The sequence below is a fragment of the Rutidosis leptorrhynchoides genome, chromosome 1 (assembly GCF_046630445.1).
Source record: "Rutidosis leptorrhynchoides isolate AG116_Rl617_1_P2 chromosome 1, CSIRO_AGI_Rlap_v1, whole genome shotgun sequence".
In the NCBI taxonomy this organism is placed as follows: Eukaryota; Viridiplantae; Streptophyta; class Magnoliopsida; order Asterales; family Asteraceae; genus Rutidosis; species Rutidosis leptorrhynchoides.
The window spans coordinates 422,117,165-422,189,253 of record NC_092333.1 but is presented as its reverse complement, the minus strand read 5'-3'; positions in this window follow the sequence as shown (position 1 = coordinate 422,189,253).

The following is a 72,089-nucleotide window of genomic DNA, read 5'->3' as shown; positions in this document are numbered from 1 at the left end:
GGTTTCGTAATGTCCAACAGCCCCGTAATAATCTAAAAACCTTGTTTCTCACCCCAACTACTGAATCCGTCACTTGTGGGAAGGTTTTATGTAAAAGTTGTAATCCGATGTTCTTTTTCTCATTTTGGTAAGAAGCGAACATCACTAACCCGTAAGCATAACATGCTTCTTTATGTTGCATGTTAGAAGCTCTTTCTAACTCACGAAATCCTATGTTGGGATATGTTGAGTCAAAATAGGTTCTTAACCCTTAGCGTAAAATTGCATTTGGGTTCCCCGCATTTAATGCTTTAAAGAAAACACGGCGTAACTTACGGTCTCCTCAATGTGATATACCCCACCTATCAAAGGAAAGCCTTTTATAAACTAAGGCATTTTTGGAAAGTCTTTCAAATGTTTGACAAGTTAATTTCTCCATAACTAATTGTGCTGATGAATTTTGACCGACTCTAGACAAGATTTCATCAATCATATCCTCTGGTAGGTCTTCTAAAATATTCGGTTGTCTACCCTTAACCTCCATTTTGTGTTTTTATACTATAAAATAGACAAGGATTAGATTCGTAAAAGATAATTAACAAACAATACAAGTAATTTTTTCATAGAACATAAAAGTACAAGCATACTACAATACATATAATACACAACATGATTACAACCCTCTAATCTGAATCACTGGTTTCTTCTTCTTCGGACTTGGTTCATTTTCCTAATTTTCTAGGGATATATGGTGTTCCTCAAATACGAGCCGTCGTTTTCCACAATGGTTTAGAAAAACCTGGTGGTTTAGAGGTTCCCGGGTTATTGTTACATTTTAGGAAATACGGATGTTGCCGATACATATAAAGTTCATCGGGGTTGGAATCTGGTTTCTCTATTTTTATACCTTTTCCCTTATTATTTTCTTTTTCTTTATTAAATTTGGTCGAGGTAATTTCTATAACATCATCGGAATCCTCATCGGGATCCGATTCATCGGAAAATTAGAAATCTTCCCAATATTTTGCTTCCTCGGCGGAAACACCAGTGACCATTATTGACTTTGGTCCGTTGGTTGAGGATTTTCTTTTATTTAATCGATTTACTGTAGGTATCAATATTTCTTCCTCCAGAATCTCTTCCTCTTCCGGTTCCTCCTCTTCTGGTTCCTCCTCTTCCGGTTCCTCCTCTTCCAGTTCCTCTTCGGGAATTTGTGAATCTTCCTAAAATATATTCGACTCTTCATTATTATTAGGTGAGTCAATGGGATTTGTACTAGTGGTAGACATCTATCACACAATATTAAACACATTAAGAGGTTAATATATCACATAATATTTACATGTTAATAATATATAGTTTCCAACAAAAGTGTTAAGCAATCGTTTTTAAAGAAAACAAGGTCGAAGTCCAGACTCACTAATGTATCCTAACAAACTCGATAAGACACACTAATGCAAATTTCTGGTTCTCTAAGACCAACGCTCAGATACCAACTTTAATTCAGTTGGGGATACCACACGTCCCACCCAGGGCCTTCCCAGCTAACCACCTGGTGACCACTGAGTGTACCTCAGACACAGATTTTACGGCCCTGCCTCTCGGCAAAACCAACCATATTTAGACCGCGAGGAGTAAGAGCCAATGCTTCGTCACAGGTAACACTTGGAGAACCCCCTCTACGATTAAGCTGACGATACAGCTTAAACCAGCTCTGATACCAACTGAAATGACCCGTTCAAATTGATTATAAACGTTCCATATTAATTGATTTTGTTGCGAGGTTTTGACCTCTATATGAGACGTTTTTCAAAGACTGCATTCGTTTTTAAAACAAACCATAATCTTTATTTTATCGACAAGGTTAAAAGAACACCACCTAGATTATCCATAAATGATAATCTAAAAATATCACACTTACACACTACCAATACATATTGGTTTACAATATTAATGTGTTACAACAAAGTAAATCTCGAATGCAGTTTTAAACAATATTATACAAGCATGCTGACACCAAATCTTGTCCATATTTTAGCATGCAACAACGGAAGCTCTTAATAATCACCTGAGAGTAAACATGCTTTAAACGTCAACAAAAATGCTGGTGAGTTATAGGTTTAACCTATATATTTATAAAATCGTAATAATAGACCACAAGATTTCATATTTCAATATACATCCCATACATAGAGAAAAAAATCATTCATATGGTGAACACCTGGTAACCGACATTAACTAGATGCAAATAAGAATATCCCCTATCATTCTGGGAAATCCTTCGGACATGATAAAAACGAATTCAAAGTACTAAAGCATCCGGTACTTTGGATGGGGTTCGTTAGGCCCAATAGATCTATCTTTAGGATTCGCGTCAATTAGTAGATCGGTTTACTAATTCTTAGGCTACCATAACTTCTTCGTTTTAAATCAGTTTTGAGTGATTCAAGTTGCTATGGTTTCATATTGAACTTAAGTTTATGAATATAAACAGAAAAAGTATAAGTTTATAGTCAGAAATACAGGTTACAAGTCAATATTATAAGAGGAGTCATTTCAGTCGAAAGAACGACGTCTTGATGACCATTTTGAAAAACATACTTTCACTTTGAGTTTAACCATGATTTTTGGATATAGTTTCATGTTCATAAGAAAAATAATTTTCTCAGAAGAACAACTTTTAAATCAAAGTTTATCATAGTTTTTAATTAACTAACCCAAAGCAGCCCGCGCTGTACTACGACTGCGTATATCCGGTTTTACGGTGTTTTTCTTGTTTTCAGGTTTTAAATCATTAAGTTAGCAAAACATATAGATATAGAACATGTGTTTAGTTGATTTTACAAGTCAATTTAGAAGGATTAACTTTTGTTTGCGAACAAGTTTAGAATTAACTAAACTATGTTCTAGTGATTACAAGTTTAAACCTTCGAATAAGGTAGTTTTATATATATGAATCGAATGATGTTATGAACATCATTACTACCTCAGGTTTTGTGGATAAACCTACTGGAAATGAGAAAAATAGATCTAGCTTCAAAGGATCTTTGGATGTCTTGAAAGTTCTTGAAGCAAAATCATGACACGAAAACAAGTTCAAGTAAGATTTCCACTCGAAATAAGATTGTTATAGTTATAGAAATTGAATCAAAGTTTGAATATGAGTATTACCTTGTATTAGAAAGATATCTTACTGTAAATAAGAAAGATTTCTTGAGGCTGAATGATCACTTGAAATGGATTTGCAAGATTGAAAGTAAGCTAGCAAACTTGGAAGTGTTGTTGGCGTGTTCTTGAGTAGTTGTTTTGTAACTTGGTTTATGTATGGATTTATGAACTAGATTGAGCTAGATTTTGATGAAGATGATGAAGAACACTTAGAAAAATGGAAGAACACTTGAGAGAGAGTAGTTTGATGCATGTAATTTGCAAAATGAAAGTGTGTATGTGTGTGTTCATTCTCGTGAATATGGTGTCACCATATAGGCTCCATTAGTTTGTAATTTTGTGTAATCATTCATGCTAGTTGCCAAATGATGGTTCCCACATGCTTAGGTGACTCACATGAGCTGCTAAGAGCTGATCATTGGAGTTTATATACCAATAGTACATGCATCTAGAAGCTGTGTATTGTACGAGTACGAATACAGGTGTGTACGAGTAAAATTGTTGATGAAAACGAACGAGGATGTAATTGTAAGCATTTTTGCTGAGTAGAAGTACTTTGATATGTGTCTTGAAGTCTTTTAAAAGTGTTTAAATACATTTAAATATACTACATGTATATACATTTTAACGGAGTCGTTAAGTCATCGTTAGTCGTTACATGTAAGTGTTGTTTGAAACCTTTAAGCTAACGATCTTGTTAGATGTAATTAATCCATTGTTATTATACCTAAATGAGATGTTAAATTGTTAGGTTAACATAACAACATGGTGTAAAAATATATCTTAACATCATTTATATATGTTAAAATACTATTACAACGATAATCGTTACATATATGTCTCGTTTCGAAATTCTTAAGTTAGTAGTCTTGTTTTACATGTAGTTCATTGTTATCATACTTAATGATATATAAAATTATCATTTTATCCTGTTAATGTAGTGCAACCATATCTTAATATGATACATATGTATTTAGTAAGATGTTGTTATAACGATAATCGTTATATATATCGTTTCGAGTTTCTTAACTTAGTAATCTCATTTTTATGTATATAACTCGTTGTTAATATACCTAGTGAGATATTTACATATATCAACATGTCATTTTTATAAGTTTTATCGTTCGTGAATCACCGGTCAACTTGGGTGGTCAATTGTCTATATGAAACCAATTTCATTTAATCAAGTCTTAACAAGTTTGATTGCTTAACATGTTGAAAACATTTAATCATGCAAATACAGTTTTCATTTAATATATGTAAACATGGAAAAATTCGGGTCACTACACAATATGCACACAAACCAGCTGAACTAGGCTGCCTTTCTGATTATAATTATAACCCGTTTATATTTAACCCGTTGTTGTTTCATCTTCATCTTCTTCACCTTAATAATCGACCAGCGTAAACTAAAATCATATCCGTGGTTTTAGAGTTTGAATTAAGATGTGATTTGTTACAGAAATGATTCATTATAGTTGAATGAATTAACAGAAAAGAAAACTAAGATATATTCGAGCAACAACAGTCGTTTTTAAAAACAACACGAAGATCAAAATTGATTTTGATTTCCAAACACTTTTAGACAATGAGTTCAACATGAAATATATGTTAAATCATTCACTGAAACTTTATAGATCACCAATTTCATCAGAAACAACATCTATGATTTCAATTTGATTGTAGAACAACTTTTGACTTTTTTTGAATTTGAACTTTGACTTAAAAATTCGAGCTCGTTAAAAGGAATTAGAATTTGAAATTTTGCAGAAAGTTTGAGTAAAAGAAGTTTAACAAAACTGCATTTTTAATTTTTGAAATTTCATTCAAAATCAATCTGTTGATAAAAAGTTTCTACGAACAGGGTGTCGACCAGGTTCTTCCACTTCTGTGTAAATTTTTTTTTATAACAGAAAATAAATAATTGATAATTGAATATGAGGTTGGTAGAATTGAATGATACTTCTCCAATAATTTGAGAAAATTCGTTGTTTTATAGTAGAAAATAATCACTGAATGAATTAATCAGATACAAGGAATAAAAAAAATATAATATTGAGTATAGTCGAATTTGTCTGATAATGGAACTGATTGACAAGCATTCGTACCATTTAACAGATATGTTTGATAATAATTGATTTGAATTGATTCTTTGAAGTGGATGTGTAACGATATTCGACAAGAACAAAAATATATTGATAAATAAATAAGTACGATCGTGATGTTTATCAAAGTTTAATCATATATATATATGCTATATTTGTTATTATATATTTTATATATAATATTAATAAAAATAAATATAAATACCTTAATAATAATAATTCAGTTATTAATATTAGAATTAATAAAAATACTAATACTAATAATAATAAGAATAAAAATAATCTTAATAATAACTAAAATAATAACTTTACCACTAATTATAATAATAGTGATATTACTATAATAACAATATTATTAATAATTAAATGTATCCAATTTCATATATCAATATTATTATATATATATATATATATATATATATATATATATATATATATATATATATATATATATATATATATATATATATATATATATATATATTGATATTAATATTAATAATGACAGTAATAACATTAATATTAATATAACAATTATATCTTTAATTTGTAATTTCATATTCTAATATTTCATTTTACTAATTATTTAATATCTAATAATTATATTATATATATATATATATATATATATATATATATATATATATATATATATATAATACTTATAATATTTATATCTTAATATATACACCAATATACATATCATAATACTTCTTTATAGAAGTTATATATATATATATATATATATATATATATATATATATATATATATATATATATATATATATATATATATATATATATATATTAATAGTTACCTAATTATTCTATTTATTATTTTACATCTTTAATTTTAATTGATTAAAGTATAACTTATTTATTCAAAATATTATATATACACTTAAATTTATATTTATATCCATATATATTTACACACAAATGTTCGTAAATCATCGGGAATAGTCAAAGGTTAAATGATTTTATGAACATAATTCAAAGTTTTTGAGATTTCAACTTTACAAACTTTGCTTATCTTGTCGGAAACATTCAAAGAATATATATATATATATATATATATATAATAATAATAATAATAATAATAATAATAATAATAATATTGATATTAATATTAATAATGACAGTAATAACATTAATATTAATATAACAATTATATCTTTAATTTGTAATTTCATATTCTAATATTTCATTTTACTAATTATTTAATATCTAATAATTATATTATATTATATTTTATATTTATATATATATATATATATATATATATATATATATATATATATATATATATATATATAATACATATAATACATATAATATTTATATCTTAATATATACACCAATATACATATCATAATACTTCTTTATAGAAGTCATATATATATATATATATATATATATATATATATATATATATATATATATATATATATATGTTTTTATATATATTAATAGTTACCTAATTATTCTATTTATTATTTTACATCTTTAATTTTAATTGATTAAAGTATAACTTATTTATTCAAAATATTATATATACACTTAAATTTATATTTATATCCATATATATTTACACACAAATGTTCGTGAATCGTCGGGAATAGTCAAAGGTTAAATGATTATATGAACATAATTCAAAGTTTTTGAGATTTCAACTTTACAAACTTTGCTTATCTTGTCGGAAACATTCAAAGATTTAGTTTAAATTTGGTCAGAAATTTCCGGGTCGTCACAGTACCTACCCGTTAAAGAAATTTCGTCCCGAAATTTGATTGAGATGGTCATAGCTGACAATAAATATGTTTTCATGACGCATACGAGCTAGAAATTAGATTTTTTATCATCAGTGAGTAATAAGGATAAAACAATTCGATTATACGAAGCGCATGAATGAAGTTATCAGAAAATAGTGACATGAGGAAAATAGGATTCGTCTTGACTTCTGACGTAGTCATGGTTGATTTCCGGAATTCAAGGGTTTTAGAGAAAATCGTTGAGATATGAAAGATTTGATTCTTTGGTGAATAAAATCTCTTTAATTAAATGCGATTATCTGTCTTGATTTCTTTATCAGGTATTTCACTATAAATTAACTTCTTCCGTTCCATTATTTTTATCACTCCTATACTCAATTCCCACATTCAAAAGATTGTGAAAATGCTTAATCTAGTTCTGATCCTTATCCTTATCCTTACTATCACAACAATCATTCTCTTTTTCCAACTTTCACCAGAGGAATCTGTTTTCTTCTACTTCGCCCTTGGAGTTATAGTGTTTTTAATTCTCCCGTGTCTTTATGTTGCGATAAACATAGATATACACGGTTTGTAATTTATGTGTTATTATCGGGCTTTATATTCTCCCTTATATTTCGGAGCTCTTTGCCTTTTTATTCTCTTCTCAACCTTAAGTCAAGCGAATAATGGTCCAGAATTTGTAGATATGAAATTCGGAATGAACATAGTTAATGTTCTAAGAAAGAAATTGTAATAGCATGTTCTTGATTGGTTAAATTACCAGAAGTTACGGGAAAATATAGAACTATCAAGATAATATGTTCTTGATATGTTTATAGATTAGATAGAATGTAAGAGTCGTGTAACATGGCACATTATGACGTTATAATATGTGAATCATCACGTCCCATTAGAAACTCAGCATGACTTACTGTAATATAATCACGTTGATCAAGTGTCATTATATTATACTAACTCATGCATCAATTTCCAACACTACTTCAAAACATTCATAATTTAAACTCTACATTTTTAGAGATTTAGAATCTAAAACAGTTTTCTTTTATGATATAAGACCAATAGCGCGGAGAGATTATTAATATCGGACAAGAATATTTATGAAGATATCTTCAGAAATATTGAGGATATTTATAAGGAAAGATACGATAACATCGTAGAATTTTAGATTCAAAGTGTGATGAAGAAATTCATTCACAATGATTTAGAGCGATTAAGGAGTAAGGTATTCGCTAAAGATTTCATCAGAAATAGAATCATCAGGATTCTTTATGTACAAGTTTAGTCCTTGTAATTTGTTCAGAGTTTCAGGATGAGAGATCATAATTCTAAGGGATAAATGTTATATGTATATATAACTTTTGATGTAGAAATGCTGCGAGATTCAAAATACTGATTGCTGATTTCCCGATACTTGGTATGGTAATTCTCGTTACAAGATGCCGAAGAGTTCATGATAAGACTTCAATAGATAAATATAGTAATTTATTAAAGAGATTTAAGCCAAGGAGCAACGAGGTTGCTGGTACGTCTGCTGGTAATTTGATGGAATATAAAAGGTTCACCGATAACAATAAAAAAGTACACATATATATATCAAGGTTATAATAAGGTTGTTTTGAACGAAAAGTTGAAGTTGATTTGCTGGAGCTGTGACAAAATTGGCTAATTTGAAAAAGATTTACAATGTTATTTTCGGTAATAACATTGCCTAAAGAGCTAGCATAGATATGTGTTAAACGTTCACTCAGATTCTGAGTGTTTTCAGGTGCATAACTATTGCTTAAATCTTTCTTCTCGTAGATAAAGTGCGGTTGGTTCATCCTCTCGAGTGAGGTGTTTTCAAGAATCATGAAAGGTTTGAACGCAGATTGTGATCGTCAAGATACAAATGAGGTTTAAGATGAAATCAAGTGGCAAACTTGAAGAATTGTTTAGTTTCATATGTTATAATTAATATTTTAATTCATTTTAATTGTCCAATCTTGGTAGTGCACAGTTAGCAGTCCACAGTTACTAACTCAATAATTCATATATAGTTTATAATATTCGAATTAATTAATACGTATCGTGACCCATTATATACATGTCTCAGACTCGATCACAACTTAAAGTATATATATTATTGTAGAATCAACCTCAACCCTGTACAGCTAACTCAAGCATTACTGCATATAGAGTGTCTATGGTTATTCCAAATAATATATATAGATGCGTCGATATGATATGTCAAAACCTTGTATACGTGTCCCGATATTTAAAGTGCGTAAAATAAATAACAGAAATTAAATGACGATAAATAAAATTGCGAGAATATAAATTGCGATAATTAAATTGCGATAAATAAAATGTAATCAGTTAGCTAGAAACAGTTAGCGTGTATTCTTAACAAAATTTCTCATAGTTAATTTGTTTGTTTCTAACAAATTTTATTTTTTGTCCAATGTTTTCTTCATTATACCACTTGTTGGATTCTGATAGGTCAAAATCTAAATATGAAATTGAATGAAAATGGTTATTCTACGGTGAACGGATTCGTATCTCTGTAGATGTAAGTAGGATAGTAAATGAATGTTGAATCAGATTTGCAGAATGTACAGTATAACTTATTAATGTGAAATCTAAATATTTCTCGGGTATTACCTACCCGTTAAAATATTCTCATCATTAACAGTTTATACAATAGAGTTTTTAATTACAATCTTTATGAAAATATACTTTCATATATATTTTCTTCAGATGTAATCATGGATTTAATGAGTTAATATAATATTAATCTCATTTGATTTACCGTTAGAACTAGAATACATAATCTCTAAAACATTAGAGATTACATAATCGCCATGAAGAACGAAGATAATTGATGTAGAACGATACGTAGAACGATGATTATACTCGAGGTACAGAATGAGATGTTGAGGCATGGATTGTTGATGGTACTGGTGCTGTTTATTAATGGTACTGTTGATGTCGATGATGTTGCTGAAGCTGATAAATTTTGCACCATGTTCTCCAAATTGATTATTCGAGCGCGAAGTTCGTTGATTTCTTATATTATTCTGGGATGATTGTAGGTCGGAACGAGCGAATGAATAAGGTTTAGAATTTTAGATAGAATATAATCGTGGCGAGATACTCTGGAAATGAGTGTGGAAATGGCGTTTCGAATGGGTTCGCCGGTAAATGCTTTAGGTTCTTCGCCAAGAGGGGAATGTGGTAGATGGAAAGGATCGCCTTCTTCTCGTCTCCATCGGTTAAGTCATCTACGAACCCATCAGATGAATTGGGGATGGCTGATTGGATTGATTCATTCTGGTTATACTGCTTTCGGAGCTCGAATGAAAACCCATATCGGAATAGCTGTCGGAATCCGAGGAATTTGAACTTGTTGAGAGTTCCGTCTTGTACGATTAGATAAAGGGTTTTTGATATGAAATGATTTCGGATATCGGATGATATTCTAACTACATAGAATACCTGAATATAGTATAGAAGATCCCGTAGATTACAGAGGAATTTTTGAAAGCTGTCAGGCAAAGTTTACAGTAACAGATACGCTAAGATACGAATTTATCTATACACCATCTATGCAATAGAGGAAGTAAGACGTGTCTAGACTAAGAATGATAAGCAGATAATTTTTGACACGAAATGATAAGTGATTATATACATGGCATTGTATATGTATATTTTATTGGCTAAAGGCCAAAGGCTGAATTGCGCGAATTATAAGGCAAAGCTATGCAATATTCGCTGAAAATAAGCACAGCGGTTGTGTTTTCGCATTGATACAAAGACTGCGGTTAAATCCGCTGAGTTTCCGCGGTTTAATCCGCTGAGTTTCCGCGGATAGTTAATTTACTCGCAGACCGCGAATATCTCGAAACCTATAAATAGAGAGCTTGGCCTCTCATTTATGGGTTGTTGATTCTCTGCCATTTTGCCTAAGCCTTTGTAATTTCCACTTGTGATCTTGCCCAAGGGATTTTTACATTTCGAAAAGGTGAAATAAGCTAATTAACAATCAAGACCGGGTCGGGGTGGTTGATCACTTGATAGCTAAAGTGAAAGACGATCATCGGGGCCCAAAATAATCATCAAACATCCCATCCTCCATCATAATCTTATTGCACTCAATCCGTGATTAATTAACATCATTAATTAGGGATTGATCAATTGGCGCCATCCGTGGGACACGTTTTACAAATTAAACTGAAAGTTTTTTGTTTTACGCCGTTAAACAATTAATTCGACGGTTTAATTTCAATCGTGTTTTTGTTGTGATGATTTGCAGGTGTTTTTGGAATAAGCAATTAGTTAATTTGTTAGTCAATCACGATGACAAATGCAAAGCAAACTGACATTTCTGCGAATGCTGATGCACTGCCTGGTGATTCGCAGAACGTTATAATATTTCCGTTGCAAACAAATGCTAATATAACTGCGGGAAAATCGGTTCAAGAGCCGATCGTTAAAACATCTGCTGAAAACAATGCTAGTGACTCACAGCCAGAAGTTGCTGTTGAAAAAATGATTGCGAGAAGAAATTTGCTGCAGAATCGCAGTGAAATAACCGCTGATGGGAAGCGACCAAAAGCTTTGGCTGGAAAATCTAGTTTGCGAACTGACAAGACTGTCAGCACTGCAATCGAGCAAGCTAAGCTAGATGCTAAGCGTAATTGCGATTCTCGCATACCGCGCACTTACTTATGCCATTGAACGATTCAGGATCACAAGTTGATCGTCTAGTTATTGAGCATAATGATAGCGATAGCGATAACGCAGAAGATCGCATTCATTTGAACTCTGTGTATAAATCAAAAATGGCAAAAACGCCAAGAGAAGAGTGCGAATTTTCTGATGATTCGAACGGCGTAGAAGAGTTTGTTAAAAATCCACAAATTAAGCGAAAGCGACCACCAACACCCTTCCCTCGCTATGGGGAAGAGGGTGATGCATATGACGCTGCTCGCAGAGAAAATGCACAGAATTTTTTGGTGGATGCTTTCAGAAGCATTGCGCCAAAGTCAATGCAACATAAGTTTGATCAGCCAAACTTTTTGCAAGATATGCTTACCAAGTTTTGTGCGGAGAACGCAGATACTCGCACAAAGAAGGCAACAGAAATAACTACTGCTGCAGATAAGTTTGCTCAGCACATTTTTAACTATCCAATCGTTTCTCCGCCGATTGTGCCGGCAACTCTGGGAGTCTATTCGGGTCTAACTGATCCTTTGGATTTTCTGCAACGCTTTGAAGGTGTAGTAAGCACTTATAACTGTGATGAACCAGTCGCCTGTAGAGTATTCCCCATGGCCTTGCAAGGGTCAGCAAGGGAATGGTTTCATAGTTTGCAATCTCGCAGTATCGTTGGTTTTGTAGACTTGCGCGAAATTTTTTTGCTACAGTTTCAAAATCTGTTACCGCAGAAAAAGACGCACATAGAATGTCACCTTATTAAGCAAGGCAACAAAGAGACTTTGAACGCATTACTTACGCGGTACATCTATGAATGCCAAAAGATTCCAAACCTACATGAAGATCAAAAAATCTCTGGATTTTTGCACGCTATTAACCCGCAAAGACATCCAACTCTGGTGCGAAGGCTGCGAAGAGATGTTCCGCACACTTTTGCTAAAGTTCAACAAGAAACATATGATTATCTCCGTGGTGGAGAGGATAGCACTATAACCCCCGCGTGTGGGTGGGGTAGAGATAAAAGTTGGCGAGATGACAATGACACTTTTCGCGATGGTAACAATGATAATTACCGCGGATCCAGTTTTCCGCGAAGAAATGGCGGCGGTGGATACCCGCGAAATGACAAGTTTCAAGGCCAAAATGATAACCATGGATATGGCCGCCGTGATCGCTATTCTACGCGAAAGTGGAACAATGAATCATTCAACATCATTCAGATGCTAACAAAAACGCTCAAGGAAATTTTGTTGCAAGAAAGAGTTGCTAAGTCTTTTCCTGATCCGCAGCCTTTGGGAGAAAATAGCAGGCGTGATAGATCAAAATTTTGTGTTTTCCATGATGATTACGGTCATGACACCAATCGTTGCAGAGATTTGGCAGAATTTATTGCAGAAGCGTACGAGCAAGGCAAGCTGGACCATTTAATCGCACAACACACCACGAATGCGGTTATAATGCCTACAGAAGCCAACACCTCGAATGTGTCAGGTGCGGTTGAGCGAAAGGCTCCCGCAGTAAAGAATCTGGGAGTAAAAATAGTGAGCAAAAAAGACAATCAGCGCGGAATTCAGGTGATCAACGTGGTAGAAGTGCAGGGCGAAGCGTCGGTAATGCAAATTTCAGAGCAGATTGTTAGTTGGAAATGTCCTTCTATTGCATTTCCTCCTGCAAGTTTGACTGCGGATGATGATAAACCTGTAGTGGTTTCATGTCGCGTTGCAAATACTGGAATAATGATAATGAAGGTACATGTGGACACTGGTAGTAGTGTCGACGTCATGTATGAACAATGCTTTAGCAACTTGCCCGCGAACATTCAAGCTTTGATGAAACCTACTGCGGTTTCACTTGCCGGGTTCTCAGGAGAGTCATCCTGGCCCGTTGGTCAATTGGAGTTACAGATGGAGTTAGTTGATGACAGCGATGAGTCGCTAAGGCGCCAAGCTTTATTGAATCTGTACATAATGCGAAATCAATCGCGGTTCAATATGATACTTGGGCGCACAGCTTTGCGTATGTTTGGTGCTATACCATCTACTATACATGGTATGTTAAAATTTTCTGCCAACAAGGGCATTGGTACGCTAATTTCTGCGGAAGTGGAGCCATTCTGCGCTATAATTATGGCAAATGTGAATTCGGGTGTTGAAGGATGATCAGTTAATCCTGGATAGTGTGAAAATTTATAAAGTTGTAATGAGATATTATGGCAAATTTCATCAATGCGTGATATGTTATGTTTATGTTTCGAATGCGAAATAATAATGAATAAAGCAAAGTTAATTTCAGTGTTAGTAATTGTTTCTTTACAAAGCGAAAACACTGCGTGTGGCCACGCGCAGTGCTTATTTTGCAGAATTCAATTACTTGTCTATTACAAACACTAAATTAATGTTTGTTCTGTGGATAATTTAAGTAAGGTGGCATGATTTTTGCAAAATATAGCCTACTTAAATGTTATAATAATGCAAGAATGCCTTGCGAAATATTTGCTAAAAACAAAGTGATGAAATTGCCCACTTGTGTTAATTTGAAAATAATTGCGAAAGGTTAACACTTCCTAAGTATTTGATCTTGCCAATGTTTAGATGCTTCGCAATGCTAAATTTGTCTAAGGATCGTCACGGCGGACTTAGAAGATTCATAACGTATAAGTATATACGCATACAGATTGTTTCGCAAAAGTACACATTTATTATGTGCACAATAATAAAAGTTGGAAATTGCAAAGGACAAGTCCGTGTTATGAATATTGATAATAAAGCGCTATAAAAATAAAAAAGTTGCAACTGCGAACTGCGAAAAAGTAATTAATATTAAACGCGTATGCAACGCGGAATCTTACAACAGACGAAAGTTGTAATTGCGAAAATACATTCAATAGCAAATTAGTTAAGGCAAAGCTAAAGTTCTAATGCTTTGATATCCGCAAATGTAACGCCTTCCCGCTGACTGAGTTCCTCAAGAACAGGTATGTTGATTTTCTCAACCTCTTTCTTTGCCCTCTCAAGTATTTCGCGAGCATCATCGGTGGCGATAATTTCTTTCGCCATGTCAGAGGGAAGAGGTTGCGAAAGATCGCCAAGTTGGCATAATAAATCGTGCCACTCGCAGCGAGTAGCGAGCTTTGATGCTTGAGCATATGTTTGAAATTTTTCATTGACTGGCTCGGAGTCCATCACTTTATCTGCGAATGTTGGAAGATACTTAACTAGCTGGGCGAACTCATGTTCCGCGACTTCTGCCCTTCTTTTAAGTCTAGCGTTCTCTTCCATCACTTTTTCAAGACGCGATTCAGCCTTTCGCGCCCTTCTCTCTTGGGCATTGGCAGCCTTAGTTGCTTTCTCATACTCGTCTGACATCTCAGTAAAACGCTCCATGCTATCAACTATTAGATAAATAGCATTATAGCAATTATGCAGTTATTGCCTGGCCACTGCGGGATAAGACAGTTTGCGGTATTGCTCCCTTGTTTCTGCAGGAACAAATTTATAAAGCTTTTGGTACAGCTTAAACGTCCCATCTGCTGCGGCAGTTTCTTCCGCAGTGGCTTCTCCTTCTTCTTCCTCGTTGGACGCTTCTGCGTCAGATGGAAGAGATAAACCTTCATTCCCGGGTTCATTAAGAACATCTGTAGGGATTCTCCCTCTGATGTTATAAAGCGGTGTAGCTTCAGCAGATGACCCTGGAAGAATAGCTATAAACAGATCAGCAAATATAGCAAGTTTATGCCAATATAAACAATGCGTAATCAAATAAATACTGCGAAATAGCATTTGCTTACTTGCTTCTTGTTCAGAGTGAGTGTGCAGGCGTTTCCTGCGTGGAGTGGGAGTCGTATCCGCAACCTTGCGCTTACCGCGGTCCTCACCTCCAATAATAAAGCATGTATTGATGATCGGTTCATCAATAAGAATAATGTCGTCGTCGCCATTCTTTAGGCGACGATCAGGGCTAATCCTGCTTATATCAGCGGACCTCATGACAAGGTCAAGGGCAACCGCTGAAAAAATAAAAGCGCACAGAGTTATGCAAAGCAAAAATATTGCGACAAATGAAAGTACGTTGATACATTGTGATAAAGTTAAGCGGCATACCATTTTTTGATTGGTCAACTAAAAGCGCATCATAGTCGCTCCACGGCCATTGAATCGACACTCTGCCAATGTACAGCGGTACATTCGAGTACGGTCGCAGAAATATGCCCGCATTTTTAAGTATCTTGAGAGTGTCATTCTCAAGATCATCGAGTACAGGCCTCTCATTGACGTCGGGATTAAGCTCTGTACACCACGTTTTCGGTATTTTGCTATTCACATATGCGGTATCGTTAATATAGAAGAAGGAACTGCGCCAATTCCCAATTGAATCTTTTGGTGAAGTCATTACGCCAAGTTTACTGCGGAAAGAAAACCACCCAACGTCATATAGCACCAGGCTATTGCACATCCGAAAAACGTTTAGCAGCGGTGGTTGGCTGATGGCGTTGCAATACATCTCAAATAGCACAATCTTGTTAATTGCGTTAGGATGCAACTGCGCCATAGCGATGTTATAATATTCGCAAATGCTGCGAAAAAAGCGGGTAAGGGGAAATCGAAGGTTGCCTTGAGAAATGGCAACCTCGTACACGGATATCATCCCTTTAGGGGGAGTATCGGCACCCTGCTCTGCCACAGGCACGGTAGGAATGAATTGGGCAAGTGGTGGGTATCATTCTTGCAAAGTTTGCAGTTTTGCTTCCGTCATGTAGGAAACATATCCTCCGGGAGTGTGCATTGAAGAAGACGATGCCATTTGCAATAAATTGGATGATAAAATTGAAGAAATTAAAGATTGAAATTGATTAATTGCACGGTACGATTATGATTCAACGAATTTGATTGCAGATGAAATTGAAGGAGAAAGGGTAAAGTTTTTATGCGGATTATTGTGTTATTTATAATTGGGATTAGGGCGAGCAAGTTGAAAGAGTAATCATTGCATTTAAACGGCTAAAATTACTGCGACGTGTAAACAGTAATTTTGTAGCCGTCACAGCGTATTGATTTGACAGATTGGCGAAAAGTTACCGTTGTAATTATGCGTTGGGCTTAATAAAAGCAACGGTAATAAGTGGACGGTAAAAATCTTAAAATATTGTTTGCGAAATATTTTAAGAGACACTTTTTTATTTTTAGAGTTTATCATGATACATTGGCTTCGCGAAAATGTATCATAATAAACTGGGGGGACTTGATCATATACATGGAATTGTATATGTATATTTTATTGGCTAAAGGCCAAAGGCTGAATTGCGCGAATTATAAGGCAAAGCTATGCAATATTCGCTGAAAATAAGCACAGCGGTTGTGTTTTTGCATTGATACAAAGACTGCGGTTAAATCCGCTGAGTTTCCGTGGTTTAATCCGCTGAGTTTCCGCGGATAGTTAATTTACTCACAGACCGTGAATATCTCGAAACCTATAAATAGAGAGCTTGGCCTCTCATTTATGGGTTGTTGATTCTCTGCCACTTTGGTTAAGCCTTTGTAATTTCCACTTGTGATCTTGCCCAAGGGATTTTTACATTGCGAAAAGGTGAAATAAGCTAATTAACAATCAAGACCGGGTCGGGGTGGTTGATCACTTGATAGCTAAAGTGAAAGACGATCATCGGGGCCTAAAATAATCATCAAACATCCCATCCTCCATCATAATCTTATTGCACTCAATCCGTAATTAATTAACATCATTAATTAGGGATTGATCAATAAGCAAAACTTTTGACATGCAGACACGGTCGAAGTCCAGACTCACTAATGCATCTAAACAACTAACAGTTAGACACACTAATGCAAGACCTGGTTCGGTAAGACCACCGCTCTGATACCAACTTTCATGACCCGTCCTATTCCATCTGGACGAATACATTACATTTGGTTACATCGCGAGGTACTTGACCTCTATATGATACATTTTACAAACATTGCATTCGTTTTAAAAAAAACAAACTTTCATTACATCGAAAGTTGACGGCATGCATACCATATCATAATATATCCAACTATAATTGACTTAATAATAATCTTGATAAATTCATAGACTCGAATGCAACGTTTTTTGAAATATGTCATGAATGACTCCAAGTAATATCTCTAAAATGAGCAAATGCACAGCGGAAGATTTCTTTAATACCTGAGAATAAACATGCTTTCAAGTGTCAACCAAAAGGTTGGTGAGTTCATTAGTTTATCGAAATCAATCATTTCCTCATTTTAATAGACCACAAGATTTCATATTTCCATTTCGCATAAACATCATGCATAAAAATCATTCATATGGATTGAACACCTGGTAACCGACATTAACAAATGCATCTAGAATATCCCCAAAAAATAAAATCGAAGTACTAAAGTAGTTCAAATTCTCTGACTGGGGCTTGTCAAGGCCCATAGATCTATCTTTAGGATTCGCGTCAATTGGTGGCAATTATAATAAACACCAATTCTTAGGCTACCAAGTTCAACAAGGGCGATATCCGGTATAACAATTCAACTATAGAATGTAGTTTCGATTACTTGTGTCTATTTCGTAAAACATTTATAAAAGCAGCGCATGTATTCTCAGTCCCAAAAATATATATTGCAAAAGCATTTAAAAGGGAGCAAATGAAACTCACCTAATGTATTTTGTAGTAAAAATACATATGACTATATTGAACAATGCAGGATTGGCCTCGGATTCACGAACCTATATTTTATATATATATATATATATATATATATATATATATATATATATATATATTAAAATATATAATGGAAATTACATAATTTTATTTATTAATATATATTATTTATTTACATATTTAGTTATATAGTATTTATATTAAATTCCATTTTAAAAAAAACATATACTTATATTATATCTAATTTGTGTATATAATTAAAATAGTTAATATTTATATAGTTATGTATATACATAGGATTAATATTATATTAAAAATCAATAATTTATTATATGTAAATATTTATATAAATAATCTTAATGTATATAATTATATGTAATGTTATGGTAGTGTAATAAATATACTCTTATATAGGAATTACTTATTTGTTATAGTAATATTGTTACTAATAGCAATCTATATGATATTTTTATTAATATTATAAATTTTGATAAAAATGATGATAATAATAATAATAATAATAGTAATAATAATAATTATTATATTAACTATAATAATAATGATCTTTCTAATAATAATCATAATAATGATATTAATAATAATGATAATAACAATATTAAAAATAATACTTACGCTAATGATAATGATGATAATACTAATAATTATAAAAAGGATACTAATACTAATATTAATGATAATAGAACTAGTTTGCGTTATTTTCATATTAATGATAATAATGATGATCCTAATTATAATAATACTTATAATAACAATAATAATAATGAAAATAATAATAATAATAATAATAATAATAATAATAATAATAATAATAATAATAATAATAATAATAATAATAATAATAATAATAATAATAATAATAATAATAATAATAATAATAATAATAATAATAATAGTGTGAAGACTACCTCACAAAGAGTTAAAAAAATAATAATTATAGTTGCCCACGCCCGGGCTCGAACCCGAGACCTCTCGCTAACCCAATATGCACACAAACCTGCTGAACTAGGCTGCTTTTCTGATTATAATTATAACCCGTTTATATTTAACCCGTTGCTGTTTCATCTTCATCTTCTTCACCCTAATAATCGACCAGCGTAAACTAAAATCATATCTGTGGTTTTAGAGTTTGAATTAAGATGTGATTTGTTACAGAAATGATTCATTATAGTTGAATGAATTAACAGAAAAGAAAATTGAGATATATTCGAGCAACAGCAGTCGTTTTTAAAAACACCACGAAGATAAAAATTGATTTTGATTTCCAAACACTTTTAGACAATGAGTTTAACATGAAATATATGTTAAATCATTCACTAGAAACTTTATAGATCACCAATTTCATCAGAAACAACGTCTATGATTTCAATTTGATTGTAGAACAACTTTTGACTTTTTTTGAATTTGAACTTTGACTTAAAAATTCGGGCTCGTTAAAAGGAATTAGAATTTGAAATTTTGCAGAAAGTTTGAGTAAAAGAAGCTTAACAAAACTGCATTTTTAATTTTTGAAATTTCATTCAAAATCAATCTGTTGATAAAAAGTTTCTACGAACAGGGTGTCGACCAGGTTCTTCCACTTCTGTGTAATTTTTTTTTATAACAGAAAATAGATAATTGATAATTGAATATGAGGTTGGTAGAATTGAATGATACTTCTCCAATAATTTGAGAAAATTCGTTGTTTTATAGTAGAAAATAATCACTGAATGAATTGATCAGATACAAGGAATAAAAAAAATATAATATTGAGTATAGTCGAATTTGTCTGATAATGGAACTGATTGACAAGCATTCGTACCATTTAACAGATATGTTTGATAATAATTGATTTGAATTGATTCTTTGAAGTGGATGTGTAACGATATTCGACAAGAACAAAAATATATCAATAAATAAATAAGTACGATCGTGATGTTTATCAAAGTTTAATCATATATATATATATATATATATATATATATATATATATATATATATATATATATATATATATATATATATATATATATATATATATATATATATATATATCTGCTATATTTGTTATTATATATTTTATATATAATATTAATAATAATAAATATAAATACCTTAATAATAATAATTCAGTTATTAATATTAGAATTAATAAAAATACTAATACAAATAATAATAAAAATAATAATAATCTTAATAATAACTAAAAAAATAACTTTACCACTAATTATAATAATAGTGATATTACTATAATAACAATATTATTAATAATTAAATGTATCCAATTTCATATTATATATATATATATATATATATATATATATATATATATATATATATATAATATTGATATTAATATTTATATATATATATATATATATATATATAATATTGATATTAATATTGATATTAATAATGACAGTAATAACATTAATATTAATATAACAATTATATTTTTAATTTGTAATTTCATATTCTAATATTTCATTTTACTAATTATTTAATATCTAATAATTATATTATATATATATATATATATATATATATAATACATATAATATTTATATCTTTATATATACACCAATATACATATCATAATACTTCTTTATAGAAGTCATATATATATATATATATATATATATATATATATATATATATATATATATATATATATATATATATGTTTTTATATATATTAATAGTTACCTAATTATTCTATTTATTATTTTACATCTTTAATTTTAATTGATTAAAGTATAACTTATTTATTCAAAATATTATATATACACTTAAATTTATATTTATATCCATATATATTTACACACAAATGTTCGTGAATCGTCGGGAATAGTCAAAGGTTAAATGATTATATGAACATAATTCAAAGTTTTTGAGATTTCAACTTTACAAACTTTGCTTATCGTGTCAGAAACATTCAAAGATTTAGTTTAAATTTGATCGAAAATTTCCGGGTCGTCACATATTAATAGTCCAGTATTTCATTTTGAGATGTCCCAAATTAATAGTCCAAATCCATAAATAGAAAAGAATAAGAAGCTTAAGTTCTATTATGCCCTTAATGTATGTGGATAGGATTAAAGGAGAAAGAAAAGGTAAGGGTAAAACTGGATAGTAAACAGAAAGTACAGTACTTTTATGACATTTCCTTAAACTGTGTATTTTTTGTCTGTGGACTATTAATATGGGACGGAGGGAGTAGTAACAGAAGTAATAGTCCTGCACTCCTGCTTTTCATCTTATCTATACTTTCCTTTTTTTTTCCTCTTATTTTCTCTTTCATTTTCTCAAGTGACCCAGTAACCAACGCTCATAGCTACAAAAAGTCTTTGCCATCATTCGTAAAAAAAATAAAAAATAAGTTTTATATTTTTCATGATAGTTTTAAGTTAGGATTTATTTACCTGAATGTAACTTGAGTGTTTAGGGTATTTTTAGATTTACTTTTAAGTTAGAAGAGTTCATTGACTTGAATGTGTATGTGATTTTGTGGATATGGCATTTCACATGGGAAAGTGAGGATGAAGATCAAGAGAAAAATCAGGATTAATAGAAAGGACAAAATTACCTCATGTGTCTTTTTTTCTTTTCTTTAAGGAACTTAGATCAATGTGAGGCATGACCACTAAAACCCCTTTCTCTCGCTGCCTTTGCAATGCGATGTGTGAAAGACGACTTTTGCTGGATTTTAAGATCAAGAGAATATCATTTTGTACAATATTGCCACTATAGAGAATCGAACTCTCAACCTCTAACAAACAAGTATGAGTCATTACCACTGCACAAACAATACAATGATCCTCATGTGTTTTTAACAAATATATTTAACGACAGACGTGACCCCGCGTACTTTTGTAAACTATAGAGAGTTTCACGTCAAATAGCGTAATTTATCCCACAGTTTTGCAAAAAGCGTTATTTATCCCATACTTATATGCAGTGTTGCAAAAAACCTTATTACTCACCGATTAATCCCCGATTAATCATTTTTTAAGAGCAATCCGTTCCGATTTTCTAAAATCCGTTTAATTAATCGGTGAACGTCAATTGATGTGTGAAAATCAAATTTTGTAATCAAAGACCGTCAAAGTCAAAATTGGTCAGCATTTTAACAAGTATTTAAACTATAAATTTATAGTTTTTAAACAAAATTAACAAATTTAGACCATTATGTTAAAGTTTATATTTACGTTTATGATTTTCTTCTATCTTACACATATAATTTTCGAAATTTAATATTAAAATACATAAATTACAATCCGATTAATCCCCGATTAATTCCCGAATTACCGATTAATCCTTCCAAAGTCTTGACCGATTAATCACCGAATAGCGAATTTTGCAACCTTGCTTATATGTCTTCCGAACATATATAAATTCTCAAGTCACATCCGAGGATCTTCGGTTTCTACTTTGTAAAAGCCGAAAAACCAGTCATTAGACCATATTCTAGGCATAACAATGGATTTCTAATGCACATGATCCGATCCATTAAAATTTATATGGATGATATAAATAGATGATACGTATATATATATATATATATATATATATATATATATATATATATATATATATATATATATATATATATATATATATATATATATATATATATATATGAATAATGTTTACTTACCTTGCTTGTAGACCAGCTGCAGAGCTAACCCTTGTTCTATTGGTTTGTTGCTAACAAGATGACTTCTTTATGCCCATCAAAGGACCCCGAGATGCTAATCCACGAAAAACGAGACGATAAATTCCTAAAATTTGTAGATCAGATATGGATGACTATTTATCATTTACAGATATAAATTTATCACATGAAATACATATATACATGTATATATATATACATATTTACTATAAATTTATTCATATACATTTACATATCTGTATACATATACACTATAAATTATTAAAATGTTATCTAAAATATGGATGGTGAAAATAAAACTATCTGAATATCATTAAATTTATATCTTTTACATATTTAAAAGTCTGTGTTTATTTTTATTATCTACATTTAGCAAAAGCAAAATGCATAAAAGAATCAAAAGTAGCTCAAAAAATGTGTTGTAATTAATATTTAGTGATTACATGTAATATTAGTTAATACATATGTATTTACTTACAATTATAATATATTTTGTTCACTTGATGACAACATCAACACATTATTGTGTATATTTTTTTATTAAATTCTGTTATATTTATATTTGTTAAAACTATTTTAATAGTTTACTTTTTAATAGGAATATCTTAATTTTTTTAAAATTCAACGGATATCCGTTAACCCGTTTAATTCAACGAATATGGATATTGATGAACGAATTGTATCTAAATTATTATGAATATGGACACGAATGTGGATTGAAAAAATTAAATGAATATGGATATGAGATCACATGATTCATATATAAGCCATTGACATCTTAGTTGTGGTGTTGTAGAAGGAAATAAGTTCGAAGTTGGGTTCTTGTATGGTAAATGTTGTGTTATGAAGTTGTACGGGAAATTAAAATGAGGTGACATTTTTTTATGTTTTTAAATATAAAAAAATAAATATAAATAAAAGTAAAAGATGATATAATTTGATAAAACTAAAACATTACATAAAATTAAAGTTCAAAAATCAAAAAATTAAATAATCCTAAAAAACCCCTTAATATTAAAGTTTTAAAAATTAAAAATTACACAACTGATATTAATCTAGTTAACACTACGAAAGTTTGCTAATAATACTGTGAACCTACATCCAATGAGATCTTGAAGCTGTGGCACAACATTTATGGGATGATTATATTTCCCCAAACGTGTTTAAACGTCAGTTTCGTATGTGTTGTTATTTTTTTTTCTACGAATCGTAAATGATATTAACATTTTTACCGAAATTTTGTTCCACACACTTTTTATTTTTTTTTTCTTTAAAGGATTCACCGGTCTTCCAACACAAGTTGAATAAATTGCAAAATTTCTTCATCGTCTGAATCCAATTCATATTGAACATCTCATATATTTTTTAAATTTGTTTGTTATCCATTTTGTTTATATAAAAGTTGATAAGACGATCCAATTCATATTGAACATCTCATATATTTTTCATATTTGATTGTTATCCATTTTGTTTGTATAAAAGTTGATAATATAAAAAGAAGAAAAGAAAGAAGATAGGAGATATATGTGTATTTAAAAATGAAATGGTACGAAGTATTTAGAGTGTTGATGTATTAGTGGTAATCTGACTTTTATTAAGGGAGGTTAGAGGTTCGATCTCCATAATCTACGAAATATTTTTCCTGAGGTTGTTTGTCCTAGTAAGTTCCAACAACAAATTTTAGACCCCGGAGGTGACTAACTATGGTTCATAAATAAATGTTTATATTAATTCAAAAGCTCCAACTGTTCAGATGCACCAACCAATAAAAAGCTAACAGTACACATAGCCAATAAATCTGTTGATTACTCCGTGGTTTGATCTACCATGCTCACAAAGCATCCCATCTACAGCGCCCCAATGTGAGAGTTAAAGACGGCCAACTCAGATGACGGGAAGGGTTCAACGTTGCATAGGATATGATGTTACTTTAGGGACCGATTATTTTAGCCTTCTCAGAAATAAATTGATTTCTTATATGGAGTTCTATTCCATTTTTGTATTTGGGTACCGTATAGGATCACTATCTTACTTCGTATTTTTGTGAAACAAAAATTACAAAATTTCATTTAGATGAGCAAGAAACATATTAAATCTCAATTATCATTATTATTATTCCTGAAAAATAATGAGTAATACATTAAGGGTATAAATAATTTTTGAAAACAAAAAATATAAGATGACTAATTAAAATGTGACAGAAGAAATACTATTTGTCTATATTTAACATGTGTATACTGTTGGTTTATTTTGGCTAGTAGAAGATATGTTTATCCCACATTGGTGGGAGGAAGATGTGAGGGGTGAGTGACTTGGTTATATAAGAGGGGCTAAGTCTTCATTCCAAATCGCACCAATCAATACACTTTAAGTATTTGATTATTTCTTTCTTTCTTACCCTTGTTTGAGAGTTGTATTAGTTAAATATTTTGGAGAGTGTAGTTGGCTTAAGAGAGTCGTCTATATCATTGTAACAATTTGTGATATAGTGTATTTCTCTCTTTGGGGGCCGGTGGTTTTCTCCTGTTTTGGAGTTTCCACGTTAAATCTTGTGTTGTGTATTGTTCTTATTTCTTTACTATTATTGTTGGGCTGGGTGGTGGGAATTAGTGAGACCGTAATTTCCCAACAACTGGTATCAGAGCGTCAGGTTTGACGGGGGTCTCGGTTATAGGAGTCGGAGTATGCTCTGTGGTTGCCATGTGAGTGGATCGTCCACATCAGAAACGAGTTCTATTGATCGTATAGGGTATCTGGTTAGACAATATTTTTTCTGATTCGTAGTAATAGTTGGATTTGTTAGTGGCCTAGTTGTGGATTTCCGATTTAAAGGGTCCTGGCTACCTGCTACATCTTTTGGCTATTCGAAACGTGAGCAAAATCAGAGAAAGTGTTGTTTATAGGATACAGATACGATGTCGAAGTTCAGTCCAATGAGGTTTGATGTAGAGAAATTTGATGGGAGGATCAATTTTGGCTTATGGCAGGTTCAAGTCAAGGATGTGTTGATTCAGTCCGGTTTACACAAGGCTTTGAAGGGTAAACCCACCCTTGTTCCTGGCAGTGATTCTAGCTGTAAGTTTGATGAAGAAGAATGGGATGATATGGATTTGAGGGCAGCAAGTGCGATTCGTTTGTGTCTTGCAAAGAACGTGCTTGCAAATGTGCACGGGTTATCAACGACAAAGGAACTTTGGGTTAAACTAGAGCAGTTGTACCAGGGCAAGGGCATCTCAAATCGGTTGTGTCTTAAAGAACAATTTCATACTCTGCGTATGGATGGGGGTTCAAAGATTTCAGATCATCTAAGTATTCTTAACAGTATTGTTTCGGAACTGGAGGCTATTGGAGTTAAAACGGATGATGAAGATAAAGCTTTGAGGTTGATATTATCTTTATCATCGTCCTATGAGCATATGAAACCTATTCTAATGTACGGGAAAGAAACGTTGAAGTTTGAAGATGTTACTAGCAAGCTCCTATCCGAGGAGAAAAGATTGGAAGGTAACGGAGTCTCGTCATCAGAAGCTACGGTATTGTTGTGTTCGGATAGGCAGAAGAGAAACTTTAGAAAGAATCTGACATGCTGGAAGTGCGGGAAGACTGGACATGTAAGGGTTAATTGTCCCGGTGGAGCTAATCCGGCAAATGGCTCCAAAGACGCTAACATTGTCTCCGTTGTTACGGAGAGTGACGAATTCCTCTGAAGTCACGTCATCCTCATGGTGTGTCCGCGCCACCATGGAAAGGGATGTTTGTTAGCGGTTCCACAATTACACATGGGCATTGGTTTGGCATTTATGCAGGTTGTGTGGTGGAAACTGATGTTGTAGCTGATGGGACTTTCGGGAAAGCCAAACAGGGAAGTTGCACCATAAAGTTTCAGCTGGTTGTTCAACAACATGTGCCGAGGTGAAATGCTTGGAATGTGATATTCTAAGTGCTATACTCTTAATGGTGGAGTATGATAATTCTTGTTAAGAGTTATGATTGTCTGTGATGACAATGATTGTCGGTTTAGACAATGTTCGATGAAGATGCAAGTTTTGTCTCTTGGGAGATAATGTCAACGGTATGAAGATGAGGATCTTGAAGTTGTCGTCGAGGAAGCGTCTACATCGGTTATCCTTGCAATGTGGAAGCATGGTTATCTTCTTCTATCCAAAAGGTGGAGATTTGTTGGTTTATTTTGGCTAGTAGAAGATATGTTTATCCCACATTGGTGGGAGGAAGATGTGAGGGGTGAGTGACTTGGTTATATAAGAGGGGCTAAGTCTTCATTCCAAATCGCACCAATCAATACACTTTAAGTATTTGATTATTTCTTTCTTTCTTACCCTTGTTTGAGAGTTGTATTAGTTAAATATTTTGGAGAGTGTAGTTGGCTTAAGAGAGTCGTCTATATCATTGTAACAATTTGTGATATAGTGTATTTCTCTCTTTGGGGGCCGGTGGTTTTCTCCTGTTTTGGAGTTTCCACGTTAAATCTTGTGTTGTGTATTGTTCTTATTTCTTTACTATTATTGTTGGGCTGGGTGGTGGGAATTAGTGAGACCGTAATTTCTCAACATATACTATATCTACGTGTACGTAAGGTAAAATATATTTTGTTTTGTTGAAATTTAAACTCCACTCAGATTTACAAAATATCTATTAAGATGAAATAACTACATGTGCCGTTTATTGGCTATCAAACGTTACGAGATCTTCAAAGTGCAAGGAAAACATATAATGAAACAAGAATAAACTCAAACGTCTAAATCATTTTCCGTAAGCTTGGTGTTCTTTAAACGACACACACCTAATTACAAATAATCCACATTAATAACCTTAAAGTTGATAAGTTACCTCGATACTACCAAAAGTTCTTTGGTTCCTAAATTTTGTGTAAAATTTATAGCCAAATACGGTTTTGAGGAGCTAGTTCGATGTCAAGAACAGAGTTAAAACGATCATAAAAAAGTTTTTGAACCAAATTAAAACTATAGAACTCATGAGCATTTAGCCACAATATTTTGATTATAATACATGCAAGCATAAAGTAAATATATACATGCGCCTACATATATATAGCCTGTTTGGCTAAATATTAGATACATTCACGTTCAACGTTATCCAACCATATTTTACAGCTTTTGATAACTAAGATCATGACATGAATATGAAAACAAGCTAGTTCATAAGATTTGGCACAAAATAAGGCATATGATGACCAATAGAAACGATCCAAACCCATACCCCGAATCGTTATCATGAGTAGTAGCCGCTCCATCTCCATGTTGAAATGAACTCATAGATGTTGAATCTTTGAAGGGGAAGAAGGCGAAAAGAAAGTATACTACAAGCATCAATATAAATGGAATCACAACAAAGTTTTCCACCATAGGACTAAATATTATGATTGCAAAAACATTGAGCATGATAAAAGGAATAAGTGGTGATGGACCTCTAGTTTCCATTTCCACTTTTTAACAAGTGTTTTAGATTAGTGAAACACCATAGCAATTGAAATAGCATCATATGTATGGTATTTATACATGGATTTCTCACCATTTAATACCATTTAATTATAAGCTACTCAAAATAGAAAACCATAAATTAGGCATTTTTTTTTCGAAGTCATTAATGCCGGGAGGTGAAAATTCGACACTTATTTTCTGTAATCCCGAAAATTAACATCCGGTTCTTATTACAGATTTTCGTCTGATTTCGATGGGTAATATATTTTTACAAAATTTTCACGAAACTCCATAGCAATCGACTCCTTTTGGTTATTGATAAACTCATTTGTCCGATTCAGTCTGCATTTGTAACCAGGCGTCGACAGATATTGGATCATCCGTGATGTTGAGTGAGATTAACTCTTGGTACAAAAAGTCGAATCGAAAAATGTTACTTTTTAAGGTTGATTTCGAGAAAGCCTATGATTCGGTAAATTGGGATTATCTATTGTTTATGTTGTCATCTTTAGGGATCGGTTCTCGTTGGTGTAGTTGGATATTGGGGTGCCTTCGAACGACTAGAATGTCTGTCCTCGTTAATGGGTGTCCGACCCGGGAATTCCCGCTTAAGAGAGGTTTACGACATGGGGACCTTTGAGACTGTTCTTATTCATTATTGTCATGGAGGGTCTTTATTTAGTTTTTCAACGGCCTATGGAGACAAATTTTATCAGAGGTATTCATGTCGGGGATGACAATTTACATCTTTCTCAATTTTTATACGCGAGTGACGTTATTATTTTCTCGGAGTGGAGTAGCCATTAATTGAACCGTATCCTTTGCATTTTGGAAGTTTTTTTTCTTGGTATAAGGGTTAAGAATTAATGTTGCCAAGTCAAATGTGTTTGGAATTGGTGTCGAGATCTCTGAAGTTAACACATTTGCGGTTGAAGCTGGATGTCGGGTCGGCTCGTTCCCGACTAATTATCTTGGGGTTTCGATTGGTGCTAATATGAAACTTGTTTCGATTGAGATTTGTTGGTTGATAAGTTTTGTTTGAAGTTATTATTTTGGAAATCAAGCTTGTTTTCATCATGTGGACGTTTGACGTTACTTACGTCAGTTATGGGAATCCTCGGGATTTATTGGATGTCTATTTACAACTGCTCGAAAAAGATCACTAAGCGAATTAAGTCCATACGAGCTAGGTTTTTTTGGTGTGGTTCCTTGATGGCGAGAAAGATGAGTGGGATACCATTTTAGCTCCTTCTGATCGGGTGGACTAAATGTCGGGAGTCCTAGAGCTTTTAATTTAGCTTTGAACCATAAGTGGAGATGTTGTTAACCCGAATGATTTTTGGGTGAAATTGGTTAAGTCGATTCACATGAATATTTTTGAACGAACCACGGGTCATAACAGTAACTATAGGTCATCGATTGTGAACTGTTGTTCCAAACCTGTGGCGGACGATTTACTTCCGGCAAACGTGATACACATGGAAGTGGGTAACGGGCTATCCGTGCGGTTTTGGCATGATTTGTGGTGTGGGAACTTGAGCCTACCTTCACGCTTTAATCGCCTATTCCACTTGGATGTTAATAAGGATGATGTTATTGCTAATAAATAGTTCAATGGTAATTGGAATTGGATTGGTCAAGAGACGATATAGGAAGTCGAAACTTACATCTCCTTAATGTTCTTTGTGATGATATTGGTAATTATCATGTCTCAGATCGTGATGATAGGTGAACATTTTCGTTGAGCAAAGATGGTATTTTTTTGATTTACGTAGCAAGGTATCACATGGACCAAGTCAATTTGGGAAATTCGCAGGTGAACACGGTGTGATAAAAGTTTCTTCTGAGAAATGTCAACATCTTTTTGTGGCGATTCAAGTTAGATTCTCTTCCGGGTCATTGAAATCTTTCTGCGAAAGGGTTAGAGATTAACACCATTGTTTGTCCCGTATGTAATAACGGGGTTGAATCTCGTGAGCATTTATTTTTCGGTTGTTCATCGGACTTAGATTTATGGTGTAAGGTGCGGATTGGGGTTAATTGTAACATGCCACTGTTTTCAACGGCGGGAGAAGTTTATAATTGCATCGAGGGTCTTAACATGAGGTCTTCTAATAAGGATCGAATCATTATGGTCACGATTATTCTACTATGTCGATTTCAGAATGGCTTAGTATTTAACGGCTGTTTTTATAATAGTAGTTTGTTTAATGTTGTCAGATTATTTTCTTATCGTTGGCTTTATCATTGAGGTCATCTAGTTTGTAATTAGAATTTATGGGTATCTATGAGTTTGTAATTTTTCTCTTAACACCTTTCTACAAAACATTTTATAATATAAAATTTTGACCATTAAAAAAAACCATAAATAATTTATTTGTTGAGGCCTTAATACCTACATAAGAGTTTCCAGTTTCGAATTCATTAACAGCATATTTTAATGTAACAAGAAAAATAGTCAAAAATATAAACGGGATAACTCATTTAATTAGACCGTATAGAAATGAATAAAAATATTCAACCATTCTAAACACGAAAAATCTTAATATCTTATTCACTTGTTTTTGTTTCTTATATTTGAAATATAAAAACAATTTGGCATGGGCCCCGGATTAGTTGATGGCTTACGAAAAGAAAGAAATAATTTTCACAAACGACGAGACGTATGTGATATGATATGTATAAACGAATGAAGTTATATAAATATGCATGCCATTTTTTTTATCTATGTCTATCACATGATCTCAGAAAAATATATTCTTCTTGTTCTTGCATTTTTGGTAGCAACCTACGCCAATCATATAATTGGTGACATCATATAATTGGTGACACGTCATTATTCTATATAGGCCACTGATTACAATGAAGAAGGTAAAAGGTACTTACATATATGATGGAGTATATGTATATACATTTACATGATCTAAACTATGTGTGTATATTTAATTAGTTTGTGTTGTTTGAAATTTCAAATAAATGTTATCAAATATATAGATGTTAAATCAACTAGTTCATTACTATGCAAATGGAACTTTTATTTTTTCAGTGACTGATGAATAGACTGATTGTTAGTGACAGAAAAGATTATACACGTACAAAGTTTGTTTTAAAGAGAATAATTTCAAGAAAATGTCAATATTTAAGTTCCTCCATAAGTTGACTTTAGATGACAACACGAGTATAAATAAAGCTATTGGATATGACCATAGACCATAGTGTTCGGCATGACTTATAAATACAAGAACTAGATATAAGGGATATATTAAAAAATTAGTGTTTTTATTATATAAATATTATATGGCCATTCCTTTTTTCAAAGGCTATTGCCATTCCTTCCTTTTGAAAAATATATAAGTATGTTCGAATCTACCTATCTATCTGCTAATAGTCGTAAGTGTTTTGTAAACGTGTTTTTACTGACTCTTAGAGCCTAAAGTAAATTTCAGTCATTTCTAAAACTCATAAAAATTTAATTTTACTATTTTCATGGCATCTCAATTTTATTTTTAATTTAATTTTAATTTGTTTAAAATGTTTTCCTACTTACTGGTCGGAGATCCACTCGGAAGCAATTTCTCTATCCGTCGAATAGAGAGGGATGACTTTCTCTACTTTTGAGAGTGTTTTCTCTCTGGGTGGGGAAAATGACTTGTCTTTTTCTCGGATAGAGGAAGAATTGTCTATATCTCACCTTCCCATACACCACTTATGTGGTATTGGCTTTTATTGTTTATATATATATATATATATATATATATATATATATGGTGATGATCCATGGAGAACCAGGGGTAGAAGAGAACTTAGAGAACTCACATATTGAATGCATGTGCACCTATTCTTTGAAGAAGAAAAAAATTCGAATTTTTTTTTTCCCCAAATTTTTTTTTTTGATATTTTTTCCAGAATTTTTTTTAGATATTTTTGTGTGTAGATTGACTTTTTTGTGCAGATTGAGTTTTTTATTGTGCAAATTGACGTTTTTTTTTGCAGATTGACTTTTTATTGTGTAGATTGACTTTTTTTGTACAATTTGAGTTTTTGTGCAGATCGACTTTTATGTGCAGATTGAGTTTTTTTGTGCAGAATGACTTTTTTGTGCAGAATGACTTTTTTGTGCAAATTGAAAAGTTTTTTTTTTTTGCATATTGAATTTTTTTTTTTTAAGATTGAAGTTTTTTTTTTCACAAACTGAAGCTCAATCTGCCCGTAGATTGAAGCTCAATCTGCACATAGATTGAAGTTAAATCTATGAGTTCTATGGGTTCTCTCTCACCCTTAGTTCTCTCTAAATCCCTTCACTATATATATATATATATATATATATATATATATATATATAGTCAAAACTTTAAACGAGAACCAACAAAGGGCGAGAACTGCGAGAACCATTAAATTACATGGATTTTCAAATTTGAGTAGGTTGAATCACGTATAAATGTTGATGGAGAGTAAAGTTGAACAAAAAATAGTTTGAAAAAACCTATAATTTAACTATATAATCAAATATATAATTTCGCGTTCACATGTGCAGATGTGTTTGTGTAACATGCGAACATTTCATATAATTCACAATTGAACATGTAATTTGTGGTTGTGAACATTTTTTTGCCGATGATATGAACATTAGATAACACTTATATGCAATTTGTTAAATATAAATGCATATAAACCATGTAATTAAAGAGTTCTCGCAGTTCTCGCCCTTTTTGTGGTTCTCGTTTGAATCTACCCATATATATATATATATATATATATATATATATATATATATATATATATATATATATATATATATATATATATATATATATATATATATATATATATATAGTGGTAGGATCAAGAGGGAAGTAACCATTCGGGGGGAAGCGGGGGGAAGCAAAAAATGCGAGAATCACAAAAAAATGCGAGAACTGCGAGAACTTCTTAATTTCACATTTTTTATGCATTTAAATGCAAAAAATTATATGTAAATGTTAATTAATGATTATATCATTAACAAACATATGTTCATTACCACAAATTACATGTTAAATTGTTAATTATATGTGTAAGTAACTAGGGGGGGGGGGGGGTTGAATAGTTACTTGATACGTTTTTAACACTTTTTCGATTGATCACCAAATTCGATTTAACTTTGATCAACCAACTCAACTCAAACTTGATGTGTGTAGTGTATATATGACGCCCCGTACAAAATCATCGTGTACGGATCACCAACAACAGGATCATTAGAAGGTCAAACACTATATGCTGTTTGAAAACCAGTTTAACATTCATGAAAAATATAGCGTTTTAGAAAAGATAACGTGCTTCCTATGAATAGAAACATAAACATAAGTACGTGACCCAAAGGTCGTTACAAAGCCATTGTTTGAAAATAACGTAAGCTACGAATGCAAAATAAAAGTTCCATGATTGAGACATCTCTAAGTAGTGCAGCGGAAGTCTAACACAGCAAGTCTAATGCACCAAGTATAACAGCGGAAGCAACAACGTCTAAGCACCTGAGAAAATACATGCTTAAAAAGTCAACACGAATGTTGGTGAGCTATAGTTTGTTTGTAATCAGTAATGTAATGTAGGCCACGAGATTTCAGTGCTTCAACCAGCAGTTTAAATCAGTAATTCAAATCAGTATGATAAAGTATATGCTTATCCGTGGGCACTTGGTTACTAACTTAACGTAAATAACACCGACTAAAAGTACACTTGGCGAGTGCGTATGTTTACGAATTATTAAACACTCGTTAAATGCTAGCGCGACTAGCCCGAGTGGGGATGTCAAACCCTATGGATCCATATCTAAGATTCGCGTTCACCGGTTAAAAGACCAATGACTAAACGTTACCGAGCTAAGGGGAAAGTTTATGCCGTTGTATAACCCACACATATATAAAGTTTAAGTACTCGTGCCTAGTATGTAAAACGTAAAATGCGCATGTATTCTTAGTTCCCAAAATAGTTAAAGTAAAAAGGGATGCTATAACTCACAGTGGAAAGTAGTAAAAGTCGATACGCGGGAATAGTAAGCAAGTAGTTGGTCCGGAAGGTCCTCAACCTAAGTCAAAAGTTACTAAGTCAGTAAATCGTTCCCAAAGGTTTAAAAGTATGTAAGTTAGGTCATAAGTATCATCATCATTCATCATTAATCAAAAAGTGTAAAGTAAGTTTCAATCAAGAATAGAGTTTGAAATAAATGCTGACTTTGTTCAGTCGCCACGACCTCTATACAAACTGAAATGAGGTGAGACCAGTGGCCGTGGCTCCGTATATGAGTCCCCTAGAGGCTGACCAATTTTCAGAAGCAAACTCGTCTTTGTTCGACCGTGGTGACGGTTTAAGTGCGAGTAGGTCAGAAATTTCAGCACAACGTTAAAAGGGTGTAGTGACTTTCGGATGGCCATAAATCCTAAACCGTAACTCGGATTAAGACGAGGTCTAAACGGAAAATCATCTACTCGAACCGAACTAGCTGGAAATCAACTTTTCCAGTAGCCTAGGTTAATGAGAAGTTGCAGAAACAGTAAGTAAATGTGTTCCGGTGGGTTCTTGGTGCTTGATGCTCATCACGGTTCTCATCCTTGATGCGTATAGCTTCAAGTGTACAGCTCGTTGATGTGTTTGCATCATCTTTACCAAGTTTTGACCATCATAACACTAGTGCAAGTCTAAGATATATAGCACAACTCAATTAAGGGTTGTAAGTAGTTTGATGAACCAAAGTTACATCAAGATCTTAGATCCGACACATACATGAGTTCTAATAGTAATATTAAGCTACAAACTTGAAAGTAAACTAAATAAACAAGATCCTAAGTTGTAGAACCTAGATCTTAGATAGATATTAAAGATCCGGGACTAGAAAGTCTAGATCTAGTGTTCTTAAGTTAGATCCTAAGTTATAGAACTTGGATCTTCATTTTAATGAAACCATAAGTTATGAAACTTAGATTTTCATCTTGTAAAATGTATGTAAGCTTATAAGCTTTTATTTACAACAAAATTAGAAGACCATAAGCTATAAAAACTTAGATCCAACATAAGTGTGTGAAGTTATGACTAGAAAGTTATACTTCCATGTTCTTGAACTTATAAAGTTAACTTTAGTTTCAAGAAGTATGAGATCAAGTTTAACTAGTAATACTTGACCAAATTAACAACATCACAACTTTAAAGTACTTACAAAAAAAAAAGAAATAAACTAAAGTTACAAGTATTATGTTCATGTTTGTTTCATACTTAAGAAGATTCAAGTCAAGCTTGGATCTTAAGAATTTAAGTCTACAAAACATGAACACAAGTATAATTAAAAAGTTTATGAACTTTAAATCTTATAACATTTTAAGTGTAGAACTCTAAGTTATAGAACTTAGATTCTTGTTCTTGACTTCATCAACCAAAGATGAAAGTAACAAGATTTCATGAAGATACAAGCTAGGTAACTTGATATTTAACAACAACAAACAACAAGTAAGTAAACAACAAACAAAGAACAAGTAAATGATGATGATTTATTTCAGTTTTTAAGAGAAAAAGAAGAAGAAAAATAAAGTTTATTTACTTACAAACTAGAGAGAAAAGCTTGAAGAAAAGAAAATGTAAGTAAGTGTGTGTGAAAAAATGAAGTAAGATACTAGCAATAAATAACAAGGAAAATTGAAATGGGATTCCCTCCTCATGCTTGAAGGCTCACGGTTTTGGGACACAAAAAGGGAAGGAAAAAACTTACTTTCATGTGTTGGAGAATGGTGTAAGCTCAAAATGGTATTAAAGTTAAATTGCATGGGAGCTTGGTGCTAGCATGCTTGTGACAAGTCTCTTCATACTTAAGTTAATTAATCCAAGTTTAAGCCTTAATAAGTCATTAGCATAATAGTGGGCTAACTAGTCCATTAAGAAAGTAGGGTGGGCTTCCAAGTCCATTAACACGAGTCCATGTAAGTAAGCAACAATTAAATAAATAAAGCTCAAGTAATTAACTACTAACATTAGTTAATTAAAAATGATTAATAATAATTAATCATGAACGTAAATAATATTCAAAATATTATTCGTGAAAAGTACGTGTGTCACAAGGACATGTCGGGACATGAAAAGTCAATTAAGATGTTAAGTCCATTAAGGTAACTAGTAAGCATTAGTAAACACTAAGTCTAATTAAATAAGCCCTTAAGCCAAGTAATTGTTATAATAAATAACAATCAAGTTTACGCAGTCATAATATTCCAATTACGACAAAAGTTTAACTTGTACCAAGTACGTATTTCGTTTAAAACGATAAGTGACACCAACGGTCGTAAAAGCATTCGAGGATCAAGTTAAGTGATTACACACTTAATAGCACGTTGTAAGATATTAACGAAAGTAATTAACCATAATTAAAGATCTCAGAGCATAAGATAGCTCAGTACGCACAAATATGCAGTTTCGTGAAAGCACAAAAGCAAGTTGAAAAAGCCGGACCGTTACATTACCCACCTGTTAAAGAAAATTTCGTCCCGAAATTTTGAGGAGTGGCCAACAATGGTACAATATTTGAATAAAAAGGAGCGTATCAAAGTCCCGTGAGACTCGTGGGCTTAGAAGTGAGTTATTTACCTTGAAAGGTACTTCGGCGTATGAAAGTAAGAATGGATATATGCCATTAATCAAGTCTCTTATCCTAAGAGATCGACAAATTGATTTCATTTCTTTTTAACATGAGTATGTTATCTGAATATATATCCACAAAAGGAAAGATGGTGTTTTTAGCCTTACGGGCATCTACAGTAAGCTGAATGCCTGAAATGCATCATGAATGTTTCTAAACTCATCTAAAACATTGAGCACTTATGTCGCAATACAAAGCTGACAGGTAGAATGGAAAACATGGTGATCACAACCATGCGATTTGATGTCTGGATAGTGTTAGCCACTGATTTTACTAACCCCTTGATTTTGGAAGGAGGCCATAGGCATAAAGAACCCGATTCTTAAGAATGTTTGCAATCCATAATTACTTATAGTGCCTTCAGAATGGTCTGAACGAACAATGAAAGATATCACCCAGTTTAACATACTGTATGTGAAGTTATCCTTGGATGAAATGAAAACACAGTTCCATAATGTAACTTTATCCTTTCAGTTACATGTTGAAGTTCGGGTTAACATTAACTTGGACAACAGATAGTTACAACCACGAAGGAAGAAATATATAGAGTATCCACATCAGTACCTCAAATGTTTTAAGCAGTCCCTTCCCAAAGGGATAACAAGATTCATAGGTTCTCAAAGTATCTTACATTACATTTCTGAAAGAGAAGAGCACAGAAGGTGTGATCTTTGAACGAGAGTGAACTCTTCGAGGGTTCCTTTTGAATTTATCCTTATACTTAAGGGGATGCGTGGATGAGAAGATACGTGAACCCTTAGTCCTAAAGAATGGTTTACTCTGAGTGAAAAGAATCTCCAAAAAATGATTCCTGTACCTCTACATACATATTTATAGAGATGAGGTTTACGAGGGTGTTGCGATTTGCCGTGAAGTATTGAGAACAGGAACCCACCTCGTGCCTTTCCTACAATAGGGTGACCACTGAGTGTACCTCAGAAAACTGATTTATTGGCCCGCACTTTTGTCATGTCTAACCTTAAAAGGAACAATTTATGGGTGCGAAGATTTTCTAACAAATTTTATAAAACTGCCATCCAAAGTGGCTCAAGAGGTTTTTTTTTTTTTTAACAAGGATCTTAATGGTAAGCTTCATCCCCAACGAAGGGCGAGAAGAAGTGTGATACATACATGGTGTAGTCTAATACAAAAACCTTTAATAAAATCAACCAAGGAAGTTTTGAAAAACCTTTAAACGTTTGATGCGACAACATAAACGGAACGAAGTTCTTAGTAAATTTAGAAGCAGGTACAATGTGTACCATTTTGCACAAAACTATTTGACTTAAGTTGAATAACTCAATAAAGGAGCGATTTTTAAATAATTTGAAGATATAACTTAGTACGTACTAACCAAAATAAGTAAAGGTAAATTTATTAACTTAATTATACATACATATATGATTTTATAAATCGCATAAGTGATAGAAAAATTTTGTTATTTTCATTTGTCCATAACTCCCGTGAGGACCGCACGAATAATTCAACGTGTAAAAATTTTGATAAACATAGCTTTTCGTATTTCAGAGGTTGCGATTTGAAAAAAAGATTGAGTGGAGAATCTTTAAATCATCGGGTGACAAGTTACTAGGTAATGAAAACTAATGACATAAATGTAGTTTTGATAATTATCAGGACATAAGTCTTTGGGCCCAAAATGTTCATGTGCGAAGCCGTTGCTAAAAGGTGAGGTATGAAGGCTAAACCATGAGGACGAGATGTTAATTGCTTCTTGACTTTGCAAAATGCCAAACAAGTCATGACTAATAATAAAGTCGGAATACTGATGGTGGTAATATCACTAAATGAGAGTTTCTTGGAATGAGTCAGGACTTAGAGTTATGTAAGAAAGAGCATTGTTCCAACAGGTGTGGTGAAATAGATCCATGGGGTAACGCAATAATTTTAAATGGTGTAAGTGTTAGTGGATGCCCGAAGGCCTTGCATGACGTGGTAGTCAGTGCCTTTATCACATACACATGAATCTCTCGATTTCGACGGTTATAAAGTCTTCATGATGACTTGGATACGGATAAGCAACGAAAAATTTTATATAATAAGCAACGAATGTTTTATAGAAATTGTTTATGGTGACAATTTAAGAGAAGAAACGAAGTTCTTAGTAAATTAGGGTTATGTACAACACGTACCATTCAAAGTATAATATCTTTTGTATAAAAGATTTGATTTGTAAAAGTGAAAGTGAAGTTTCATATGTATTTGCCAAAAATAAATAATCATTTACTTTATTTTATATAACGTATACGATTTCAAAAATTTTCATGAATGGCAAATAAAATAAATTTACTTTTATAAAACCTTGAGAGGATCGTTCCGTAAAATAGTGGGTGAAAAATTTTTGGCAAACAAAATTTTCATATTTCAGAGGTTACAAGTTGGAAAAAGATTGATGAGGATCGAGTAAAAGATTATTTTTTGGAAAATTTCAGGTGATATTTGAGCAAAAATGTTACGAGGTAATGAAAACTGTTGGATTTAAATGTGGCTGATGACTATTAGTAGGGCACAAGTCCTTTGACCAAAAATGCTTAAGTGTGAAGTTTTTGCTTATAAGTGAGATACGAATGGGAGAGTATGAGGATGAGAATGAACCACCCATTGATTTTGGAAAATTTCGAACTGTTATGACTAATATCGAAGTGAGAAGGATGATGGTATGACTATCATCGAATAAGAAATCTCTCGGGATAAGTTAGGATTCAGAGTCGCGTAAGAATGAGTATCAAATAGGATTCTTATGTAATCTTTAATTTAGAATTTGAATTGCTGAAGTGACGGAATACAACTTCCTTTATGTATCGTTGTGCAAGTTTATCCATTGTATCGGCTTCTTTCATGGCTAGAAGGTGAGCAGATTTGGTGAGACGGTCAACAATAACCCAGATAGTGTCCTAACCGCCTTACCGTCTTTGGTAGCTTAGTGATGAATTCCTTCCCATTTCCATTGTGGGATTTCGGGTTGTTGTCATGCAACTAATAAGGTTCAGCTTTTGGGCTACTTCTCTTCCCGTGATAGTTCACCATTCTCGCAAGGTATACGAATAAATTTTCTCACTATAAATAAATTCCGCTTTCATCCTTGAAATCTAGTCTGCTCCAACTATTTCATCAAGCTTCATAACTTGATGAGTATTAGGTTAATCCTAAAGTCCATTCCAACCAAATCTTATTATACTATCGTGAAAAATTCTATCCGCCTTCTCAAATAACATCTGCTTGTACGTAGGTAACTAATCCTTTCCAACTACTACATTAAAACTTCCAAGTTTTGTTGACATGATGTCATCTCCAAATGACCCACCTGTTAATTGTAAGGTACTACCTTAAATCATTCCTCTATCTCTTCCAGCTTACCATTAGCTTAACCTATAGAATACTTAACTCTCATGGTTATTAATGGCTTATTAGTCATAACACTAAGATTCTTAGATATAAGGTTTCTATCACTCAAGTATTAAATAACCTTGAGACAATAAAACATTGTGACGAAACATACCCTAACTAAAATCAGGATTCATGCGAGTTTCCATAACTAAGATAACAATTGCTCTACCGCAAGTCAGTACAAAGTTTTTCCTATTTGAGAACTTTTTCCTTAAATGTCCAGGGTGTCGATATCTATAACAAATTTTTTGGTTAACAATTCTGCAATCAAGACCCTTCTTGTACAGTATCTGGGCTATGTGGTTATTCCTTCCCTATCATTAACAGACTATAATGCGTATGCTCAAGTGATCCCTGTCAAAATTTTCCCTGGATCACCTCATATTCCTCATGTAGTAACATTGGGACTTCTGCATGATTTACCTCAATATAATCACGCTGGCCTGTCGTCATTATATTGTACTAAATCGTACGTTCATTCCAATATCATTCCATATGGTCAATGTAATGTGATCACTTTCAGTTCCACTCAATTTCGTCTAACGGTGCTTTATCTATGTTATCTCAAAACAGAATCTATATAATTAATCTCACAGTTTCTCGATGTGGGTGCCTAGGTTCCGTAGGTCATGCATCAATGCCTAAATATCCCAAAATTTCTTCAAAATGTTCGGGTTCAGGTAATATCATTAGGTTCCTTTCTAGAATTTCAATCTAGGTCTCGTGTCGAGTTGTACGTGTAGCAAGTAGTAATACGATATGTTTTGAGGCGACTCCCAAGTCTTTGGGTATGGCTGAGCATCAGTAGAAGACACTACGACCTTGTGAAAGGGGATGCCTTCCCGAATTCTCCATTGTCTAGGAGTGTTAGGGACCTAAGTCCAGAAGTATCTTTAGATCGTCGAGTAGTGGTGAAGAATGAAGGAGATAAGTGACGGTCATGAAAACGCACGGGATACAAATCAACTTATGGAAACTGAATATCCTTCCAATGTTCATACGATGTACGTGGCTAATTAGGGTGAGCTCGGGGTGCGGTTACTCCGACAAGTCCTCCAATATCTCCTCCTCTGAGGATCAACTTTAGTGGGCGCGTAATCCGAGGGGGTACTCCTTCTAGATTGCGTGAAGTAATGTTTCGATCTCTGGAATGGTGGAACAGTAGTAACAGGTGGATTACATTACTAGTTCTTAGGGTTAGACGAGTGGGAAAGTAGTTCAGAAAAACATCTGAATTGGGAAGGATAAGTTCTCTAAGTCGGTACAGCGAATAGCAGACATGTAGCAAGAGCGTAATCAGGCATAGTAACTACAGCAGCCTAGATCGTCTACAGTAGTACGTAGTATGGCAATAGTGATAGTATCAAGCATGCAATCAAAAGCAGATAGTAGCATGCAGTGACGAGAATAAGAAAAAGCATACAGCGAGTTTACATAGCAGTAAAAGGAAACGGTGGCATGCAACAAGTTCATATAGCAGTAGAAATAGGTAGTGGCATGCAGTAGTAGTAAGCAATAACATGCAGTAATATAACACAGTAGCATGCAGCAGGTTCCGCAAAAACAAGTAAACTAGCAAGTTGTAGATTAGTCCTATTAGCGAATCCTACTCAACTCGGTCAAGACTCACTAATGCAACCTAATTCCCTACAACCAATGCTCTGATACCAAATGTGACGCCTCGTACAAAACCATTGTGTACGGATCACCAACAACAGGATCATTACAAGGTCAAACACTATATGCTATTTGAAAACCAGTTTAGCATTCATGAAAAATATAGCGTTTTACAAAAGATAACGTGCTTCCTATGAATAGAAACATAAACATAAGTACGTGACCCAAAGGTCGTTACAAAGCCATTGTTTGAAAATAACGTAAGCTACGAATGCAAAATAAAAGTTCCATGATTGAGACATCTCTAAGTAGTGCAGCGGAAGTCTAACACAGCAAGTCTAATACACCAAGATAGCAAGTATAACAGCGGAAGCAACAACGTCTAAGCACCTGAGAAAATACATGCTTAAAAAGTCAACACGAATGTTGGTGAGCTATAGTTTGTTTGTTATTAGTAATGTAATGTAGGCCACGAGATTTCAGTGCTTCAACCAGTAGTTTAAATCAGTAATTCAAATCAATATAATAAAGTATATGCTTATCCGTGGGCACTTGGTAACTAACTTAACGTAAATAACACCCCCTAAAATACACTTGACGAGTGCGTATATTTACGAAGTATTAAACACTCGTTAAATGCTAGCGCGACTAGCCCGAGTGGGGATGTCAAATCCTATGGATCCATATCTAAGATTCGCGTTCACCGGTTCAAAGTCCAATGACTAAACGTTACCGAGCTAAGGGGAAAGTTTATACCGTTGTATAACCCACACATATATAAAGTTTAAGTACTCATGCCTAGTATGTAAAACTTAAAATGCGTATGTATTCTCAGTTCCCAAAATAGTTAAAGTAAAAAGGGATTCTATAACTCACAGTGGAAAGTAGTAAAAGTCGATACGCGGGAATAGTAAGCAAGTAGTTGGTCCGGAAGGTCCTCAACCTAAGTCAAACGTTACTAAGTCAGTAAATTGTTCCCAAAGGTTTAAAAGTATGTAAGTTAGGTCTTAAGTATCATCATCATTCATCATTAATCAAAAAGTGTAAAGTAAGTTTCAATCAAGAATAGAGTTTGAAATAAATGCTGATTTCGTTCAGTCGCCAAGACCTCTATACAAACTGAAATAAGGTGAGACCAGTGGCCATGGCTCCGTATATGAGTTCCCTAGAGGCTGACCAAATTCCAGAACCAAACTCGTCTTTGTTCGACTGTGGCGACGGTTTAAGTGCGAGTAGGTCAGAAATTTCAGCACAACGTTAAAAGGGTGTAGTGACTTTCGGATGGCCATAAATCCTAAACCGTAACTCGGATTAAGACGAGGTCTAAACGGAAAATCATCTACTCGAACCAAACTAGCTGGAAATAAGCTTTTCCAGTAGCCCAGGTTATTTATTAGTTGCAGAAACAGTAAGTAATGGTGTTCCGGTGGGTTCTTGGTGCTTGATGCTCATCACGGTTCTCATCCTTGATGTGTATAGCTTCAAGTGTACAACTCTTTGATGTGTTTGTATCATATTTACCAAGTTTTGACCATCATAACACTAGTGCAAGTCTAATATATGTAGCACTACTCAATTAAGGGTTGTAAGTAGTTTGAGTTACATCAAGATCTTAGATCCGACACATACATGAGTTCTAATAGTAATATTAAGCTATAAACTTAAAAGTAAACTAAATAAACAAGATCTAAAGTTGTAGAACCTAGATCTTAGCTAGATCTTAAAGATCCTGGACTATAAAGTCTAGATCTAGTGTTCTTAAGTTAGATCCTAAGTTATAGAACTTGAATCTTCACTTTAATGAAACCATAAGTTATGAAACTTTGATTTTCATCTTGTAAAATGTATGTAAGCTTGTAAAATGTATGTAAGCTTATAAGCTTTTATTTACAACAAAATTAGAAGACCATAAGCTATAAAAACTTAGATCCAACATAAGTGTGTGAAGTTATAACTAGAAAGTTATACTTTCATGTTCTTGAACTTATAAAGTTAACTTTAGTTTTAAGAAGTATGAGATCATGTTTAACTAGTAATACTTGACCAAATTAACAACATCACAACTTTAAAGTACTTACAAAAGAAAGAAATAAACTAAAGTTAGAAGTAGTATGTTCATGTTTGTTTCATACTTAAGAAGATTCAAGTCAAGCTTGGATCTTAAGAATTTAAGTCTACAAAACATGAACACAAGTATAATTAAAATGTTTATGAACTTTAAATCTTATAACATTTTAAGTGTAGAACTCTAAGTTATAGAACTTAGATTCTTGTTCTTGACTTCATCAACCAAAGATGAAAGTAACAAGATTTCATGCAGATACAATCTAGGTAACTTGATCTTTAACAACAACAAACAACAAGTAAACAACAAACAAAGAACAAGTAAATGATGATGATTTATTTCAGTTTTTAAGAGAAAAAGTAGAAGAAAAATAAAGTTTGTTTACTTACAAACTAGAGAGAAAAGCTTGAAGAAAAGAAAATGTAAGTAAGTGTGTGTGAAAAAATGAAGTAAGATACTAGCAATAAGTAACAAGGAAAATTGAAATGGGATTCCATCCTCATGCTTGAAGGCTCATGGTTTTGGGACACAAAAAGGGAAGGTCAAAACTTACTTTCATGTGTTGGAGAATGGTGTAAGCTCAAAATGGTATTAAAGTTAAATTGCATGGGAGCTTGGTGCTAGCATGCTTGTGACAAGTCTCTTCATACTTAAGTTAATTAATCCAAGTTTAAGCCTTAATAAGTCATTAACATAATAGTGGGCTAACTAGTCCATTAAGAAAGTAGGGTGGGCTTCCAAGTCCATTAACATGAGTCCATGTAAGTAAGCAACAATTAAATAAATAAAGCCTAAGTAATTAACTACTAACATTAGTTAATTAAAAATGATTAATAATAATTAATCATGAATGTAAATAATATTCAAAATATTATTCGTGAAAAGTACGTGTGTCACAAGGACATGTCGGGACATGGAAAGTCAATTAAGATGTTAAGTCCATTAAGGTAACTAGTAAGCATTAGTAAACACTAAGCCTAATTAAATAAGCCCTTAAACCAAGTAATTGTTATAATAAATAACAATCAAGTTTACGCAGTCATAATATTCCAATTACGACAAAAGTTTAACGTGTACCAAGTACGTATTTCGTTTAAAAAGATAATGACACCAACGGTCGTAAAAGCATTCGAGGATCAAGTTAAGTGATTACACACTTAATAGCACATTGTAAGATATTAACGAAAGTAATTAACCATAATTAAAGATCCCAGAGCATAAGATAGCTCAGTACGCACAAATACGCAGTTTCGTGAAAGCACAAAAGCAAGTCGAAAAAGCCGGGCCGTTACATTACCCGCCTGTTAAAGAAAATTTCGTCCCGAAATTTTGAGGAGTGACCAACAATGGTATAATATTTGAATAAGAAGGAGCGTATCAAAGTCCCGTGAGACTCGTGGGCTTAGAAGTGAGTTATTTACCTTGAAAGGTACTTCGGCGTATGAAAGTAAGAATGGGTATATGCCATTAATCAAGTCTCTTATCCTAAGAGATCAATAAATTGATTTCGTTTCTGTTTAACATGAGTATGTTATCTGAATATATATCCACAAAAGGAAAGATGGTGTTTTTAGCCTTACGGGCATCTTCAGTAAGCTGGATGCGTGAAATCATCATGAATGTTTCTAAACTCTTCTAAAACATTGAGCGCTTATGTCGCAATTCAAAGTTGACAGGTAGAATGGAAAACTTGGTGATCACAATCATGCGATTTGATGTCTGGATAGTGTTAGCCACGGATTTTACTAACCCCTTGATTTCGAAAGGAGGCCATAGGCATAAAGAACCCGATTCTTAAGAATGTTTGTAATCCATAATTACTTATAGTGCCTTCAGAATGGTCTGAATGAACAATGAAAGATATCACCCAGTTTAACATACTGTATGTGAACTTATCCTTGGATGAAATGAAAACACAGTTTCATAATGTAACTTTATCCTTTCAGGTACATGTTGAAGTTAGGGTTAACATTAACTAGGACAACAGATAGTTGCAACCACTAAGGAAGAAATATATAGAGTATCCACATCAGTGCCGCAAATGTTTTTAGCAGTCCCTTCCCAAAGGGATAACAAGATTCATAGGTTCTCAAAGTATCTTACATTACATTTCTGAAAGAGAATCGCACGGAAGGTGTGATCTTTGAACGAGAGTGAACTCTTCGAGGGTTCTTTTTGAATTTATCCTTATACTTAAGGGAATGCGCGGATGAGAAGATACGTGAACCCTTGGTCCTAAAGAATGGTTTACTCCGAGTGAAAAGAATCCCCAAAAAATGATTCCTGTACCTCTACATACAGATTTATAGAGATGAGGTTTACGAGGGTGTTGCGATTTTCCGTGAAGTATTGAGAACAGGAACCCACCTCGTACCTTTCCTAAAATAGGGTGACCACTGAGTATACCTCAGAAAACTGATTTATTGGCCCGCACTTTTGTCTTGTCTAACCTTAAAAGGAACAATTTATGGGTGCGAAGATTTTCTAACAAATTTTATAAAACTGCCATCCAAAGTGGCTCAAGAGTTTTTTTTTTTTTTTTAACAAGGATCTTAATGGTAAGCTTCATCAACAACGAAGGGCGAGAAGAAGTGTGATCCGTACATGGTGTACCATTTTGCACAAAACTATTCGACTTAAGTTGAATAACTCGATAAAGGAGCGATTTTTAAATAATTTGAAGATATAACTTAGTACGTACTAACCAAAATAAGTAAAGGTAAATTTATTAACTTAATTATACATACATATATGATTTTATAAATCACATAAGTGACAGAAAAATTTTGTTACTTTCATTTGTCCATAAATCTCGTGTGGATCGCACGAATAATTCAATGTGTAAAAATTTTGATAAACCTAGCTTTTCGTATTTCAGAGGTTGCGATTTGAAAAAAAGATTGAGTGGAGAATCTTTAAATCATCGGGTGACAAGTTACTAGGTAATGAAAACTAATGACATAAACGTAGTTTTGATAATTATCAGTACATAAGTCTTTAGGCCCAAAATGTTCATGTGCTTATCACAAACCTCAAAAATAGTAAGCAAAGTGCTCCGGTGGGTTCTTGGGCTTATCACGGTTCTCATCCTTGATGCTTATAGCTTCAAGTGTACAACTCGTTGATGTGTTTGCATTATCTTAACCAAGTTTTGACCATCATGACTCTAGTGTATGTCTAAGATATGTAGCACAACTCATTTAAGGGTTGCAAGTAGGTTGATGAACCAAAGTTACATCAAGATCTTAGATCTGACACATACTTGAGTTCTAATAATAATATTAAGCTATAAACTTGAATGTAAACTAAATAAACAAGATCTTAAGTTGTAGAACTTAGATCTTAGTTAGATCTTGAAGATCCTAGACTAAAAAGTCTAGATCTAGTGTTCTTAAGTTAAACCTTAAGTTATAGAACTTGGATCTTCACTTTAATGAAACCATAAGTTATGAAACTCAGATTTTTATCTTGTAGAATGTATGTAAGCTAATAAGCTCTTGTTTTAGACAAAATTGGAAGACCATAAGCTATAGAAACTTAGATTCAACATAAGTGTATGAAGTTATAACTAGAAAGTTTAACTTCCATGTTCTTGACCTTACAAAGTTTAACTTTAGTTTCAAGAAAAATGAGATCAAGTTTAACTAGTAATACTTGACCAACATATATAAATCACGAATTTAAAAGAAAGAAAAGATGAAGAAATAAACTAAGTACAAGTAACAAGTTCATGTTTGTTTCATACTTAAGAAGATTCAAGCCAAAGCTTGGATCTTAAGACAATAAACCTTAAGTTTCCAAAATATGAACACAAGTAAGATCTTAAAGCTTATGAACTTTAGATCTTTATAATACTTCAAGTGTAGAACCATAAGCTAACAAGCTTAGATTCTTCTTCTTTATTTCTCATCAAACTAAGGATGGAAGAAACAAGATTCATGAAGATACAAACTATAAAGTTTGATCTTGAACAACAACAACAAACTAGTAAATTGATAATGAACTTGGTGATTTTTAAAGGAAAAAGAAGAAAGAAAAATAAAGTTGTTACTTACAATTTAGAGAGAAAAAGAAAGAGTGAAAGTAGTGTAAGAATGAGGTGTGTGTGGAATGAGTTCAAACTAGCAAATAAGTAGCACAAAAAAAATGGAACTCTCCTCCCTCTTTGCTCAAACTATCGGTTTAGGGGGTCCCAAAGGGGAAGTCAACTTTGTGCTTTCAAGTGTGGGAGGATGGTGTATGCTAGGAAGAGTATAAAGCCAAATACATGGGAAAGGTGGTCATGCATGCTTGAGACATCTTTGTCTCCTCATTTAACTAATTAATCCTTGTTTAACCTTAAAGAATCATTAGCATAATAGTGGGCTTACTAGTAGTCCATTAAGTGCTGAAGGGTGGGCTTCCAAGTCCAATAATATAAGCCCAAGTATAAGTAAGCAACAAATTAATAAAAGCCCAAGTAATTAACTACTTGCATTAGTTAATTAGAAATAATTAATAATAATTAATTATGAACGTAAATAATATTTGAAATATTATTCGTGAAAAGTGTGTCACAAAGACAAGTCAGGACATGGAATGTCAAATACGGTAACAAGTAAAATGTATAAGAATACATTTAGTACAACGCAAGTATTAATAATAAATATTAATAATATAAGTTAGAAAATCTAGGGTCGTTACATTACCTACCTGTTAAAGAAAATTTCGTCCAAAAATTTTAAGCTGAGGTAGATGGAAGAGTTGGAAAAATGTGAGGATACTTCTGCATCATTTGATCCTCTCGTTCCCAGGTAAACTCGGGTCCTCATTTGGCATTCCATCGGACTCGGACGATCGAAATCTTGTTGTGTTTCAAAGTTTTGACCTCACGGTCCATAATTTCGACAGGTTCTTCCACGAAGTGGAGTTTGTCATCAATCGTAAGTTCTTCTAGTGGTATGATAAGTTCCAGTTCAGCAAGACACTTCTTCAAATTCGATACGTGGAAGGTATGATGAACTGAGCTTAATTGAGTCAGAAGATCCAGTTGGTAAGCAACGGGTCCAACACGCTCCAAGATTTCCAAAGGACCAATGTATCGCGGGGGTTTAACTTTTACTTTTTCCAAAACGAATCACACCTTTCCAAGGTGCAACCTTCAACATTACACGGTCACCCACGTTGAATTCGAAGTCTTTACGTTTAAGGTTGGCATAACTCTTTTGGAGATCACGGGCCGTCTTGAGTCTCGCTTGAATTTGGACAATCTTCTCGGTTGTTTCATGGACTAACTCGGGTCCGGTGATTTGCTTTTCGCCTACTTCAGCCCAACAAATAGGAGAACGGCATTTGCAGCCACACAATGCTTCGAAAGGTGTGGCATTAATACTCGAATGATAACTGTTGTCGTAAGAGAATTCGGCTAGCGGAAAATGCCTTTCCCAAGCCTTTCCGAAATCAATGACACAAGCACGCAACATGTCCTCCAAAGTCTGAATCGTGCTTTCACTTTGTCCGTCGGCCTGTGGGTGATACGCAGTACTCATGTCGAGACGAGTCCCCAAGGCTTCTTGCAAAGAACGCCAAAATCTGGAAGCAAAATGGGCATCTCGGTCTGAAATAATCGATAAGGGTACACCATGATGAGATACAATTTCCTTTATGTATAGTTGAGCGAGTTTTTCCATCGTATCCGTTTCCTTCATGGCTAAGAAGTGTGCAGATTTGGTAAGACGGTCAACGATAACCCAGATGGTATCGTATCCGCCCACCGTCTTTGGTAGTTTCGTGATGAAGTCTATCGTTATCCTTTCCCACTTCCATTACGGGATTTCTGGTTGCTGAAGTAACCCAGAGGGCCTCTGATGTTCGGCCTTAACCTTTGAAAACGTCAAACACTTACCAACATAAGTTGCAACATCCTTCTTAAGATTAGGCCACCAATACTGTTCCTTGAGATCGTGGTACATTTTACCGGCTCCTGGATGAATCGAATATCTTGACTTGTGGACTTCGTCTAGAATGAGGCTTCGCAAATCCCCATAACTAGGCATCCAAATTCTTCCGGCGAAGTATCAAAGTCCAGTCTCCTTAACCTCGAATTGAGAGACGAGATTGTTCAAGTGTTCATGAGAAATATTCTCCTCCTTGAGAGCCTCATCTTGGGCTATTCGGATCTGGCTATTGAGGTTCGAATGAATGGTGATGTTCAGGGCGCGGACACGAAGAGGTGACATCCTCTCCTTTCGGCTTAAAGCGTCAGCTACAACATTGGCCTTGCTAGGATGGTAATGAAGTTCACAATCATAGTCGTCCAGTGTCTTGATCCATCGTCGCTGTCTCATGTTCAGTTGTTTCTGATCGAATATATGTTGAAGGCTTTTATGGTCAGTGAAGATAGTACTTTTAGTTCCATAAAGATAGTGTCTCCACAATTTGAGCGCAAAAACAACGGCTCCAAGTTCGAGATTGTGAGTAGTGTAGTTTCGCTCGTGAATCTTCAGTTGACTAGAATCATAAGCAATGACCTTCGTTCTTTGCATCAATACGAAACAGAAACCATTTTTTGAGGCATCACAATATACGACAAAATCGTCACTGCCTTCAGGAAGTGATAAGATAGGTGCGGTGGTTAACTTCTGCTTCAAGGTTTGAAATGCTGATGCTTGTTCGGTTTCCCAAATGAACTTCTTCCCTTTGTGAGTCAGCGCGGTCAAAGGACGCGCAATCAGAGAGAAACCTTCAATAAATCTTCGGTAGTAACCGGCGAGACCTAAAAATTGGCGGATATGAGTCGGAGTAGTGGGGGTTTCCCAATTGCTGATAGCTTCGATCTTTGTGGGATCAACTTTGATACCTTGATCGCTCACAATATGACCCAGGAATTGGAATTCCTTCAACCAAAACTCGCACTTGGAGAATTTGGCATAAAGTTGCTCTTGTCTCAAGAGTTCAAGCACTAGTCGAAGATGTTACTCATGTTCTTCTTCGCTTTTGGAGTAGATGAGGATATCATCTATGAAGACGATAATGAACTTATCCAGGTATGGATTGCATACACGATTCATGAGATCCATAAACACGGCAGGTGCGTTGGTTAAACCGAATGGCATCACGAGAAACTCATAATGACCATAACGGGTTCTGAAAGCAGTTTTCATCACATCACTCTCCTTCATCCTCAATTGGTGATAACCTAATCGTAAATCAATCTTAGAGTAAAAGATCGTCAATTCAGGGAAGGGGATACCGATTCTTGATCGTCAACTTGTTCAGCTTACGATAATCGATAGACATGCGAAAAGATACGTCCTTCTTCTTCTCAAATAAAACAGGTGCGCCCCAAGGCGAAGAACTTGGTTGGATAAATCCACGGTCTAGCAGTTCTTGTAGTTGACTCTGCAACTCTTGCATTTCGGAAGGTGCGAGTCGATAAGGTGCGCGAGCCACAGGTGCAGCTCTTGGCACTAAATCGATCTGAAACTCCACTGCCCTCATTGGGGGTAACCCATGCAATTCTTCTGGGAAGACATCGAGAAATTCATTCACAATTCGTACATCATCCACGCTCTTCACCTCGGTTTCTAATGTTTTCACATGTGCTAAAACAGCAAGACATCCTTTCTTCATGATCTTCTGTGTTTTCATGCAACTAATGAGGTTCAGCTTCGAGTTACATCTTTCTCCGTAAATAATCAGTGGCTCACCATCTCCGTGTGATATACGAATAGCTTTATCTCCACAGATAATGTCGGCCCTTACCTTGGTCAACCAGTCCATACTGACAATCACGTCAAAACTCCCCAATTTGATGGGTATCAAGTCAATCTCGAAATCCACACCAGCTATGTTGATAATACCTCCTCGGATAATTTGGTAAACTTTCTCAAGTTTTCCATTGGCTACCTCAACAAGCATACTCTCCTTTAAAGGAACTAACGACCAATTTATCTTAGAGAAAAAGTGTCTACATACATAACTCCTATCAGCACCAGTATCAAATACGCCAAAAGCTAATAGATTGTTGATAGTACCTGTAACCAAGTCGGGGTTCTCACGGGCATTCCTTGCGTTTACGTTGAAAGCTCTTCCACGCGCTGGACCACCGTACTTTCTCTTGTTGGGACATTCATTCCTGAAGTGGCCCTGTTGTCCACACTCATAGCATTTCCTTGGCCCAGTAGGGTTTGTCTTCACAGTTGGGGTGGTGATCTTGCAGTCTTTGCCAATATGCCCAGTCCTTTTACACTTTTCACAGACCACGTTGCAGTACCCGGTGTGATGCTTGTAAACATCTCTTGCACTGCGGGAGACTACCCTTGTAGTTAGGGTTTGAGCTAGGGTTCGGGTTGGGGTTCCTCCCGTCATTGTTTCCCTTGAAACTTTCATGCCTCTTAGCTGGGTTTTGATCAAAGACCCTTCCCTTGTTGCTATCCCACTTACGTTTCTCATTACTAGCTCCCGATTCGGATTTTCCTTTTCTGGTTCTTTGCTGATAATTTGGTTCATCAGGGTATGCGCCATGCGCATAGCTTCCGGGATATCAGCTGGTTTTGAAGAGGTGACATTTCCCTAAATGGACTTGGGAAGTCCCCATAAATACCGTTCCATTCGCTTAAATTCCGGGTAACCATCGTGGGACACATCAAAGCTAGTTCCAAGTACCTTCGGTTATAACTGTCAAGATCGATTCCCACAACCTTCAACTCCCAAAACTCAGCTTCCATTTTCTGAATCTCTGTTTTGGGGCAGTACTCCTCATTCATAACCCCCTTAAATTCCTCCCACGGTGTAGCATAAGCCTCGTTAATACCCTTAGCCTGAGCAAGTGTGTTCCACCAGGTTAAAGCGCCATCCGACAGTGTACAGGAGGCATACTTAGTTTTGTTCATTTCTGAGCAGTTGCTCACATGGAACACAGCTTCCAATTTCTCAAACCATCTCGTCAGTCCAACTGGCTCCTCAGTACCACTGAAATTGTGGGGCTTACAGCTTTGAAATTCCTTAAAGGTACACCCGTTATGATTGTTCTGGTTAACAGGTGGAGCTTGGGGGTTGACATTCGCAATTGCTGTGGCTATTCGTTCAGTTATCATTTCCTCAATATGTGCTGCTGTGGGCGTTGATCTTCCATTTGCCATTGATCTTCGAAACAGAAATTTCGACTTAAGTCAAAATCCAGCATTCAATAAATAGTAATACGGTATATGGTAACCAGCATGGAATCAACACAACACATGCTAATTAAGTAATGCAACTAGATACAGATACCACAGAATCATCATACATTAACGTAAATAGAACACCGCACAGAAATTAAACAACACTAAGTTCCATTCATTAAATAAGAAAGTTGCATACATTCGCATAAGGTTCGTACAATACATGAGTAAAACATGAAACTACAAACAAGATTACATAATGAAATCTAATACAATAGCCCTATGGTGATGGTGGGTAAAGGATGTCCATCATGTGGGACACCTAGTCCTCGAGCTCAGTTACCCGAGCAAGGAGGATATGCACTTCCCTCGTCAGTTCCTCGACGACTGGGGATGCTGGTGGGGTAGGCGGTGCAGATGGTACAGGTGGAGCTGGTGGTGCAGATGATGCTGGTGGAGCTGGTGGTGCAGACGGTCCATCACCAGAAGTAGACGGGGTGTAACGGGAAGCCTTACGCACGAATGGATCGGCCGGGTAAGGCACAACCCGCTTACTGGCGGTAACCCTAACCAACTATCCGCATGCGTCCACGAACGGTCTACCTCCGTTAACCCCCGGAATAACAGTACCATCGAAACGATACCGCTTCTTCGGCGGGGTAGAGGGCGGCTGCACGGGCGTCTCCTCAGGGTCCTCGTCGGAATCCTCGTTGGAATCCTCCTCGCTGAAGTCATCGGATGATGAGTCGTCTGAATCATCTGAGGGTGGATCTGCTCGACCGGTGGTCATCAGTCGATATCTGCTAGGCGGGATCGGCATGACACGTCCATCAGCAAGGTGTCTGACCCAATGTCCTCGCTCATTACGAAAAGGACCATCCTCATTTCCCCCAGGAATCACAGCACCACCGGAATGGTGTTGTGGCTCTGGGAGTCCTGGGCTAGGTGGAGCTGGAATCTCCTCTGGGTCCCCGTGTCCGTCTGAGATGATCATCAGGTCAGGTGCGTGGCTACTGTCCCCAGAGGATGAATCGCCAGAGTCACTGGAGGGTAGCGATGACGGGATCTATGAGTCGGCAATAATAGTAGGCGGGGTGGCAGATGAATCTGAGTCGCTGTCCAAGTCAATGATGATGGGCGGGATATCCGACATCTGAACAAAGAAAAATAACTTTTTTCATGTCAGTAAGTCATATAGCAAGCACGTATTAGGCAAAGTAACTACGATAGTCTAGATCATCTATAGCAGTAAGTAGCAAGACAATAATGACAAGTATCATGCAATCGAAAGCAGATAGTATCATTCAGTAGTGAAAAAAAGTAGCAGCATGCAGCAAGTTTCGCAGAAACAAGTAAACTAGCAAGTTGTAGATTAGTCCTATTAGTGAATCCTACTCGGTCCGGTCTAGACTCACTAATGCAACCTAATTCCCTACAACCAATGCTCTGATACCAAATGTGACGCCCCGTACAAAATTAACGTGTACGGATCATCAACAACAGGATCATTACAAGGTCAAACACTATATGTTGTTTTAAAATAAGTTTGCATTCATAAGAAAGAGTGACGTCATAACCAACGTCATAAGTTTTACAAACCAAATTATGCTTCTATGAATAGAAGCAATTAACATAAGTACGAGACCCGTAGGTTATTACAAATTCATTGTTTCAAAAGTAACATAGTTGTGAATGCAAGGTAAACGTTTCATGCAGAGACATCTCTAACAAAAGCAGCGGGAGTCTACACAGCAAGACAACTACAGCGGAAGCATCAAACCTCTAAGCACCAGAGAAAACATACTTAAAAACGTCAACACGAATGTTGGTGAGATATAGTTTAAGTATAACAGTAATTGATAATGCTAAAAAAGAACATATATTTCATAGCATTATCCATCAAGAAAGACAAGCTTTTGGTTGCAATTGTTCTATTTACAAGTGATATTCGTTTAAATAATAAAAGGTGAAGACAAAAGACAGATTTGACGATTTGAAGGCGCAAACGACTAGAAAGCTAAAAAGTACAAAGTACAATCAAAGTGATCCAAATTATTGATGAGAAACGTCTCAAAATTACAAAAGTACAAGACGCGAAATGCAAAATACAAGATATTAAATTGTACGCAAGGACGTTCGAAAATCCGAAACAGGGACCAAAGTCAACTTTCAACGTGCGACGCAACGGAGTGAAAATTACAAGTCAACTATGTACATAAATATAATATAATATATAAATAATTCTTAAAATTATTTATATATTATATATATTTATTTAAAACCGTCGGCAAGAAGTAAACAATAATATGTGAGCTGGAATCCCAGGCCATGTGATCGCATGGCCAGGAAGTAGAAAAACCATGCGATCGCATGGCCCCAATTTGAGGGTCAGGTCCTATAAATTTCGCAGTTTTGGTTGAACAAAAACACATCTTTTTCTCTTCTCATCTCTCAAACGTATATACATATATATATATATATATATATATATATATATATATATATATATATATATATATATATATATATATATATACATATATATATATATATATACATATATATATATATACATATATATATATATATATTATAATTTTAATTTTAATTTTAATTTTAATAATAAGGGTATGTTAGCGAATGTTGTAAGGGTATAAGTCAAAATTCTGTCCGTGTAACGCTACGCTATTATTAATCATTGTAAGTTATGTTCAACCTTTTTAAATTAATGTCTCGTAGCTAAGTTATTATTATGCTTATTTAAGCCGAAGTAATCGTGATGTTGGGCTAAATATTAAAGACGGGGTAATTGAGCTTTGTACCATAATTGGGGTTTGGACAAAAGAATGACACTTGTGAAAATTAGACTATGGGCTATTAATGGGCTTTATATTTGTTTAATTAAATGATAGTTTGTTAATTTAATATAAAGATTTACAATTGGACGTACCTATAAATAACCATATACACTCGATCGGACACGATGGGCGGGATATTTATAAGTACTAATAATCGTTCATTTAACCTGACACGGGAATGGATTAATAGTCAATGGACTTATTAAAACAGGGATGATTTATATACAAGGACACTTGGTGTAATTATAGTTTAAGTCCCCAATTAGATGGAATATTTGACTTAGGATATAAGGATAATTTGACGAGGACACTCGCACTTTATATTTATGACTGATGGACTGTTATGGACAAAAACCAGACGGACATATTGAATAATCCAGGACAAAGGACAATTAACCCATGGGAATAAACTAAAATCAACACGTCAAACATCATGATTATGGAAGTTTAAATAAGCATAATTCCTTTATTTCATATTTAATTGCACTTTTAATTTTCGCACTTTTATTTACTGTCATTTCATATTTAATTGCACTTTTAATTATCGCACTTTAATTTATTGTCATTTTAATTATCGTACTTTTTCTATCGCAATTTTATTTATTGTCATTTTATTTATCGCACTTTTATTTATCGCAATTTCATTATCGTTATTTACTTTACGCTTTAAATTAAGTTATATTTATTTTTAATATTTTACATTAGGTTTTAACTGCGACTAAAGTTTTAAAATCGACAAACCAGTCATTAAACGGTAAAAACCCCCTTTTATAATAATAATACTACTTATATATATATATATATATATATATATATATATATATATATATATATATATATATATATATATATATATATATATATATACATATTTACAAATATAGTTTTAAAAATATAGCGTTAAACTTGGCTAAGATCCATGTGGAACGAACCTGACTTACTAAAAACTACACTACTGTACGATTAGGTACACTGCCTATAAGTGTTGTAGCAAGGTTTAGGTATATCCACTCTATAATGTAAGACCCTAATCAGTTTGTACAGCAGTGTAAATATGTTACATAGAGTGTGGGTGATGTTGTGCAGTTAAACAGAAGTCACTGAGTGAGCTGAGCCTAGTGCGCGCCGTGCACACTAAAGGGAGCACGCCGCGCACCCTTACTGTAGCCGGGTTCCAGCTTTTTAAATCAGATATTTTGATGGGCATTTTGGTAAATTCACTTATGGACGGGTTAAAGACAGATAGGTTAGTTTGTGGAGCACCATTACTCCATTATCAACAACCTTATCACTTTAACTTTAATTCTAGAGAGAGATTGTGATTTTTGAGAGAGAAAGCTTAAATCCAAGAGGAAGGAGCTTGTTTTGGGTTAAAGTTCAAGCATTAAAGTCATTCATCTTATCTCTAGCTTCGTTGTGGTAGTTGTGGTATGTTCTAATTTTATTTTCCTTACTTTGATTTAGTGTAAGGCTTAGGGTTTGAGTAAATGATGAACACAAAACCCATTATTGGTGATTTTGGGTGTTCTTGGGTAAAATTGAGTCTTGAATACTAATTGGTGACTAGTCTAGGGTTTCAAAGTATTAAATGATGTTTATGAACCCTAATTGGTGAGTTAATTGCTAACACACCTAGTTATTTAGTAAATGGGTGTTGGTTAGTTAGTGGATGACCCGAAATGGGTGTGTTGTCTTAAAATGGTTATTTGGGTAATAAATTGACCTAGTTTGGAAAGATGGGTATGAATTACACTAATTATGTATTAGTTGGTGTTGTTGGATCTTAATCACTAGCTTTTAAGTGATTAGTGGTGGTCTTGACTTTAATTGGGCGGTTTTGGTATAAATGGGCGATTTAATACATTAAGTCATTAAATGCTCATGTGTAAGTGTTAGTATTGAGTCCACTTAGCTTGTGTGTTGATCAAGTACTTATTATATTAGGTACTTTGCTTTGAAGCTTGTGGAGGTTGAAATCGTCATCTAATTATTAAGGTGAGTGGAATAATTATATGCGTATGTATATAATGTATCTATTTGTTGTAGCGTGAAAGGTGTAGTGTCGAGGTGTTAAGACACCACGTTTCACGTGAAGGGTGTAGCATCGAGGTGTTAAGATGCCACTCGGGTGTAGCATCGAGGTGTTAAGATGCCACCTAGGAGTGTAGTGTCGAGGTGTTAAGACACCACTCCGTAAAATAATGAGTGTTGCATCGAGGTGTTAAGATGCCACTCGGGGTGATGTGCTGAGGTGTTAAAGTGCCACCCTAGGGGTTAGTGGTGCGAGGTGTTAAGTGCCCTAATGGATGTTATGAACACTGATGGCGTTTTCGCGAGCGCCGTTCCCTTGTACTATTGGTTAACCATGGTTACTTGTGTTGCAAGCGTTTTATATCATTTCGAGTTATATTATTATGCGGTTGTTGCTAGCTTGTGGTATTGGAGATTATAGCTTGTTAATGTGACAATAAGCTAATTGTGTTGCTAGCATGTTTGCGGTTTGTGTAAGTGTATGCAAGTAGGTATAATTATATATGTATTCGTATAATTATTGCATTCACTAAGCTTTGCTTACCCTCTCGTTGTTTACCATTTTATAGGTTCGGTTTTTGACAAGGGTAAGGGCATCGTATTGGACTAGAGATCCCGCTTGATGCTAGGGGACGCTTTTGGCTTTAGTAGCTCTTGGAGTTTGACCGGTAGTTGGGTAGTTTAATCCCAAACGCCATGCTCATTGTGTAGTTTGGAACTTAAACTTTTTGGTGGTCGAAACTCTAAACTTGTATTAAACTTGTATTTTGGGTCATGTGGGCCCCGCTTGTAAAACACCATTTTTATGTTTGATTCGTGTTAGTTTTACATATATAAGTTTGTTGTGAAAAGCGTTCGGTCTAAAAATGTCGGGAAGTGGTCCATCTTTTTGTGTGTTAAAAACAGTTCGGACAGAAGCTGGAGTGCTCTGTGCGCGCCGCGCAGTACAGGGGATGCGCGCCGCACACTCCCCTGTCCAGCAGCTTTTAAATTTTTTTTTTGGGACTGTTTATGGTCGGTTATCGGGTTGGGTTGTTACAAGTGGTATCAGAGCATGGTCTAAGGGATTTAGGTGACTTGAGATAGGCGCCTTGACTTAGACTTTTGTGTGCGCGTGTATGCGGGACTTGTAGGACTTTGGGTCGGATCGGGATGGTTAGTGCATAGGTTTATGTGAACTAATCATGCGCTATTTGTTTATGTTGTGTTTAGCAATCATCAAGCGAGATGGACGTTGTACTAACGAGTTAGCGCGACGTGCTCGCGTAGTAATGACTAGCTACCATTACTACGAGTGCAAATCAGGTCAAACGAGCAATGTACGACGATTGTTGAGCAAGATGGGGTAGTGTGGCGTATATGTATGTATTTATGTAAATTGTCCTTTCGTTTCGTGGTTTAACCTAATTCGTTTTATAGAATGAAGACGAGAAACGGTCCCGGACATGATAACGGAAGTACAAGTGAGGACGCCGAGTTCTCGACCAAGGTTGAGGCCGTCATTAAGAAGTTAAAAGCGGAGTTTGTTGCGGACGTTCGTAAGGTCTTCCAAGAGTCGGTCGATGGGCAAGTGACCGAAATGATTAATGAATGAATGAAGGCCACTATCGAAGAGGCCCTTGATGCTAGGAATATCTATCCTCGTGAAGGAAGGTGGGACTTCCACTACAAGAACTTCAAGGATGCTCAACCCTCGATGTTTAATGGGGTGCGAGATCCCTTGAAAAGTACATGTTGGATCTCCGATATTGAGGGAGCTTTCCGTACCGCGGAATTTCCTCCCGAAAAGAAGACGAGGTATGGTTCTAGCATGTTACGCGAAGAAGCTAAGTTGTGGTGGGACGATAAAAGCAACTTGTATGATGAAGAACAATGTATGGGTTTGACTTGAGAAGACTTCAAGAAAGAGTTTTTCAAAGAATACCGAACTTTTTCCGACCTCGATAAAATCCGGGATGAGTTGCACCATTTGCAACAAGGTTCCATGGATTTGGTTACCCTCAAGTCTACATTCTTGGCAAAGACTCGTTTTTGCCCGGAATATGTTGGTGATGATCATAAGCTCATGAAGGATTTCTACCATACTTTGAAAGATGAGTACAAGGGGAAGATTAGTCGGTGTATGGCTAAGACTTTTGATGAATTGTTTGAGTTGGCTCGGGGTTTTGAGTCGGAGGTTCCAAGAAAGAGTGATTTCGTGTTTTTCAAAAGAAAGTTTGAAGGTTCCAGTTACTCTAACGCCTCAAGAAAGAAGAGCAAGAGCAAGAGGGGGGCCGAAAGTGTTAATAGTGCGAAGAAGGGCACAACCTGTGGGTTTTCTTACACGTGTTACAATTGTGGGCAACCGGGTCATATGGCTCATGAGTGTCCGAAACCATCTTTCAGAAACAAAATCACTTGTTTTAATTGCGGTAAAGAGGGGCATAAGAAGCCGGAGTGTCCCGATTTGCGAAATGTTGATGTGAAGCGGTTAGAGAAAGCTGCGGGTACGGCTAGGGGTCGCAACTATTTGATGACCAATGATGAAGCCAAGCAATTAAATGAAGTTGTCTCAGGTACTTTCGTGGTTAATTCTAATCCGGCAAGAATTCTTTTTGATAGCGGTGCAAATTTGTCGTTTGTGTCTCCTAGATTTGTGCCTAAACTTGATAGACCGTTAGCTAAGTTAAGTCGTCCGGTAGAAGTCGAAATAGCGAATGGCAAGATGGTGCTAGTGGTCGATGTGTGTAAGAATTGTGATGTTGTTTTTGGTGCCGAAACTTTTAAAATTGATCTCATTCCAATGACCTTGGGCGATTTTGATATTGTCGTTGGTATGGATTGGCTCGATCATTATAGAGCCGATATTCATGCCATGATAAGTTTATTCGTGTGAAGACCCCAAGTGGGGGAGAATTGATTATTCATGGTGATAAGAGAAGAAGACCGGTGCCGATATACACTTTTTCACGGGCACGTCGTTTTGTTGTTAGTGGTGGCATGGCTTTCCTTGCTCATGTTGTTGATACTCGTAATGAGCCACCACCTATTCGTGAAATTCCGGTTGTTAGTGAATTCGAAGACGTTTTTCCGGACGAATTACCGGGTGTTCCGGCGGAAAGACAAGTTGAGTTTCGTATTGAGTTGGTTCCGGGAGCTACTCCCATTGCTAAAACTCCTTATCGTTTAGAACCAATGGAGATGCAAGAGTTGTTGAATCAAATTCAAGAGTTGCTTGAGAAGGGTTTTATCCCACCGAGTGCCTCGCCGTGGGGCGCACCGGTGTTATTTGTGAAGAAGAAAGATGGTAGTATGCGTATGTGCATTGATTACCGTGAGTTGAATAAAGTGACGATCAAGAATCGTTATCCATTACCTAGGATTGACGATTTATTTGATCAACTTCAAGGTGCAACGTATTTCTCGAAAATCGACCTACGGTCCGGCTATCACCAAATGCGGGTTCGTGAGGAAGACATTGAGAAAACGGCCTTTCGAACGCGTTATGGGCATTTTGAGTTTGTTGTGATGCCTTTCGGTCTTACGAATGCACCGGCGGCATTCATGGATCTTATGAACCGAGTGTGCCAACCTATGTTGGACAAGTCGGTAATAGTGTTCATTGACGACATACTAGTCTACTCGAAAAGTATGAACGAACATGAACATCATTTGCGTGAAGTATTGAAGACGCTACGAAAGGAGAAGTTGTATGCAAAGTTCTCCAAATGTGAATTTTGGCTAAGGGAAGTTCAATTCCTTGGTCATATTGTGAACGAAAACGGTATTCAAGTAGATCCGAGGAAGATCGAGACGGTGAAGAGTTGGGGACGACCAACTATGCCTACGAAAATCCGAAGTTTTCTCGGATTGGCCGGTTATTATCGTCGGTTTATCCAAGATTTTTCTAAGATCGCTTCTTCGTTGACGAAATTGACAAGGAAGAATGCGAGGTTTGTTTGGGAGAACGAGCAAGAAATTGCTTTTCACTTGTTAAAAGAGAAGTTGTGTCAAGCTCCGGTGTTAGTGTTACCGGAAGGTGTTGAAGACATGGTGGTTTATTGTGATGCTTCCTTAAATGGTCTCGGGTGTGTTCTAATGCAAAGAGGTAAAGTCATCGCTTATGCCTCTCGACAATTAAAGGAACATGAAACGAGGTATCCGACTCATGATCTTGAGTTGGCGGCGGTTGTGCATGCGTTGAAAATTTGGCGCCATTACTTGTATGGTGTCAAGTGTACGATTTATTCGGATCATAAGAGTTTGAAACATCTCTTTAATCAACGAGATTTGAATTATCGCCAACGTAGGTGGATGGATGTGGTGAAAGACTATGATTGTGAGATACTTTATCATCCGGGTAAGGCGAACATTGTCGCGGATGCGTTGAGTCGAAAGAGTCAACATCCGGCGATACGAGTTGGATCGTTACGTTTGATTATTACCAACGATTTTCTTGAAAAGCTTGGTGAGATTCAAATAGAGGCTTATGTTCACAACAAGCATACGGAGCGAATCGTGGGCCAATCGGAGTTTATTACTATGGGTCCGCGTGGTTTGTTGTATTTCCAAGGAAGGGTGTGGGTGCCTAAGATGGGTGATTACCGACGAGTGCTACTTGATGAAGCACATAAGTCAAAATATTCCATTCATCCTGGCGCGACGAAAATGTATCTTGACTTGAAGAAAGATTATTGGTGGCCGGGCATGAAGCGTGATGTTGTAAAATATGTTGAACAATGTGTTACTTGTTTGCAAGTTAAAGCCGAGCACCAAAAGCCGTATGGTAAGTTGTAACCGTTAGAAATCCAGAAATGGAAATGGGAGCACATTACCATGGATTTCATCACGAAGTTACCTAAGACGGCGAGGACCCAATTTGACTCGATTTGGGTAATAGTTGATCGGTTGATGAAAAGTGCTTTGTTTCTTGCCATTAAAGAAGCGATATCGTCGGAGACCTTGGCTAAGTTGTTTATCAAGGAAGTGGTCGCTCGACATGGGGTTCCTATATCTATTATTTCGGATCGAGATACCCGTTTTACATCTCGGTTTTGGGAAAAGTTTCATGAGGATATGGGTACACAATTGAAGTTGAGCACGGCGTATCATCCTCAAACGGACGGTCAAACCGAACGTACGAACCAAACTTTGGAAGATATGTTACGGGCGTGCATTATTGATTTCGGTGGTAGTTGGGACGAGCATTTGCCTTTGGTGGAATTCTTGTACAATAATAGTTATCACACTAGTATCGGGATGCCACCTTATGAGATGCTATATGGGCGGAGGTGTCGTACTCCCATTTGTTGGGGAGAAGTGGGTCAAAGAGAAATCGGGAGTACCAATTTGGTTTTAGAGACGAATAACAAGATTGATATTATTCGGGAACATTTGAGAAAGGCTCAAGATAGACAAAAGTCGTATGCCGACAAACGTAGACGAACGATCGAATTTCAAGAAGGTGATATGGTGATGCTTAAGGTTTCGCCATGGAAGGGTATTATTCGATTTCGAAAACGGGGAAAGTTAGCTCCTCGGTTTATTGGTCCCTTTAAAGTTTTAGCTCGTGTTGGTGAAGTCGCGTATCGTTTGGAATTACCCGAAGAACTTGCGGGGATCCATAATACCTTTCATGTTTCCCATCTCCGTAAGTGTCTTGCGGATGATTCATCTTGGGTGTCGTTAGACGAGATTGAGCTAAATAACAAGTTGGAGTATGTTGAGGAGCCGGTTGCTATACTCGATGAAAAGGTTAAGACTTTGAGAAATAAAGAGGTGAGGACTTTTAAAGTCCAATGGTGTCGAAGTATAGGTTCCGAGTTTACTTGGGAGCCCGAAGAGTTCGTGTTGGTATATCTTCCCTCTTGTCATGCGGCTTGGATTGCGAGGACGCAATCCGAATAAGTGGGGGAGAGTTGTAAGACCCTAATCAGTTTGTACAGCAGTGTAAATATGTTACATAGAGTGTGGGTGATGTTGTGCAGTTAAACAGAAGTCACTGAGTGAGCTGAGCCTAGTGCGCGCCGCGCACACTAAAGGGAGCGCGCCGCGCACACTAAAGGGAGCGCGCCGCGCACCCTTACTGTAGCCGGGTTCCAGCTTTTTAAATCAGATATTTTGATGGGCATTTTGGTAAATTCACTTATGGACGGGTTAAAGACAGATAGGTTAATTTGTGGAGCACCATTACTCTATTATCAACAACCTTATCACTTTAACTTTAATTCTAGAGAGAGATTGTGATTTTTGAGAGAGAAAGTTTAAATCCAAGAGGAAGGAGCTTGTTTTGGGTTAAAGTTCAAGCATTAAAGTCGTTCATCTTATCTCTAGCTTCGTTGTGGTAGTTGTGGTATGTTCTAATTTTATTTTCCTTACTTTGATTTAGTGTAAGGGTTAGGGTTTGAGTAAATGATGAACACAAAACCCATTATTGGTGATTTTGGGTGTTCTTGGGTAAAATTGAGTCTTGAATACTAATTGGTGACTAGTCTAGGGTTTCAAAGTATTAAATGATGTTTATGAACCCTAATTGGTGAGTTAATTGCTAACACACCTAGTTATTTAGTAAATGGGTGTTGGTTAGTTAGTGGATGACCCAAAATGGGTGTGTTGTCTTAAAATGGTTATTTGGGTAATAAATTGACCTAGTTTGGAAAGATGGGTATGAATTACCCTAATTATGTATTAGTTGGTGTTGTTGGACCTTAATCACTAGCTTTTAAGTGATTAGTGGTGGTCTTGACTTTAATTGGGCGGTTTTGGTATAAATGGGCGATTTAATACATTAAGTCATTAAATGCTCATATGTAAGTGTTAGTATCGAGTCCACTTAGCTTGTGTGTTGATCAAGTACTTATTATATTAGGTACTTTGCTTTGAAGCTTGTGGAGGTTGAAATCGTCATCTAATTGTTAAGGTGAGTGGAATAATTATATGCGTATGTATATAATGTATCTATTTGTTGTAGCGTGAAAGGTGTAGTGTCGAGGTGTAAGACACCACGTTTCACGTGAAGGGTGTAGCATCGAGGTGTTAAGATGCAACTCGGGTGTAGCATCGAGGTGTTAAGATGCCACCTAGGAGTGTAGTGTCGAGGTGTTAAGACACCACTCCATAAAATAATGAGTGTTGCATCGAGGTGTTAAGATGCCACTCGGGGTGATGTGCCGAGGTGTTAAAGTGCCACCCTAGTGGTTAGTGGTGCGAGGTGTTAAGTGCCCTAATGGATGTTATGAACACCGATGGCGTTTTTGCGAGCGCCGTTCCCTTGTACTATTGGTTAACCATGGTTACTTGTGTTGTAAGAATATTATATCATTTCGAGTTATATTATTATGCGGTTGTTGCTAGCTTGTGGTATTGGAGATTATAGCTTGTTAATGTGACGATAAGCTAATTGTGTTGCTAGCATGTTTGCGGTTTGTGTAAGTGTATGCAAGTAGGTATAATTATATATGTATTCGTATAATTATTGCATTCACTAAGCTTTGCTTACCCTCTCGTTGTTTACCATTTTATAGGTTCGGTTTTGGACAAGGGTAAGGGCATCGTATTGGACTAGAGATCCCGCTTGATGCTAGGGGATGCTTTTGGCTTTAGTAGCTCTTGGAGTTTGACCGGTAGTTGGGTAGTTTAATCCCAAACGCCATGCTCATTGTGTGGTCGAAACTCTAAACTTGTATTAAACTTGTATTTTGGATCGTGTAGGCCTCGCTTGTAAAGCATCATTTTTATGTTTGATTCGTGTTAGTTTTACATATATAAGTTTGTTGTGAAAGGCGTTCGGTCTAAAAATGTCGGGAAGTGGTCCATCTTTTTGTGTGTTAAAAACAGTTCGGACAGAAGCTGGAGTGCTCTGTGCGCGCCGCGCACTACAGGGGATGCGCGTCGCGCACTCCCCTGTCCAGCAGCTTTTAAATTTTTTTTTTTTTTTTGGGACTGTTTATGGTCGGTTATCGGGTTGGGTTGTTACATATAAATAAATAAATAACTTGTGTAAAATTGTTACATATTTAATAGTATTTCCTAGTAAAATATAAGTTATTTCGTATACACCTCGCATCACATCAGTAATGTAAGGTAGGCCATAAGATTTCAGTATTTTAAAATAGTATGAAAAGTATATGTTTAACCGTGGGCACTTGGTAACTAACTTAACGTAATATCACCTCCTAAAAGTATACTTGGCGAGTGCGTAAGTTTACGAAGTATTAAACACCCGTTAAATGCTAGCGCTACTAGCCCGAGTGGGGATGTCAAACCCTATGAATCCATATCTAAGATTCACGTTCACCGGTTCAAAGACCAATGACTAAACGTTACCGAGCTAAGGGAAAAGTTTATGCCGATGTATAACCCATACATATATAAAGTTTAAGTACTCGTGCCTAGTATGTAAAACGTAAAAAGCGCATGTATTCTCAGTTCCCAAAATAGTTAAAGTAAAAAGGGATGCTATAACTCACAGTGAAAAGTAGTAAAGTCGGTACGAGATAAGTACGCAAGTAGTTGGTCCGAAAGGTCCTCAACCTAAGTCAAAAGTTACTAAGTCAGTAAATCGTTCCCAAAGGTTTAAAAGTATGTAAATTAGGTCTTAAGTATCATCATCATTCATCATCAATCAAAAGAGTAAAGTAAGTTTCAATCAAGAATAGAGATAGAAACAAGGGCTGACTTCATTCAGCTGCTACGACCTCTATACAAATCGAAAAGATGCATAGTCAGTGGCTATGGATCCGCATGTGAGTCCTCCAACCACTAACCAATTTTCAGAACTAAACTCGTCTTTGTTTGACCGTGGTGACGGTTTATGTGAGAGTAGGTCAGAAATTTAAGTACAACGTTGTAAAGTTGTAGTGACTTTTGGAAGGCTATAAATCCTAAACCGTAAAACGGATTAAGACAAGTCCTAAACTAAAAGTCATCTACTCGAACCGAAAAATCTGGAAATAAACTTTTCCAGTAGCTCAGGTGATTGAACAGACCTCAAAAATGGTAAGCAAAGTGCTCTAGTGGGTTCTTGGTGCTTGATGCTCATCACGGTTCTCATCCTTGATGCTTATAGCTTCAAGTGTACAACTCGTTGATGTGTTTGCATCATCTTAACCAAGTTTTGACCATCATGATACTAATGTATGTCTAAGATATGTAGCACAACTCATTTAAGGGTTGCAAGTAGGTTGATGAACCAAAGTTACATCAAGATCTTAGATCCGACACATACATGAGTTCTAATAATAATATTAAGCTATAAACTTGAATGTAAACTAAATAAACAAGATCTTAAGTTGTAGAACTTAGATCTTAGTTAGATCTTGTACATCCTAGACTAAAAAGTCTAGATCTAGTGTCCTTAAGTTAAACCCTAAGTTATAGAACTTGGATCTTCACTTTAATGAAATCATAAGCTATGAAACTTAGATTTTTATCTTGTAGAATGTATGTAAGCTTATAAGCTCTTGTTTTAGACAAAATTAGAAGACCATAAGCTATAGAAACTTAGATCCAACATAAGTGTATGAAGTTATAACTAGAAAGTTTAACTTCCATGTTCTTGGACTTACAAAGTTTAACTTTAGTTTCAAGAAAAATGAGATCAAGTTTAACTAGTAATACTTGACCAACATATATAAATCACGAATTTAAAAGAAAGAAAAGATGAAGAAATAAACTAAGTACAAGTAAAAAGTTCATATTTGTTTAATTAAATGATAGTTTGTTAATTTAATATAAAGATTTACAATTGGACGTACCTATAAATAACCATATACACTCGATCGGACACGATGGGCGGGATATTTATAAGTACTAATAATCGTTCATTTAACCGGACACGGGAATGGATTAATAGTCAACGGACTTATTAAAACAGGGGTGAATTATATATAAGGACACTTGGTGTAATTATAGTTTAAGTCCCCAATTAGTTGGAATATTTGACTTCGGATATAAGGATAATTTGACGAGGACACTCGCACTTTATATTTATGACTGATGGACTGTTATGGACAAAAACCAGACGAACATATTGAATAATCCAGGACAAAGGACAATTAACCCATGGGAATAAACTAAAATCAACACGTCAAATATCATGATTACGGAAGTTTAAATAAGCATAATTCCTTTATTTCATATTTAATTGCACTTTTAATTATCGCACTTTTATTTACTGTCATTTCATATTTAATTGCACTTTTAATTATCGCACTTTAATTTATTGTCATTTTAATTATCGTACTTTTTTATAGCAATTTTATTTATTGTCATTTTATTTATCGCACTTTTATTTATCGCAATTTCATTATCTTTATTTACTTTACGCTTTAAATTAAGTTATATTTATTTTTAATATTTTACATTAGGTTTTAACTGCGACTAAAGTTTTAAAATCGACAAACCGGTCATTAAACGGTAAAAACCCCCTTTTATAATAATAATACTACTTATATTTTTATATATATATATATTTATTTACAAATATATTTTTCAAAATATAGCGTTAAACTTGGCTAAGATCCCTGTGGAACGAACTGGACTTACTAAAAACTACAATACTGTACGATTAGGTACACTGTCTATAAGTGTTGTTGCAAGGTTTAGGTATACCCACTCTATAAATAAATAAATAACTTGTGTAAAATTATATCGTATTTAATAGTATTTCCTAGTAAAATATAAGCTATTTCGTATACACCTCGCATCTCATCAAGTATTTTTGGCGCCGCTGCCGGGGACCTGCTTAAACGCCGGAAGCGAAACGCTATATATATATATATATATATATATATATATATATATATATATATATATATATATATATATATATATATATATATATATATATATATATATATATATATATATAAAAGATTCTTAGTTTACTTTTGTAAAAATAAGCTTTTGTAAAAATACGTTTTAATTATTAAAAATACAAAAATATAAAAAGAAAAACAAAAAATTATATATTTTTAATAGTTTGTTAAATATATATAAAATTATAAAGTTTCTTTATTTTTATTTTAGTTCTTAAAATATAAGTTTTTATTTATATAAATATTTTATAAAAACAGAAAATTAAATATAAAACAGAAAAAAATATATATAAGTAATCGGGCTACATTGTAGCAGCCCAGATTCTGGCCCGAAACCCTACTCCATACGACCGCATGGATTTATAACGCAAAGACCATGCGATTGCATGGCCTGATCTGACACGCCAGGGTTGACTTGTTTCTGCATTAATTACGGAGTTTTAATTATTATTATTAATTAATTAAAACCCTAATTAGGGTTTAGTTTTAAATTAATTAATTTTAGTTTTAATAAATTTGTAATATTTAGTTTAAAATAGTTTTATTAGTTTTAAAAATCAATACTTTTATAAAATAAATAATATAAAAATAATATTTTTATAAAAAAATTGTATTTTTATAACTTTAAGCCTATTTTTATATTTTCTATATTTTTAATTGTTTTAACGTAATTTTTGTATTTTTCGCTCGTAATTAGTTTTAAGTGTAGTATTTTGCCGTAGTTATTTTTATTTCTAGATTTTTAAGGCTTTGCCGTAAAATCCCTTAAATGCCTTTTTCTTTAGACTAAGATTTAAGTGATTTAGAATTTTATGACGTCGTTCTAAGATTTTAGTACCTTTTTAAGTAATTGTCGTTTTGGATATAGTATTTCTTTTAAGCTTTAATACTTTTAGACGCAACTTTTAATTTTCAGTTTTTAGAATTTTAAGTTTCGACGCGCTACGTTCTTTTTATTATTTTTCGACCTTTTATTTTTCGACGTTTTTCGATGCACTCTTTTTCTTTCTTATTTCTCGACGCTCTAGATTTTTAGGACATAGAATTTTCTATTTCTTCTCTAAAATTTCTTTAAACTTCAACGAAAAATTATTTTAAGCGGTTAAATTGATAGACATCCAAAATTTTCTGGTTCGTAGTAATAGTTGGATTTGTTAGTGGCGAGTTGTGGGCTTCCGATTTAAAGGGTCCTGGCTACCTGCTGCATCTTTCGGCTATTCGAAACGTGGGCAAAATCAGAAAAGTCTATTAATTTCATAACTTATATAATTTTTATCTTTTATAACTAATAGGATATTCAGTGAATGCACCGAGCAAAACGTTCACCACCTTTTATACGTTCACCACCTGTAACTCGATCAAGACATCTAGCCAATATTGTCGCCGTTAATTTTTCTTTAGAATCGTCATCTAGTCTACCAAGTACTCCAATTCAAATTTCCGATAATCCATTTTTTGAACCTGACCTCACAATTGAGAATCCGGAGGATATTCAGGGACAATTTAGAGATCCTGAACCATTAATCTTTCCTCCGGAACCACCAATCATTCAAACAGAGATTGTCGAGGAACAACCCATTAAATCAGAATCCTCTAGTGATTCAGAATCAACAAATTCAATCATGGAGAATCTGGAACTTCTAAGTATGGAAGACCGAATGAGAGCTAAACGCACTGGCCAAGGTCACGCAATTACTCAACCAGATATTAATGCGCCAGATTATGAAATAAAAGGACAAATACTACATATGGTAACTAATCAATGCCAATTTAGTGGTGCGCCGAAGGAAGATCCAAATGAACATCTTCGAACCTTTAATAGGATTTGTACTTTATTCAAAATAAGAGAAGTGGAGGATGAACAGATATATCTCATGTTATTTCCCTAGACTTTAAAGGGAGAAGCCAAAGATTGGTTAGAATCGTTACCTGAAGGGGCGATTGATACATGGGACGTTTTAGTTGAAAAATTTCTTAAACAATTCTTTCCGGCATCTAAAGCCCTGAGACTTCAAGGAGAAATTGTTACGTTCACACAAAAGCCAAACGAAACTCTATATGAAGCATGGACAAGATTTGGAAAGTTGTTAAGAGGATGTACGCAACATGGTTTAGACACTTATCAAATAGTACAAATATTCTACCAAGGATGCGACATCACTACAAGAAAAGACATCGATATAGCAGCTGGTGGTTCCATTATGAAGAAAACCGCAACTGAAGCTTACAAAATTATTGATAACACTGCTTCCCACTCACATGAATGGCATCAAGAAAAAGATATCATTAGATCATCTAAAGTAGCTAGAGCTGATTCTAGCCATGACTTCGATTCCATTTCTGCAAAGATAGATGCTGTCGAGAGACGAATGGAAAAGATGACTAAAGATATTCACTCAATAAGAATTAGTTGTGAGCAGTGTGGAGGACCACATTTGACAAAATATTATCTCAGTATTGAACAAACAATGGAACAAAGAGAGAATGTTTCATACATGAACCAAAGGCCTGGAAATAATTATCAGAATAATTATCAACCGCCAAGACTAATCTACAATCAAAATCAGAATTATAATCGAAATGTTCCATACAACAACCAACAAGGTCCTAGCAACCAAGAAGTATCCAACAATACTTACAATCAACAAAGACCTATTTTTCAAAATAAACAACCACAAACCGATGATAAAAAGCCAAATTTAGAAGACATGATATCGAAGCTAGTTGAATCTCAAATGCAGTTTTTCACATCTCAGAAACAAACGAATGAACAAAATGCTCAAGCATTTAGAAATCAACAAGCTTCAATTCAAAATTTGGAATAAGAAGTAAGCAACCTAGCAAGGATGATAGGTGAAAGAAAACCGGGAAGTCTACCTAGCGATACAAATGCTAACCCCCTGAATGAAACAGCTAAAGCCATTACCACAAGAAGTGGTATTACACTTAAACCACCTAAAATACCTATAATTTCTGATAATTCTATTCCTAC